Below are 72,089 nucleotides of genomic sequence, written 5' to 3' on the forward strand. Positions count from 1 at the left end.
GTGGTCGCTGACCTAAAAGATACAAACGAGTAATTTAGTACCACCTCTTTTCAAACAACATCCATCAGAAACCATTCAGGTGTGCCAAGATCTGGTTACAATCTATAAATAGAATGAAGAAAATCAAGGGTGTGCAAACCCATTAAGATTTGAGGAACATAATAAGCAGAATAACCTTCTTAATCTACTGTTGTTTTACATACAAGGCTTAATCGGATAGACAAATAAATGGAACAAAAGAACAAGGGACTGAAGCTACGGTTCTACATTATCCCACGTTTTTCTGTGCAGTTCAGACAGCAGGTACAAAGAAGAGTCACGACCCAAGGAAGGCGCACTGTTTTCTTGCGTGCTCTGGAATCAGCTTAACAAGCATTTCTGCAGGTACTCCCTTCAGTTCTAATCAATGCGAGATCATTAAAAAGAATTGCTAGTTAGGATTTAGACTGCTCAAAGACTAAAACCAAAGTGAACAGCGTACAGTGCAAAAAATAAACAGCGCTTATTACCATGAGCCTTAAAGTTGAACAAAGGGGGAAGGAAGCGTCCATTTGGCAAGCGGGTGTTAGGGTCACGCAACTCATCAAAGAAGGGATGAGCTAAGGCCTCCAACTGCATTGAAAACACATCACTTTACATTAAAACTTGAGACGGCATGACGTAACAAGCTAAAGCTCAAGTAGAAAGATTAGAATCGGATGCGGATCACAAAAAACTCTGCAAGGCATAGGTAGGATGCATGATAATTAAGGACAGACTCCAGCAACATACATTCCACATATGCAACAGAAGAAAGAAGTATCAAATGGACTCCACATGGGCTTGCCACACGCAACAAACAATGAATGAGCATCTCTTAGGATGGGGACAATAACACCCAAACAGCTTGGCATACGTACAACTATAGCAATTTTTGTTTTTTTGGGATAAACTGAGGCCTCTAGTGACTATAGATGAATGCAAAAACAGCCAGAAAGAGAACACTGATAATGGACCCCATCAGAAATACTCACAGCTGTACTTCGAAGGTTTGGAGAGTACTGAAGCAGCCTTGATACGAGATCCACAGCTTCCGGGGGCATCCGCTTGTGGAATATCTGATCATCAATGATGTACAAAAGGATATTAACATTTAATTTTCTTGGAAAGAAAATAAACCACAAATAATATCCCAAGTACCTTGTGCCACGGATGAGCTTTAATTTGGGGAAACTTAAACTCTGTGTAGTTAGGGTTCATGCACTTTATTTCCTCCCTCGTTGGGGTACCTAAAACCTGCATGAGAATTAAAAAAGTTATTATGAGAACAATTACCATTATCCGAACAGCTTAAACTTGAAAATATCAAGGCTCACAATCACCTTGATTATTTCAACAAGCTGGTCTACTCCACTTTCTCCAGGAAACAGGGGCTGCCAGAAATAGGTATTACTTAATTAGCGCATATATCAAAGCCTAAAGATGGAGGAAATTAAATCACTGAGGAATAATACTTACCTGTCCAAGCAGTAGTTCAGCTAGAACACAGCCAGCGGACCAGATGTCAATGGCTGTTGTATACTCGGTTGCACCAAATATAAGTTCAGGTGCTCGATAGTACCTAGAACAGATGTAAGATATGTTGGGTTCCCCTTTAACCTGTCATATGTACAACCCAGTCAGATTTGCAACATCACTAGCCACAGATAAAAGGAAAGTGTCTAGAAAATGTCTGGATGCAGAAAACAAACCAAGACTTTTGCACTCCCAAAGTCGCAGATTTTAAGCTGGTGCGTATGTGGATTGACCTGTGAGAATGTGGATAGACAATCAATTAATATGCATGCACAGTAAGAACCAAAGTACAGAACAGAGCAAATACCAGCATACCAACAAATTTTGAGGCTTTATGTCCCTGTGGCACACTCCAATAGTATTATGAATGTAAGCAAGAGCTCTACAAATCTGTACAAACGTATACAGTATTAGAGGAAAGAGCAAAAAATGACTGGGTCATATGTATTAATCTCTGATAAATCATAAGAATTATGAAATATTTAGAGCAACATGCAGAGTTTCCTCGAAACATGTAGTGTGTTTCATGTGAACAGTTTAGGAAAAAAGAATATGTTGTAAAGAATTAAAATGACAAAAAATACCTGGTAAAAATAAAGTTTAACGTATATATGGGGCATCCTCTGATTCATCTTACTATAGTGCTTGATCACCCTATGGGCAGTCTCGGGGACATACTCAAGTACGAGATTAAGATATAGCTCATCTTTTTCAGTTGTTGAAAAGAAACAATGTCTAAGAGACACAATGTTTGGGTGGTCTAGTAGACGCATGGTTTGCAACTCCCGGTTCTTGTACCTCTTGTCTTGAAGAACCTTTTTAATAGCAACAGTTTCACCAGTTTCTAAGCACTTGGCCTGGAGAAATAAAAAATCAAAATATCAATTCATTGACATAAAAAGAAACAAAACAATTCGAACAAAATTTGAAGTAACACAGCTGCAAACAGTTTATTGAGAATAAACACATAAGAAAAAAGTAAAATAAGAAATTACCTGGAAAACCAATCCGAAAGATCCATGGCCAACAACACGCTCAGCCATATAGCTTATTGTCTACAGTCATTGAAAGCAAAAGCATATCACCATCTATCTGAAACGCCTGAAACTACAAAATGCAGCTGCAGGAAAGAAAGAGAAGGCATTTCAAAAGCTTACCTGTTTTGGCTGGCCATTCTTTCCACCAATAGTTGTCACAATAATATGACCTGCCTCCGTTCCATTACCATTAACAACAGTTGCCTCCATTTCCTGTAAATAGGAAACGAAAATATATTCCAGATTTCAGAACCAAAAGGAGCTTGCGTAAAATGATCAAGTTTGAGTAAAAGCCATAAGAAGACGTCACATGGTTCACCTTGTCATCCCTAATTTTCATGTCATTCATCTCATTAGGCAAATTATCAACACCAACTGCATTTCCGCTGGGCTCTCTTAGACCAGAAGCAGGAACCACGCTTACGGAAGCCATGAGCTCAAACAAAAGGAACTGAGCAAACCGCCTTCTCGATTCCTCTTCTCAGCTCAATCAAACAAATCAATAACTTCCCTGCGAAAATACAACCGCGTATCATGCATTTGCCCAAAATGCAGTTTATGTTAAGTATTACGCGGAATATAACATTTTCATAGGCAAAATGAACATGTTATGAAATTTCATTATTCAATATACAGCCCGGTGTGTGGTTCTGCTCGCCTAATCCTCTATCGCACGCACTAGTGCCGTTAATTAAAGTAAATTAAAATAAAGAAGCAGGTCCTTGTATTAACTACATTTTTTAATTGGTGAATCTATCAACTGTAGTTTGAAGGATATTAAATAATTAAACAAGAGTCGGAACTCGGAAGCCAAAGAATCCAATCCGAATTTGTTTCCAAACAAATCCACACTTCAAAATAGTTAATAATTCAACATTGGATTAAGCAAGTCAATGAAATCAAATTATAATTCATACAAATTCAGCACAAGATCGAAAATTCAAAAACAAAAAAAAAATTGAAAAAAAGGAGAGATTTACCGATCGGCTGGGAAGCTGGCGGAGGTGAGGGAATCGCCGCGACGGAGACATGAGCCGGCGATTTGATGGCGATGTGAAATTCTGAAACTTTGATGTCAATCAATCACTCAATCCAATTATTGACAATTTTGTACGGGCTGAGAAAAATAATTAAGAAAAGCAAAGGTGAGATTTTGAGATTTGGAATTTGGAGAAAATACAAGATGAAGAAATGGATTTAGTCTGGTTTGGTTTGGTTCGGGGGGCACGTCAAAACTCAGAAGCACAAGAGAAGAGAATGCGTGCTTTCTTAATATTAATACTATTCAACCAATTAGTTATCAGTAATCAACTAATAATTTCTCTCTCTTTGCCTCGTTCTTCGTTCCTCAATCCTCTCTTTGTTTTCAACTTTCAACAGTCTCTTTCTCCTCCTTTTTTGACCGTTCAAACCCCTCCGGGGCCCCATTGCCCCCTTCCCTTTGAAATTTTTCTCTTTATTCACAATTATGGTGGCAGTTGGAGTTCTTCCCCCATATGACTTTCTTCATCTCTTTCTTAGGCCCAATTCTTATCCTCGCTTGCCTGCCTCAATACAACGAACTAGCCCAATTATATTGGCCCACATTAGATCAAGAAAGTTCCAGTTGAGAGTAGCAAAAGCTTTAACAACATCAAACTTAATGATGGCATTACCCCCAAACACTTGTTGTCTAACAAATTAACACTCTCAAAGGGCAACAAAATACAATCTGAAATATGGCTGCCCTTGGGAAAAGCATATTGATTCGGCAAAATAGTTCAAGCTGTCACACGAGCAAGTCTATCTGCGACAATCTTTGTAATGACTTTAAAAATAAAATTAGCCATAGCTACGGGGCAAAATTAGAAACTAGAATCTGCCTTTTGAACCTTAGGAATTAGAGCCACAAAACTTGAATTCATTTTAGAGAGAATATTACATGCCCAAAGAAACGTTGGACAACCAAAGAAACATTGGATAGAATCTTGTTTTCAGTAGTGCTTAAATGACTTTTTTATTTTATTTTTCCGAGTATAATGCATATTAACATTCTGCCTTATCGAAATACTAGGAAGTTCAACTTAATGCCTAAATATGTTTATCTATTAACTATTTTTTGTGGTCACTTAATAATACGGTATAGTAGTACTATGGTCACTTAGTACCACATTATTTCTAACACATTGTGTTTTTTTTTTTGTATCAAATTGGAGCAATGGTCCCTCAACTTTAATCAAATTGAAGCAATGATCCCTCAACTAAAAATCCATTACCATTGGTACTTCAACTCATCAAAATGTGGAGCTATGATCATTTTCGTCAACTTTATCAAAATTTTGTCAAAATGAGTTATGTTAGAAGGATCATTGCTATAATTGGGGTCTCTCAACTCATCAAAACTTGTAGCTATGATATTTTTCGTCAACTTCGTCAGAATTTTGTCAAAATGAATTATGTTGAAAGCATTATTGCTACAATTGGATTAAAGTTGTTGAACCATTTCTTTAGTTGGATTAAAATTGAGGGGTCAATGGTAATTAATTTTTAGTTAAGGGACCATAGTTGCACGTTTTGATGAGTTAAGGAACCATGGGTAATGATTTTTTAATTGAGTAACCATTACTCCAATTAAGTTAAAATTAAATAACCATTTCTACAATTTACTTTTACTTCAATTAATGGTTAAATAACAGGGTTAGTGTATCCGTAAGGGCCTAAACAAGTTGGCTTTTTTTTATCTCTCCGTACATTCTCGTTCATTTCTTCCTACACTCCTCTCTTTATCCACGATCCACCTTCATCTTTCCCATTCCTTCATATTCCTCCCTTCTCCCTACGAAGGAAAAAAAAAAAAAACTAGAACTAAAAAGTAAATTCATAGTTACCAAATGATCCCATAAATTTTCAATATTATACATAAAATATGTGGGAAAAAACGTAATGAGTTTAAGACGTTTTTCTTTAATTGCACCTTGAACTAATTAATGGTCAATAGCCGGTTTGATTTTTTTGTAATTAATTTTTGGTTTTAACTTTTTGTGCGGATGATAGAAGAGAAATACTTGGAAGTTAAGATGGATGCACATAGTGGAAAAAGAAGAAATGTTTCATTAAATAATCATTTCGTTTTCAGTTGTTTTTTTTAACTTAAATTTTATTTGGTAACTAGTTTCAATTTTCTTTGATTTTTCACTTTTTAATTTTTCAATTTTTTAAAAAGTGAAAACTAAAAATGAAATAGTTATCAAACAGCTCATAATAAGTGTTCAAAGGGTCACAAGAACATGGGAGTTTGGATTCATAATTAGAGTGTAACGCATTGTATACAAACTTCTGCTAACATGAGCGAGGGGTTGAAAACGAGATTTTTCTTCTTCGTGGCTTACCTCTTTATGTAGTAGTAACAAAAGTCAGCTAAGATGAATGTTTGAACCATCTCATAGAGGAAAACTGCCAAAATCCAAAAATACCCGCTCCCGACTAAAAATATGTATCTCCCTCTAGCCTCCACCCTCATATCAAGGTAATTTGTTCTTACATCTCTTTGGGATGTTATAAATTATGATGCATGAGTAAACTAACAACTAAAATTTGCTGCTTGGATACATTTTTAGATTTGTACATTTTATTCTTTCTTAATTCTGCCAGAAAGAATAAAATTTTACTTTGTAGTCCTTTTGATTTTGGTTTACTGTTGAATTTTGTCACTCTTATGCTCATGTTTCTGGTTTGATTTCTCTGATTTTTTTGGTTCTCCGTTTCGAAAAATTGAAGCGTCTGAGTTCGATTGAGAAACCCATTTGTTATATCATACACTTGCATTTTAAACATCTGTAAATTATTAATCTTTTCTGAGTTTTTGTGTTTTTTAAGTTTGGGTTGTTATGGAATGGATGCAAGAATATTCTGCTGTTATAATTTGTACTTGCTCTATACACATTGTGCAATGTATGGTGAATAATTGATCTTCCAATTTGTGCTGGAATTTTTGATCCGTTCAATTATATATCCCTTACTGAAATTTGGTCTAATAGACATAGACATAATGATGGCGGTAAACTAAATGATTACAACGGTTCTGTTCATCCATTCAAACACAAGTATACTTCTCTAATTATTACAGTTTGACAGCATTATCTTATTGCTTAGTTTGTGTTGTCCATTCCCTTATTTGCTTAGTTTGGATTACCTGGCACAAAAGATAGATTCATTTCTTTGGAGAACTTGCTGTTCTTTGCGAAGACATTTTCGGTAAGATTCCAACATTGATATGTAACTAGAAAGTTTGAAACAACAAGACATAGGTTTCTTTGGAGTCTTCTGCTTCGTTTTTGTCTATCTGAGAAGAGAAGGATCTAGATGTACATGTGTGGGTCATCTAGGAAAGGAAAGAGGTAGAATATACGCGTGTTGATTTAGCTGGGGTGGGAGGGAGACTAGACAAGTTGGCAAGTCTCCTTCATTCCACTCTCTCTCTCTCTCTCAAAATCTCAACACTGAAAGAGACGATTGTGGCATACAGAAGCCTCTCTTTGGCTACCTTCTTCACTATGTTAACTATGCCGTCCAACAACCACCATCAGTGGGCCAGGAGCTGGGAGGAGATGCTGCCTCTGCCGCCCCCTTCCAGCTCGGCGAGATCATCGAAGACGGATTGAACCAGCACGACAGCTCCCATTCTCCTGATTCGAATAAAATTCTTTAACTGGCTTTGATTGCAGGGTAAGTCTTCTCTCGATACTGATGCAGTCATCAAAGCAACATGTTTGGTACGTACTAAATTCGTGTACAGTAAATAAGCATCATTGTAGTGATAGATAACAAAGTAACCCAAGCTACAATTAATGGATTTCTCTCTCCCATCCCTAAACACTGCCATAGCTGGACTCCTTGCCATACTTGTATTTTCGTACCATTTCATACAAAAGTTTAGGGCCGCTACCAATGCCAGGGGTTCCAAACCACCAAAATTGGCAGGTGGGTTGCCTCTGCTAGGTCATCTCGATCTATTCGGAGGATCCCAGCCTCCCCATATAACCTTGGGAGCCTTGGTTGACAAATATGGACCAATCTTCACCATCAAAATTGGCATCCACGCAGCTCTGGTGGTAAATACTTTGGGAGGCTGCCAAGGATTGCTTCACCACCAATGACTCGATTGTTTCCTCCTGTCCTGCTACCCTAGGGGCTAAGCACTTGAGCTATAACTTTGCTATGTTCGGCTTTAGCCCCTACGGTCCATACTGGCGCGAAATACGCAAACTTACATCCCTCGAGCTACTCTCAAACCGAAGGCTCGAGTTACTCAAAAGCGTTGGAGTATGCGAAGTGGAGATGAGTTTAAAAGAGCTGTACAAGCGATGGACCGAAAGAAAAGATGGTGGATCTTCGTGTGATATTTTGGTGGAGATGAAAAAGTGGTTTGGGGATTTGACTCTAAATGTGGTTTTAAGGATGATTGCCGGAAAGAGAGGCTTAAATGTTGGCAAGAACTTGGCAAAAGGCCATGAGGGAGTTCTTTCATTTGGTGGGAATGTTTGTGATGGGAGATGCTATTCCTTGGCTTTGGTGGTTGGATATGGGCGGTCATCAGAAGGCTATGAAAAAAACTGCCAAAGCGTTGGACAGTATTGTTATGGGATGGTTGGAGGAGCACAAGCAGAGAAGAGCTAAGGGCCATGATCAGCAAGATTTCATGGGTGTGATGCTCAGAGTCCTTGATGGAGCACATGTTTCAGGCTTCGATACTGATACAGTCATCAAAGCAACATGTTTGGTACATACTAAATTTGTTTATAGTTAACTCTAAGATTGTCTCTTTTTAAAAGTTCAAACTAATTAAGTAAATTTTCTCGGTTGAACTCGGTTTAACTAACCAAGCCAATTATGATTCAATTATTTGTAGAGTTTGCTTGCTGGAGGGAGTGACTCAACCACGTTGACTCTGATATGGACACTCTCGCTACTTTTGAACAACCTTCACCCTTTGAAGAACTAGACAAGCATGTTGGTAAAGAAAGGCTAGTGAACGAATCAGATATCAGCAATCTTGTCTACCTGCAAGCAACTGTCAAAGAAGCAATGCGTTTAAGTCCTGCTGGACCACTCTCTGCCCCAAGGGAATTCACCGAGGACGGTACGGTCGGAGGCTACCATGTTCCGAAAGGCACGTGGCTGCTGGTGAACCTGTGGAAGATCCAAACCAATCCACGGGGTTGGGCCGAACCGATGGAGTTCAAGCCGGAGAGATTTCCCACCACCCATAATAGAGGTCAGCATTTTGAGCTCATGCCTTTTGGTAGTGGTAGAAGAGCATGCCCTGGTATAACTTTTGGCCTTCAAGTGACGCTTTTGACCCTGGCTGGTTTTCTACGTGCGTTTGAGAGCAACTCCACAACTAAAAACTTTGCGCCAGCATCCAGCTTATTTATCCACTTCAGTGAACAGTAATAGACCCAATAAACAGTAATAGGCCAAAGCATCCACCCCAAAAAAAAAATGTGCTAGCACCCAATCTAAAAATACGCTGGCACCCAGTCCATTTAAAATATTAAATAAATTTTTTATAAAATAATAAATAAAAAAAATAGTTTTAATTTCGGGTAAGATTTTTAACCAATCTCGTCACGTCACGTGTCATTATCCGAACGTACTATTTTTTGAATAGATTTCCGCTAAGATTTTCAACCAATCCCGACAACCCACGTGTCACTTCCTGTTTACAATAATTTAGGCAAGATTTCGATAAGATTTTTAACCAATCTTGTCACGCCACGTGTCATTATCCGAACGTACTATTTTGTAGATAGATTTCTGATAAGATTTTCAACCAATCCCGACACGCCATGTGTCACTTCCTATTTACAATAATTTAGCTAAGATTTTGATAAGATTTTCAACCAATCACGTAGTACCACGTGGCATTGTTCAGAACCTCATCTTTCTTTTTTTTTTGTCTATATAAACCCTACATCCCTACATCGGTTGATATGACCGGAAGCGTCGGACTTACGAACATGAAACTCACCCCTTTCGATGTCCTCGTCAAACCGCACTTGTCTCCCCAATCTTTATTGAATAAGTTACCCGTTTAGTACGTAAATCCTTATAGAGTTCGAGTAGTATATAGGTTCCACTTTTAGTCATTATCTTAATTATTATCTAAATGTATGTCTATCAGTCTATGTGAAAAAATTAAATTTTATATTCTAAGATCATATACAGTTTTTTGACTTTTAACATGCTGCATGTTTGCCTATTTCTGATATTCAAATTGGCCTAATGCCATCCAATTGTAGCTGCCCTTCTCTCATGCTGTTGGAGGCTAGTAAAAATGTCCACGTTTCGCTACGGGTTTTGGATTCGTAACCAAAATTTAACAGATTCATTTTTAAATAATTCATCAAGAGCGGATTTATAAGTATCAGCTATGTACATTTCATATGATGAGTTATTCATATGAATTTGAGAGTGATGGCTGTTTACTTGGTATCTAAGGTACAATAGTATTTGGTGGTGATGTGGTTAAAATGAGAGATTAAAAATTCAGTCATGATTCCTTGTTGCATAAGTAGAAAAGGAGGTGGTACAACACAATGTGTCGGTGATAAAGTAACTTGTATCAAAATCCAACTCAAAATTTACTATAGGTATCAATAATAACTTTATGCATAATTGAGACAAAGTTGAACCTGATTTAGAGAATTGACTGAAACACATGTCTCTATGTATTTTAACCTCTGCTCTTATCAACTAGCCTGATTGCTGCATTTGAACCGTTGATTCCGATCATAAAGAACTTAGGATTCTGCATTATTACCATCGCTGGTCTAAGAATATGCTCAAAAGGTTAAAAAAAAAAAAAAAAATCTTACCAAAATGAATATTAAATAAAGCTCAATGGTACAAAAAGTGGAAACTGATTTACTATATATATCTGCATTTTATTGTATTTGAATATACATTGGAGAATTTAGGAGTTAAACACGGTCATCAATCACTTTTAATTTAATGACTCCTTGTTAATATGAAGTCGTACCTAGGCATCCAATATTCATTCCACCATGTTATAAACAGGGTCACACTTACATGATGGATATGTAAAGTCTTGGCATGGTACCCTGTAAGGAATAACAAGTACATCACCCTGCGTAAATCGTCCTTCCCTAGAAAACACAACCTAGTTGAAATATTAATCTTAAACTGTAATTACAAATTTTTCAGAATTTATTAAAAACAAAACAACACTCTAAGAAGATATCACAGCAGCTCAACCAGAATATAAGTTGAAATAAAAGTGTGAGCAAAATTTAAAATAGGTGGCTGTTTTTCCACCTACTAACGTGCGTAATAGTTTTATACAATAGTACAGTAATTGAAGATTTGGAATTTGGAGAAAATACAAGATGAATGAAGTGGATTTGGTCTGATTTGGTTTGGTCAAGGACAGGAGAGGAGAGAGAGGAGATTGCCTGGTTTTTGGGGGGGGTGGGGGAAGGGGATCAAAAATCAAAGCGCAGGAGAAGAGAAGAGGAGAGCTCAAACATTTATGTGTGCTTTCTTAATATTAATACAAGCCTCCGGCAATTGGTTAGGCTATGTTTCATTTTAATTTTTTTTTATTTAATTCGCTAATTTATATTTTTATTAAAAATCATTCAAAAAAAAAAAAAAAGCAAAAACATGAAACTTAACCACCTACTAACGTGGGAGATTTTTTTTTCTTTTGTGAAGTTTTAAATTTATATTCATTGAAAATTAAAAAGCGATGAATTAATTAAACTTTTTTTGGTTCAATTGTAATTTTTGAAATTCTTAAAAGACAATATATGATATTTTGAATGTTCCATCGTGCTTACTTTATGTATATAGATTAATAATCAACCATTTAATTATCAGTAATCAACTAATAATCTCTCTCTTTGCCTCGTTCTTCGTTCCTCAATCCTCTCTTTGTTTTCGACTTTCAACAGTCTCTTTCTCCTCCTTTTTTGACCGTTCAAACCCCTCGTGGGGCCCCACTGTCCCCTGCCCCTTTGAAAATTTTCTCTTTATTCACAATTATGATGGCAGTTAGAGACTTGGCTGCTCTTCTTCCCCATATGAATTTCTTTAGGACAAGGATTTTCTGCTTTTCTGTTTTATGTGGTCACGATTAAACAATGTTAATATTTTATATTTTTTTATAAAGATAATAAGGTAAAAATGAATAATAATATAAAATATTGTCGTAACTTAACCGTGACCACACAAACAAAAAAGCACGAGAAAATATCGAAAATAAAAGGGCTGACAATCTTTGTCCCTTTCTTTATCTCTTTCTTAGGCCCAATTCTTATCCTCGCTTGCCTGCCTCGATAAAATGAACTAGCCTAGTCATTTTGGCCCACATTTGATTCCCATCCTTGACATCAAAACATATTCAATAAAAAAAATTACCCAAATAACAGAATTTCATTCCCGATTCAAACCATATTGACCCGTTTGATTGGTTTCGACTAAGAAAAAAAGTCAAACAATTTGAAAACCGAACTAAATCAAATTACTTTTGGTTCAATGTGAACAACTCTCGGATTAATGCTACTGGAAATATAGGTGCATGAGGAGTTCTTAGAGATAACATCGATGAATGGCTTGGCAGGTTCTCTGTCAACTTGAGCAAAGGGCAGGTGGTTGATGCTGAAATTTGGGACTATATTTCGGATTGAAACTTGTAGTTCACAAGCAAGATTATGTGTGGAGATGGATACTGGTCGAATGGTTAATTTAATTGATAATATGACTGATATCAGCTTGCATTCTCTTGCAACCATCATTGATTAATGTAGACTACTTATGACATGCATAGCTGAATGTGAGCTAGTACATGACTTCTGAGAGAATAATATGGTGGCAGATGGCGTTGCCAAGTGAAGTTATAATATGGATCTTGAGTACCATTATTTTAAGAATCCTTCTGATTGGATTGGATTTGAACTCAATTATTTGATGATATGATGGGACTCCCTAAACTTGAACTATCTGCGATAACTTTGAGCTGGTTTTTGGGATGATCCACCTCCTTATGTTTAAAAAAAAAAAAAGAAAAAAAAAAAAAAAAGCCTTATTTAAAGTCGAAATTTTCCAAATGCAAAGAGTCCTTCATTTAAAGGAGCAAAACAATTTTACCATGCACATTTCGTCTACATAAAATTTCAAGCCCAACTACAAACCTGGTTTAATATCGTAGGAAATAAGTTGAAAAGGTATGAGAAAGCATGCTCACAACAACAGACTTAATCAAAGTAACACAACCAACCATTGAGAAAAAATGACCTTGCCATTGAAACATTCGAGAACATATTTTATTTACAAAAGCTTGAAAATATTCCCTCTTAGGTTTGACTTTAAGTATAGGAACCCTCGAATAAATAAAAGAAAGCTCATCGGCAAATACACCAAGCCAGGATAAAATAAGAGCACGACGCATGGATGCAGATTCCCAACATAAAAACGGAACTTAGCCTTACTAATAAGTTGGCCATAATTTACACCATATTCTTCAGTATAATGCATAAGAGGTTTGCGCATGTCACCTCTGCAGAAAAACCATAACGTCATCTACATAGAGAATATGAGAAAGAGCAGTTACTCCATGAGGGGAAGAAATCAGTTTGAGCTTCCTTAAATTTACAGATCCACAAGGCCTCGACTAAGAACCTCTTCAGGAAGGCAAAAAATAAAAGGGGATAGAGGGTCCCCTTGGCGAACACCCACACTACATTAAAAAAAATAACCGGAGAACCATTGAATAAAATAGACAATAGAGCAGGAGTAAGGATTGCACGAATCCACTAAACAAACGTGACATGAAAACCAGAAGCTGTAAGCACTAGATCAAGAAATTTCTAGTTGAGAGTATCAAAAGTTTTAACAACATCAAACTTAATAATGATATTACCCCCAAACACTTATTGTCTAATAAATTAACACACTGAAGGGGCAACAAAATACAATCTGAAATATGCCTGCCATTGGGAAACGTATATTGATTCGGCAAAATAGTTCAACCTGTCACATGAGCAAGTCTATGTAACATCCCACATTATTTAGGGGAGTGGATCCTATAAGCCTTATATGTATATTTTCATATCTACCTAGCACGAAGTCTTTTGGAAGCTCATTGGCATCGGGTTCCATCAGAACTCCGAAGTTAAGTAAGAAAGGGGCCAGAGCATTCCTATGATGGGTGACCCATTAGTAAGTTTTACTCGCGTGAGTTCCTAAAAACAAAACCGTGGTAATAAATTTTTTAGTTGAGAGACCATAAATGCACGTTTTGATGAGTCAAGGGACTAATGATAATGTATTTTTAGTTGAGGAATTATTACTCCAATTGAGTTAAAGTTAAGAGATCATTGCTACAATTTACTCTTACTTCAATTATTAAATTAACAGGGTTAGTGTCGTCGTAAGGACCTAAACAAGAGGGCTTTTTTTAATCTCCCCCTACATTCTCGTTCATTTCTTCCTACCCTCCGCTCTTTATCCACGATCCACTTTCATCCTTCCCATTCCTTCATATTCCTCCCTTCTCTCTATGGAGGGAACCAAAAAAAAAAAAAAAAAAAAAAAAAAAAAAACTAGAACTAAAAAGTAAATTCATAGTTATCAAATGATCCCATAAAATTTCAATATTATACATAAAATATGTTTGGAAAAACGTAATGAGTTTAAAGACGTTTTTCTTCAATTGCACATTGAACTAATGAATGGTCAATAGCCCGTTTGATTTTTTCGGAATTAATTTTTGGTTTTTACTTATTGTGTGGTTGATAGAAGAGAAATACATGGAAGTTAAGAGGGATGAACATAGTGGATAGAGAAGAAATGTTACGCTAGATAACTATTTCGGTTTTAGTTTTTTTTTATTTTTTTTATTTTTTAAATTGAAATCTTGTTTGATAACTAGTTTCAGTTTTCTTTGATTTTTCACTTTTTAATTTTTCAGTTTTTAAAAAGAGTGAAAACTAAAAGCTAAAAATTAAAAACAAAATGGTTATCAAACAACTCATAATTTAAGTTGTTTTTCACTTTTAAGATATTATTTTCATTAATTTGTGCTTATTTATTCTCCTCTCTCCAATTCTCCTTATTCATCCCTTATTTCTCTTGTATACTTCTCTCATATCTTAAGCCAAGAAAAAATAAATTGTCAACTAAAATTGAAATAGTTATCAAACATATCTTAAATTGTGTTCAACCCAAATTAGAGAAACTAACAAACTATGAATGTGTTGCTTAATGCTTACATTAATCAAGTGATTGTTTGTAATTGAGGCAAACCAGCCATAAACCATAAAAATAAAGACATAATTGTAGTGAAAGTTTTAGGTTCTTGGTGGTCCACACACCATGAAGTTACTGGTTGTATCTAGAACCAATAACCCTAACATAGGAGGAGCATTAATTTGCGCTTGAGACATTAAAAAGTCAATCATCATCTTTCATATGTGATTAGTGTGGCTTGATCAGTCGGATTACCGAACCCACTTCCACTTTAGCATTTTAGCTAAGATTTAATAATTAATTTTATGGCATAAGTTAAGATAAATGGTGTGTCACCTAATCACACACATCTAGTACTAATAAAGGAAGATCATTGGCATTTGGGCGGAGCCACGTGTAAAACGTCAACTGATGTTCTTCTGAGAAAATTTTTAGTATGACCGTCACACAAGATGATACATCACGTATAGTTATATAAATGGTGAGATATATATGTTAAAAAGTTAATAACTTAAAAATAAAATTTTTTACTACTTACAGAAAAACACATGATGTATTACCCGTGTTTCCATCACAACTAAAAACTTCTCTGTTCTTCGCAACCCCAATAATTGGACACCTAGTGCTGGGCGTGATCCTAACCAGGATCAGAATAACGAGGTACAATAATTACAGCCACTGAATGCCAGAATCCAGAAACAATAAATTCTGGTGATTGCTATGCCACCTGGCAATCATGCATGCAAAGATCTTTAACTGCCAACGATTTTATTTGGGAAGAGTACTCGTATTTTAAAATTTTTATTTTACATTTATATTTTTTAAATATAAAAAATTAAAAATACATAATAAAATATTTAAAGTGTTAATAATAATTTATTTTTACTTTGCCGGGTCAATAATTGTGTACAAGGATCGACCGAAACAACAAGAACAGAAAACACGTTGGTGTCGGAGGTTGTATGGAAGAAGAGAATACTAAAGTGATTCTTATAAAAATAAATATCCTATAATATTAATATGAAAATTATTATTAAACAGTAAAATAATAAAAAATTTATATAAAAATCACATTTCGAAAGAATCTTTTTAGTATTTTTTATGGAAGAAAGTTTTGTTGAGACGAGACACTGGGCGTGTTTTGCATCACACCGTCCAAGTATCTCGACGCGGAACCTACCCATCGTTCGTACGCGTTTGGCGAGTTAGATGAAAACATTCGACGACAGCCTGCTAAATGTATGCCGTTTACTCTAACATTTCCGTCCCATCAAGCACCCGCAACGTCAGCACACATAGTATTGTAATGTGTGCACGCTGACATTTGCTTGTTCAAAGTTCCAACACGGCAATAGCAACTTATTTCCTAAATTACCCTCTGCTCAAGTATAAATTGCATGGAACATTATCGTCGCTCACTGTTCTAATTTAAAGATGTATTGTCTCCCCATGTAACAAGTATTAGTGGATCAAAACGTTACACTAAATAAAAAATTGGATGTAATTTATAACTGACGGGTTAATTAAATTGAGTTCAAATAATGAGATGGATATTGAAAAGATTGCAATTTTTTTTTTTGTTAGTTTGAACTGTTTTCAAAGACTGATCTAAATCTTTAGAGCTAAATTAGTTGTTTAGTATTTTTTATTTTTTTTCCTTCTTTCGTGTTAAAAAAAAAAAAAAAACTGCTTATTATCTGCATAGCATTGGGAAAACTGAAAAGTCAACTCGGCTAGCAACAGCTTATTCGTGCTGGAGTCCAGAGAGGGAATGAAGGGCATTTGAGTAATATCGAGGAAACATCCCAAAGGTCACGCGGTAACCGGTTTCGCCAAATCACCCGACCATATATATACCGGTTCAGCCACAACTCCCCCGATTTTTGCTGATTCAGCGAAAGAAAAGGAAAAACGAACCGAAAGTGCGAAAATATTTTCCAGAAACCGCGGGAAAAAAAAAAAAAAAAAGTTATCGGATTCTCTTCCTCCTCGTCTCCGTCGTCTCCGTCGTTGGTTGTCGAAGTTTTGTTCGAGTTTAACAACGTTGTGGGATCGTGATATTTTCTGGGGGTGTTTGTTTGCGTGGCATGATTTGATAGAAAATGGTGGCAGAAGCTAAGGTTGTGTGTCAGCAGAGCGTGCCGGTGCTGGATGTTCAGTACTTTACCAAAAATGTTCACGAAGTTGAAGATGTAGTTGCAGTTACCCAATCGATTTCGTCGCCCAAGAGTTTTGACCGGAATCTTTCTTCGGAACCGGTCTCCGCCGCCGCTCTCTTTAGCTCGCAAGCCGTCGTGAGTTTTCTGAACCTCAAGTTCCCTGCTTTTGGACTATTTAATCTTTTGGTTGTTAAACTCCATGTGGGTTTGTTTGTTTTTACTTTTTAGGTGATCATGCATCTGGGTTTTGAAATTTGATGATTTGGGATCTGACTTTTCGAAATTGGGTTTTTTGCTTACTGAGAAATTCTGCTATCACATATGAGAAATTAGGATTGTATTGTGTTCAACTGTTCTAAAAATCCCAACTAGAACTACCGTCCCGATTAATGCCTAGCTTTTTTAAAATTAAAGAAGAACGCTTTGACCTAGACCCCTAGATCGCCTAGGGACCCATCCAGACATGTTAGGAACCCGCTGGGCACCCATCTAGACACTCTAGGCATCCGTCTAGGTTGTGATTCATTTAGATGAAAAATAGATAACTTTTATTTTGTATTTTATTTTTCTTAATAAATTGTAAGAAACTTGTTGAATGCTTAAATGAACACACATTATAAGCTTATTTCCCATGTTTTTATTGTGTTCCAATACATCATAGTATATATGTCATTCTATTTGGTAGTTTATGATGAAATTATATATATTTTAAGTATAAATGATACTTATTTACACAAAATATAATAGATTTACTTAAATCTACCTAGCCGCCTAGGCGTTAGGCTCCAGCCCGTTGCCTGATTAGTGCCTAACGTGTTTTAGAATCTTTCATCAAAACATTGGTTGAGTTTTGATGTAGATGAAATTGTAGTCAATTTCTAGTCTAATAAGGCGGGACTTTTGGTAACCTTGATGTGATGATATTATCACTGCTTTAAGTATATTTGTGAGCATAGAACTATCAGATCGTTGTCAAACTTATCCGTTATGAATTGCCTAGTAAATTGAAAATATGACCTGTATAAAATTAAGTTTGCAAAAGCTCGGGAGGTTGTTGTGGTTTAGTACGTTCTCTTCATATATGTCGTATGCCTTGGAACTTCAGCAGGGTAAATTGTTGCTCATTAACAACTATGCTTGCAAGCAGGATTAGTAGTTTTTTTGTTTCAATTGAAATATTGGCGTTTAATTTCTCTGTCATTACTCCTTTTCAGGATGCTAAGCCTGTGGACAAAATTCCAGATTTGGTTCCTGCCTCGGCCGACCAGCAATTCTTCCCCAAGCTGCGTTCTGGTAGCTTTGCTGACATTGGACCCCGTAGATACATGGAAGATGAACATATTCTAATAGATGATCTATCTTCACACTTGGGACCACTCTTTAGTTTTGCTAAGCCAAATGCATTTTATGGGGTAATATATCGCCTTGGACTTGTAATTGCAATGGCCTTGAATTTGGTTGATTCTTTGTTTGGAGCTTACTGTGGTTGAAAATGTCATATAGGTATTTGATGGACATGGAGGACCTGAAGCAGCTGCTTATGTCCGGAAAAATGTGCTCAGACTCTTTTTTGAAGATGCCAATTTTCCCCGAACTTCTGACGTTGATGAAATTTTCTCAGAGAAGCTTGAGAACTCCCTCCGCAAGGCATTTCATGTGGTTGACCTTGCTTTGGCTGATGACTGCAGTGTAAGCAGTTCTTCGGGGACAACAGCATTAACTGCTATGATATTTGGAAGGTATACTTCTGCTTAAAATCTTTTTCCACTCTTTCCACTGAAAAAAAGGACCTGGTTTCCTTGTCGTAACTAGACTTCACTTCCAAAATTTACCATTGACTAGTATTTTCTTCTATCCACAAAATTATGTGGCAATGTTTTACCCTTTCGAAACTAGTAGGTCTTGTATGATTGGTCAACCTGTTGCGTTGATTTAAGCTATCCCGAGTGAGATTTATCTTAGTTGTTACAGACCTTGTTAGTGTTGGCATTTGTCTCTCTCTGTCTCTGTCCATGCTATATTTTTTAGTCTCTCATTGTAATTGACCTTCTCCAGGCTTTTAATGGTGGCCAATGCTGGGGACTGCCGAGCAGTACTCTGTCGGAAAGGAGAAGCCATTGATATGTCTCAAGACCACAGGCCAATATATCCCTCAGAAAGGAGGCGGATAGAAGAATTAGGTGGATATGTTGATGATGGGTATCTGAACGGTGTCTTATCAGTTACCCGAGCATTAGGCGACTGGGACATGAAGTTTCCTCGTGGATCTTCTTCACCCCTAATCGCCGAGCCCGAGTTCCGGCAGGTGGTTTTAACAGAGGATGACGAGTTTCTAATTATAGGGTGTGATGGGATTTGGGATGTGATGTCTAGTCAGCATGCTGTTAGCCTTGTTCGCCGCGGGCTGAGGCGTCATGACGACCCCGAGCAGTGTGCCAGGGACCTTGTCATGGAGGCTCTTCGCCTCAACACGTTTGATAACCTCACGGTGATCGTTGTATGCTTCTCCCCCCTTGAGCACCGGGATCTATCGCCACAGCGAGAACGGAGATTAAGGTGCTGCAGCCTCTCTGCTGAGGCCCTTTGTAGCTTGAGGGCCTTGTTGGACAGTAGTGCCAGTAGCTGATTGTACATGCAGTTTTTCAGTAAGGGTCTTCCTCGTAAGCGACCATACATTGTTTCGGCTGCTTCAGTCGCGAGATAAAAAAGCAGCTAGCAGTTTTGTAGGTGTTTGGATTACTCGTGTATACCTCGGTGAATTCAGGGTTGATGTACATACATAAGAAAGGGGGTGTGGATCGGATGGCGTAGTGTTGTAAAAAGATGCATGTTGTTGATACATTCTTTCTTTTAGTTAGTCCAGTGTGATTGTATTGTCCATCCGCTGTAGCCCTTTTCTAATCCGGTCATGTGTATTTATGTATATTAGTGGGATCTTCATTTTCATTTTTCTTTCTTTCTTTCTCGAGTGTGCTTTTTCCTTTTGGCACTTGGTTATCAACAAATAACGCACTAGTTATTCACAGCATTTGACAGACGCTTGTCTGGACCAGTCAGTAGTATTGGAAATTGACAGTCATGATTGAATTGGGAAATGCGACGAATCCCTGGTTGAATTTAGAAAATGCGAAGAATCCCTGATTGAATTGAGAAAATGCGACGAATCCCTGACGACGCTGTGTAAATTGATTGAGATCACAAAACATTCTCAATATTAGGAGTGGCGCAAGAACACTGTGTGTGTGCGTGTGCATGTGTGTGTGTGAGAGAGAGAGAGAGAGAGCAGTAGTATTTCATTGGTTACCAATTCAAGCAAAAAGTTGAGGTTATATGAATAATTTCTTCATTCTTTGCCTTTGGGAAGAAGTAACTTACAAGAGGGAAAAGCCAGCCTCAGAGAAGCTGGTCGTTGGACCCAAATGGTATAAATATCAAACAATGCTTCAGTGGGAAAATCACGCGGTAAGATGCAGTGGTTACTCGTTTAAAATATCAAACGGGTGAGTCTGTTTTGTAGGTTCTTGCAAATGTCGCAAACCTTTCCAAGCCACGTCCAAGTAAATTTTCAAGAAATGGTTGAAGCGCCTGGAGGATTCACATCAGAAATCAAAGTAATGATGGATTACTACACCCCCACCGTAAAGTAAACAACATTGCAATTGAAAAACATCTCTACATTTTTTGACTGACTTGGATCTGGATAGGGTCTCCGGACAGGAGAATGTATAATATCTTAAGCACAGAGTTAGAATACTTACTGATGCCACTGGAGACAGAATTGGCGGAACTTCATATGACACCGTTAGCTGCAATTGAAAATTGATAAGAGCAATATGAGCAATACAATGTGAAAAATGAGAAGCAAAAATGGCCGTTTCCTAGATATGGGAAGCCTGGAACAGGAAATCCTGTCAACAGGAATTATTTTGCATTTTACCAATCCAATCAAGATGCGTTTATGCTGTTCAATTGATGGCCAAGGAATGACGAAAAGTTGTAAAATAATCAAATTGACGACGACTGATCACCCCTCGCGAGGCACCAATTGGATGTCTTGATCATACCAAGTGAATAAAGATGTAGAACACTACGAAATAAGAATTGCTAAAAATTGAAGTTCAATATATGACAGAAACCTCACTTCTACGAAGCATGATGAAGGACCTTTTGGATAGAACCTAACAGCACCTCTGCAGATACAAAAAGTAAAACAGTTTATCAAGATTACAGTATCAATATAAAGCAAAGGAAAGCGTCTGCTTGATTTGCATACAACATACAATCACTAGTTAAACATTATATTTGTGCATGTTGTAGGTTTGTAACCTCAATGACATGAGCATCATTTTGTTTGTGATACACTACAGAGTGGCTTCCAGACAATTCAAAACAAGATATATTGAACATTTTTCACTGTTTTCTCAATTACTCATTTGCATCCTATGAAATGCAGCTTCCACTTAAGATGACAAAAGACTAACATCCCGTCCTTTAGTTGTGCTAGGGATTGAACCGCTAAGCTTCTAGTTTTCTATGTACCAACGCAGAAACCACATATATGACTAAAATTTTATGGGTAATTGTTTTTATTTGTTGAGTTATCATATTTTCCATGGTAAATCTTAAACAATGACTAACATATAAGCTCTAGGATGACAGTGTACAAGTACCGCTGTTAGACAAATCCCGGTAACTGTAAGTAAGTGCTTGAAATGCACTCTTGTCAAATGCTTCATTTAAAGTAAAGAGTTTGGGCAAAAACGCTACTAAAGTACACAGCTTCTGCTAAAATATCTCGTCTTCTGACCTGTTAGGAAGACCTTCTAGAGATCTCCAGTGGATTTTCTGATTTGGTGTAGGCTGCATGAATTGTAAGGACACATCATTGAACTCAGCTCTTACAGTAGATGAAGGAATTACGGAAGGAAAAACAGATTTTAAGTAAAACGTAAATCTTACCTGCATATTCCGAGCAAGCCATGAGAATTCAATATTACGACCAAAAGCTTTATACTTCAGTGACCATCGTGATAGGTCAGGCTGGTCTTCCAATATCTGTTTTTATATACCATATCAAATATCAATCTTTCAAAATGTGACGAAAACAAATCAAGTATCAATCTTTGAAAAATGAAAAAACTGAATCTTTAATCGGCCAACTTGAAATCATATCCGCTGCAACATTTTACTCTCGACTCTTGAGGAATCAGATCAGAGCAAATCAATTATTCCCTCACAATTAGCGAACTTTAACAACAAAATGTAGGCTGGGAAAGTATTGATACAAGTGATTATATCTCAATTCTCGAGTAGGCACTGACAAGAAAAATCAAATTTGCTTTGAATATCATCTAAAGAGTAGTAGGAGAGTAGTTTAGCACCTTCACGGTTGAAATAAAAGGCATCCAACGGGGAATCGCCTCACGATCAGAGTAACAATCATATGCAACGGAAATAGGCACATCAATTTCCATCTTTACTCTGCATTTGATCACATTGTCTAGTAATCAGTAGCAGTAAGTAAGGCTTTGATCACAAGCATGCTACACCTCACTCCAAGAACTAGTTCACATTCTTTATGGTTTTGCATTGTACTATAAAACTATTCCGAAAAAAAGATTAAGCATCGTAGGAATTCCCAAACATAAGAAACAGTTTCACTGTTTCATTACATATTGAATCAATAACTATTTGCTAATGGAGTAACGGGCTTGTAACTCAGTTGGTTAAGAGCACTTAACCCGAGCCCCGATCCACGATCCTAGGTTCGATTCCCCCCTCCCCACTATTGCTTGTACAAATAAAAAAACAAATAACAATTTGCTAATGTATAATCTGCCCAAGTAACCAAAACATAATTCCACATATTAATCCATGTTACCAATCGAACTACTTTCTGATAGCCATAATACTCAAATTGGGCAGCAAGAAAATAAATAAATAAATGAAAAATTTGGGAAGTTACGTGCAGTCCTGCCATTGCATAACGACGGGGGATGTACTTCTGAATCCAGTGAGGACGGAGCTCCGCCTGAAAGACCCACATGGGATCTTGGAGGAGAAGTCGCCGAGAGAAGACGGCGGCGGTGGTCTGAGAGAAGAGCTTCTCCAAATGGGTATGTGGGTGAGACTGCCGGGACAGTTGGGGCCGGAAATGTAGACTGATGCTACAGCAGTTGCAGAAGCACAAGACATGGTCAAACAAACAAAAGAATTAACGTTTTTTTGGTAGAAAAATTATAAAAGCAGAAAACACGGCGAAACCGAAAACCAACTAACGAGTTACTCGAGTCAACTCAGAAGACTGAAGACCACAAAATCATGATGACAGAGCCACCTCACCTGTCCGAGTTGTCCACCTCTCTTCTCTCAGGTGGTTGTTGCCACGGGACTCCAATTAGATGTGGGCCTGATTCAATCCAGCGAAAGGCCCGGGTCGAACACTTTGCTGCAACCCAACAGCATCTAAGGCCCCTTAGCCAGTGGTAATTTTTGCGTTGATAAGTTGATGGTACAAATTAAACAAATTATTCACTTTCGAGCAGTTCCATAACTATTTCGTTTTTAATTTTAAAATTTCTTTTCACTTTTTTTATATATATTTTTATTTTTATAACTATAAACTGAAACTTTGATGATAACTACTTTATTATTCATTAAAATTGTTATCAAACGAACCCCTAATAAGTGAATGTTTTCTTTTTTTGTATTCAAACGCTGATCTTGGTTGTTTCAAGTAAATCTACGATTAACAATATTGATTGAGCACAATTGCCTCTGATTCAACGAATTCTCGGTTTCTTTTTCTACTTTCAATATCCCTATGATTTCTTCTACAACATTTTTTTGACTAAATACTTTGTTTTTTTTTTACTTTTAGCTGTGGTGTTTTGACTTGACTCGACATCATATAATTCAATTAGAGTTGTATATGGATTCATATGGGTTGTTTATTTGCAACCCGCATATTTACATCAACCTCGCGTATTCCATGTTCATCCTTAAAAAGTAAGAAGTAGAGGAAGACACATCGCTCGAAAGAAGCCGAGGAAAGTCAAATAAAAAAAAATTCCTCCCATTTTCTATTCAATTTTCAAATCAATAGCCTACATAATTCCTCATTTTTCCATACAAAGACAACCTCTCTCACAGTCGCATATATCATTTCCCAAAGGATATGCCATTTATTTAAGACCCCCAAGGATGTATTGTGTTTGACAATAAAACTGATCAAAGGCTTCTCAACGATAAACGACAATGATAGTGTGGTCAATCATACAATTGTTAATTGTTGTCGGAATATCTACTAAACGAAAATTTGCTCCATCTTCTATTCAATCTTTATGTGGGTTTTAGAAATAAGTTTCTTTTAAAAATCTTATGGAGACTATATAGTCATTTCATATTTATGTACAGAAAATTGTTATTAGCATTAAAAAATTCTTATTTTGTACTTCAAACTATTTTTATTTAAAAAAAAAAATACTCTTATGAGGAGCGCAAAATGAAAATTTTAAAGTGAAGTTTATAAGAAGTGAATGACAATAGTGTATTCTTGTAAATCTTGTTTTGAATTATTTAATTTAAAATGAGCTTAAAAATTTGAACTTTAAGCTTAAGGTAAACTTTATGATGATAGATGAATAAATGTTTGTATCATATATGATCAACCTCAAAGTTACCGAGTATCGGCCACCTGTAAAGCACCATGAACCTGTTGAAGCATTTTCGCTGGGGCACCCTTACCAAAATCGCACAAAACTAACCCCAAACAGGTGGGAGGCCACGACATGTGGTAGTCACTTACTAGTTATCCCTTAACCAATAGGAGATTTCCCTCCAACTTGAAAATCAATCACGACACGACAAGTGACAATATAATATTAACCCTAGTCAATCCCACATTGACTAGCTCATCAAAGTTTCTCCAACTTCACCTCTAAAAAGAGGAAACTTCTATTCCTTTATAAAAGTAACCATTAATTACTAATCTTCATGATATTATCAATAAACACGCCCATGTGGCGTCCAAAAAATACATTACTAACTTAAGCATCGAGGCTCTTAGCCAGTACCACACATGTGTCCTTCGTACGTGCTCTCTTTAGCTTGCAAATCACTTAGTCATTCTACCCTTGACTGAAGCACTCATGCGAAGGTTAACTTCACTACATCGTATGCTAATTCGATTCTTGGGCACATCAACCAATAATAATTTCTTATGTATATTTAAATATGAATCATATCATTTAGTGTGATAGGTCTTAAGTTTAAATATTAGCGAATTTAATTATTTTACTCCTTTCCAGAGTCCACTAGAAGAATAAAATGTAGTTGTAAGGTTATATGCTCAACTACCTTAGCGCTTTTAAGTGATTTGAAGCATATAATCCCTTCAAGAGAATTAACTGAGATGACTATTTTTTTATCTGCACTAAGATGGAGATTACCTTGTATGTCATGGATGGTTCCACAACCGCCCCCCCCCCCCCCCCCCCCCTCTCTCTCTTCCCAAAAAAAGGGGATCAGATGGTGGCATCGCCATTGTAGTTCACCCTTTATAAGGTTAGGAAGACTTATAGAGACATTTCAACCTCCTCCTAACCACCATCGTACAATTTACCAGTGCTAGGAATCGAACTCTGGACGTGCCATGTGGAATACGGACATAAAATTTATCCCCAAACACTGGGTCACCCAGTGGTGATTATGTCATGGATGGCTTTGAGTCGTAACATTTTTATAAAATTATTATATTACCCCTTTCCACTAGAAGAATAAAATGCAGCTGTACGGTTGACTACGATGGTGCTTCAAGTGATTTGAAGCATCTAATCCCTTCAAGAGAATTATCTGAGATGACTATTTTTTTTATGCACTAAGATGGAGATTACCTTGTATGTCATGGATGGCTTTGAGTTGTAGCATTTTTTTTTCTTTAAATTATTATATTTTGGGTCATGTATCAATTACAAAGTAGGGTTGTAGCATTGTTGGAGGGAACCTTGGACGTTTATACGTGCAAATCATATTTCATGGAAACTTCCATGAACCTCTGAGAGACAGACACTGCTCTTAGTTTTGACCAAAAGTTCCAACAAAGTAACGTATCTTTTGTGGATTTACTCCACGTTCTCTTGATTCTTAATTAGATACTTGCATGCTTTTCTTTGGTAAAATTCCACTTAATCCATTACACAGTCTTTTTCTAATCAAACTTTTGACTGCGTTTTTTATTTCTGTTATTGATTTTCATTATGTAGAATAATTCCGTCATCTTTGTTTGTCTCAGCTTCTCAGGTAGTGGTTTTTGAGGTACTTAAGAATCTGTGCTGGTTCTTGTTGGCCTTTCTTCCTTCTAGTCTATATGGAGGGATCCGTTGGCAACAGAGAACAATAGTAGTCTTTTTTAAATTATATTTTCACAACCTAATAGCTAGCTCTTTTTTCCATTATAGGGAATAATAATCCTCTGTTATGCCCTCTTCTCATAAGAAGAAACATGGAAATGCACTTTTCTCACATTAAAGTGCCCGGACTGGTTAAACTGCTGGATTAAAACTAATCAGGCTATGTCACTTGTAACATATATACGAGAAGGAAGTTGTTATTGACACTCAAAATGTGTCATTATGCATTATTTTCATTAATACAAAGTTTCTATTTTAATTTATAAAGTTTAGAATGCATAATAAATTTTTTGGATCTAAGTGAAATGCCAAATAAATATATACTGTATGTACATGAAAATCGATAAATCTCACTATAGACGCGTATATAATTTAAAATGCCTGTAATGATGCTATATGAGTTGATAAAACTTGGCCTGCATTAAGAGTCAGTTTGCAAGGATTCAAAATTGTTTCTAGCATGGTTGGAAGAAATGTTTCTGGGTATGGAAGCACTTCTTATTACTTATATGTGAAAACACTTTATTTGATTCATTAATAAACACTTTCAAATGCATTTTCAAACAAAAACACTTCTCACATAATAAAAAATGCTTTCTATAAAGTGCGGTCCCCAACTAAAAAAAATTAGAGCAGTTCCATCAGAGGTGGAATTGCCCAACACCCTGTCCAAGTGCTCCAGCCCGCAAAACAGCCTGGCACCCAGCCCAAGCCAGGCAACAGAGAGTAGGAGACAAGGGTACAGGCGGTGGGGCCCACTTGTTAGCCCACTTGTGTTTACCCGGATGAGGGCTACGTGGCCCTCCTCAGAGTCGTTGGATTTCCAAAGGTAAAAAAAAAAAAAATTTAATTTGACTTTTAAAATGGACCGTCCGATCACAGATCAATGGTCCACGTTTTTTTCACCAAAAAAAAAAAAAAAAAGGCCCAACGGTTAGAATTTTGACCGTTGGCCACGTGGCAGCTTGTTGGCTGTTGGATTTGATTATTTTTCAAATCCAACGGTCCAAATTAATTACAACATTAAAATTTATTAAAAATTAATTAAAAATTGTGAATTTTTTTTAAAAAATACAGAAAAATTTAAAAAGATTAATTAATTTTTTCTATAAATACCTAACCCTCATCTTCCACCTTACACCACATTTCAATATTTTCTACACTTTCTACATTTGAATATTTTGTACACTTTGAGAGAAAAAAATGACTTTGTGGAAGCTCATTGAAGATGTTACGTTGTGTGAATGTTGGGTTCACACTACTCATGACCCAATTACAGGTAATGAGATGGATAAGCGAGAAATGTGGAGTAAAATTACGAAATCGTTTTGTGATGTACATGAAAAAGATGCCAGATCTAGTCAAGGTCTTCAAAGTCGTTGGAAAAAACTCAACGCATCCTTTACTTGTTGGAAAAATGCCATCTCTCATGCTTCCGGTAATCTGCGTAGTGGGACAAGTTTAGCGGATCAGGTAACAATATTTTTATTTATTTATATGCATTCCACCCACATCAATATTTTAATTTATTTAATTTCTTATGTAGTTTTTATGTAATTTCTTATGCAATTTTTATGTAATTTCTTGTGTAATTTTTATGTAATTTATATGCATTCCACGCCCATCAATATTTTAATTTATTTATTTGTGTTACACCCGTATTTTTTAATACTATCTTATCCCACATTTTTATAGACACTACAAGCACAAGCATTCTACAATGCAAAGAACCGTAACAAATCATTCAACAAATGGGAATGGTGGCAAATTGTCAAAGATTGCCCTAGATACAAAATTGTGGCAACTGGTCCAGAAGTTGTCATGCACGGTATGGTTCTACACAGTTCGCCAGAAGCAGACATGGCCGAACAAGAAGCCAACACATTTGAAGACACGGAAGGGACGCTTGAAGAAGTGCCGCAGACCTAATCGACTCGTCAGTCCCTCAAGCCTCAAGGTAAAAAGGCATCAAAGAAAAAAGGTAGTTCTTCCAAAAATGACTACACTAAATATATGGAGGAACTTGCTCACCAAGATGAACTGAACATGGCATGGGAAAAGGCTTGAGATGAGGAAAAAGCTACTGCTATGGTAGCAATAATAGCAGCTACTGAGGCTCGTGATGCGGCGGCTGAGAGACAAAGAGAAATAGTTAATCGAGAGAACGAGATGATTAGAAAAGCACTTCATCGAGAGAATGAGATGCTTAGAGAAAAAAGGATGGCTCAAGTAGATCGTGACACTATGAATAAGTCTCTAGTAGGACTGTCTTCGAATTCAAAATATTTTTGGACATCAGAAAAAAGAGATGTCGTGTGAAGGAGGCGTGCAAGAGATGCTGAAACAAGTCAAGGGGGTTCTAGCTACAGAAATCCTAGCAACGAAGATCCTAGCACCACATATCCTAACTCCACAGACTTTGTATAATTTCGTATTTATTTGTACTACTTTATTTAATTTGTTATGTAATTTCTTAACATTTTTAGAACTTTATTTAATTTCTTATTTATTTTTAGAACTTTATTTAATTTCTTATGTAATTTTTGTACTTTATTTAAATATTTGAATAAGATTACATAAACTCACCAAATAAATATTAAAAAAAACACCAAATAAAATTACATAACCTCACCATATAAACTTAAATAAAAAAAAAACACACTAAATAAGATTACTTAAAAAACAACACACTTTATTCTTCAACCACAAGCCTTATTTTAATTATCTTTGCCTTCGTGCAATCCCCACTGGTGGTCAATCAAGTCATACTGGCAGGTTATGTGCCAGTATGACTTTTGCAATGAAGTGTACCACTGAACGATCAATTCATTGTAACGTCTATCCCGTTCCAATGGCTCATGTTGCGCGGGATCTTCGGTCTGATCATGAGCATAGTAGATTTGTGTTCTTGAGTTGTTCATCGGATTCGGCTCGTATTCATCGACGACATCATAATCGTACTCTTCTTCAACAATCATGTTGTGGAGAATAATACACGTCATCATGATGGATCGAAGAGCCTCGACATCAAACATTCTAGCTGCAGCCCTGATAATTGCCCAACGAGCTTGCAGGATACCAAAACAACGCTCGACATTCTTCCTACACCCTTCTTGACACTTTGCGAAGTGTTTGTCTTTTTCACTCTGTGGATGTGGCACTGTTTTGATAAATGTTGATCACCTTGGGTAAATACCATCTACAAGGTAGTATGGTCGCTCGTATTTATTACCATTAACCCAATATGTGCATCTCGGCCCATTTCCTTATAGCAGTTCGTCAAACACTGAAGATTGGGCAAGGATATTTGGGTCATTCTGAGTTCCTAGAACACCAAAAAAAGCATGCCAAATCCATGTATCAAAAGAAGCCACCGCTTCCAAAATGATGCTTTTGGCTCATTTTTTGTTGCCATAAGCTCATTGCCATGCACTTGGACAGTTTTTCCAAGTCCAGTGCATGCAGTCGATGCTTCCAATCATGCTAGGGAAGCCTCGCATCTCACCTTTCCTCAGAAGCCTTCGCATGTCCCTTGGCATGGGTTTCGAAGGTACTCATTGGTGTAGAAGGCTTCAATTGCAAAGCAAAACTGCATTAGGGACTCCAGAACAGTTGTTTTTCTCATCCTTGCAATCTCATCCACTTGATCTGAAGATGCTCCATATGCAAGCATTTGTAAGGCAGCTGTAATTTTTTGCTCAGGAAGAAGACCTAAAACATGAAAAACATCATCTTTTTGCACAAAATATGGATCATGGTTGCAAACAGCACTCATGATTTTATCGAACAAACTTCGTTGCATTCTAAAACGACGTCTAAAAACATGATAAGGGAAAACACTGTTGGGAATAAAATAATCTTCCAAGAGATCTTTACCTTGTCTTTCCCTTATTCTATCGATGTTTGCCGCACGTCTGGGTTTGGCTATTTGACCCACAGCTTCCATGATACGGTGGGAATGTGATGCCCTCTGTCTTCTATGGTGATCATCCTCATCCTTCTCCATTGCGAAGGCTTCATCTCCATCTCCACCTTCGTCAAGATTGACCAATTCTTCCTGTTGTGCCAACAACCTTTTCTGCTACTCTTGCAACTGTTTATACACTCTCCTTGAAGAAGATATTGTAAGAACTCAAGATTTGAAAACGATAAAGAAGAATTCTGAGCTGAAAAAAAAGGATTGAGTTTAGTGTGAGGATGGATGTAGGGATGTAGGGTTTATATGGACAAAAAAAAAGAAGATGAGGTTCTGGACAATGCCACGTGGCACTACGTGATTGGTTGAAAATCTTATCGAAATCTTGGCTAAATTATTGTAAACAGGAAGTGACATGTGGCGTGTCGGGATTGGTTGAAAATCTTATCAGAAATCTATCTACAAAATAATACGTTTGGATAATGACACGTGGCATGACAAGATTGGTTGAAAATCTTATCAAACAGGAAGTGACATGTGGCTTGTCAGGATTGGTTGAAAATCTTAGCGGAAATCTATTCACAAAATAGTACGTTCGGATAATGACACGTGGCGTGACGAGATTGGTTAAAAATCCTATCTGAAATTAAAACTATTTTTTTTAATTTATTATTTTATAAGAAAATTATTTAATATTTTAAATGGACTGGGTGCCAACGCATTTTGTAGGGGTGGGAGATCGTTTATGCTAGCGCATTTTTAGACTGGGTGCCAGCACATTTTTTTTGGGGTGGAGATGCTTTGGCCTATTACTGTTCATTAGGGTCTATTACTGTTCACTGAAGTGGATAAATGGGCTGGGTGCTGGCGCAAAGTCTTTAGGGATGGAGTTGCTCTTAAAGAACACTAAAAAATTGTCAGATGGCTACATTGCTTGAAAATACTACTATCTTGTCGAACTTAATTCTATTGAGTTACAAGAAGTGTATTTATAAATAAATAATTCTGAAACAAACAAGAAAGTGTTGTAAAGTTTTCTAGTGTAAGTGTGATTGTGTAAATCCTAGATTAGATTGGATTCTAGTTATCCTTTCCTATTACATCTTGTATTGAAATAATCCGGAAGTATGTGGTATAACCGTTTGAGTGAGTATTTGACTAGGCAATGATATGTGAACAACGAACTATGCCCTTGTGTGTTCATTAAGAAGTCACATTCCGAATTTGCGATTGTTGCAGTATATGTCGATGACATGAACCTTATCGGAACTCCTAAAGAGCTCGCGAGAACTGTTGTGTACTTGAAGTCGGAATTTGAGATGAAAGATCTAGGTAAGACTCGATACTGTCTCGGTCTCAAGATAGAGCATTGTTCAGATGAAATTCTAGTACATCAATTGCACTACAACCAAAAGGTGTTGTGCCGCTTTAATGAGGATAAAGCGAAGCCTTCGAGTACTCCTATGGTCGTTCGATCGCTAGATGCAAAACGAGATCTCTTCCGTCCGAAGGAGGATGATGAAGAGATTTTGGAGCCTGAAGTTCCTTATCTAAGTGCGATAAACGCTTTATTGTACTTAGCTTAATGCACTAGACCCGACATCTCTTTCGTTGTTAATCTTTTGGCAAGATACAATAATGCATCAATATGCAGATACTGGACTGGTGTAAAAGACATCTTCTGTTACCTTAAGGGTATTACAGATTTAGGCTTGTTCTATCCCTATGAATCCTCGAGTGATGCCGCACCCCCTGCTTCTCGAGTTGATTCTCGCCTTATTGGTTATGCCGACGCATGATACTTATTTGATCCACACAAGGCATGTTCTCAAACAGGTTATGTCTTTACCATTGGAGGCACTGCAATCTTTTGGAGGTCAACTAGACAAACCTTAGTTGCCATTTCGTCTAACCATGTTGAAATTCTCACCTTACATGAAGCAACTAGGGAATGCTTTTGGTTGAGAGCAGTAGTGGGCCATATTCGAAGCTCTTGTGATCTCTATCTGTCGTTGATGTCCCAACGACGATCTTTGAAGACAACGCAACATGCATTGAATAGCTTAAGAAGAGTTACATCAAAAGAGACAACACCAAGCACATTGCGCCAAAGTTCTTCTTTTCACATCAATAGCAAGAGCAGTAGAACATTGAAGTCACGCAAATCCGTTCACAAGACAATCTGGCCTACCTCTTCACCAAATCACTAGTGAAGACGATGTTTCAGAAGCTTGTTCATGGAATTAGTATGCGTAAACTTTTTGAGTTGTAACATTGCTATTTCTCTTTGGAATTGTGTCAAACTTAGGGGAAGTATTCTGAAGATACTTGCTTGATCTTAATGTACTCTTTTTCCCTATGATTAGGAGCATTTTTCCTACTGGATTTTTGCTACCTAACTAGGTTTCAATGAGGCACTCACATTGGGTTGGTCATATCTCTAATGACGTCCCATAGACGTTTATTTTGACTTTGCATTTCTCACACATTGTTCCTTAGACTATGGATTTTGTCCCTCCTCGGGTTTTTGCCATAGCCTTAGGGTTTTTTAGTGAGACTCATTTACTTATGCAAGTTCCTACCTTATTGAGAATAAGCGTTGTTCCTTAGAGAATCAGTGCTGATAAGTCGACTTCCTCAACTTCTGCATGATGCTAAATCTATCTTGAGTATTTACACACTTAAGGGGGAGTGTTGTAAACTTTCCTAGTTTAAGTGTGACTGTGTAAATCCTAGATTAGATTGGATTCTAGTTATCCTTTCCTATTACATCTTGTATTCCTTGGGGATGAAGGAATATCGTCACTTCTTTTACTACTATAAATAAAGGCACTATGTAGGAGGGATAACACACACATTCCCTTACAATTCTACAAACACATCTCTCTCACTCTCTCTTCTCCTTGCCGCCAGCCCTCTTAACCCTGTTAGACAAAGTAGGCTACAACAGAAAGCAAATTTTTTTCTTTTCTTTTTGATAAAAATTTAATTAAAAGCATAGACTAGCCATGGTTAGTTTAATAGATCCGACCCAATTCTAGAAAGGGTAATGCTATACCAAGGTTACGGGTGAGTAAAAATAGACTCGAAAAACAATCTAACCCTTGTAGAAAATATAGTACAATCTAACTTGAATAGACAACATACCAACACCCCTAACATAAGAGTCAACCAAGGTTAGGGGTGAGTAAAAATAGACTTGAAAAACAATCTAACCCTAGTAGTAAATATAGTACAATCTAACCTGAATAGACAACATACCAACACCCTAACTTAAGTGTAAACCAATTGCTAACTAGTTAAGTTTTCCAACATATTTATCAATAACCCTAAGCATAAAACTTTAGTAATATCTCTAGGGCTTATGGAGTCATGATGAAGGTATATAACACAGAGTTCATAATGAATGCTAAATTAAACACCCAACGATTCTTTCAACCTTATGCATTAAGTTTGTTTAACATCTTCAATGGGCATGTCGAATTTTTTTGTCAAATTCAGTATATTCTAATCAATACGTTAGTTATTATTTTATATCATATAGGACCCACATTAAAATAAATGAACAGTAAAACCAAATTAAAAAATTTAATATTCTAGTGGATGATGAGACCTATGAGTTAAAATTAAAAAAAAAAAAAAAAAAAAATTTGCAATTGAAGGTAGAAGCAACAACTTCAAACATTACTACGAATTCAGATCACCTAAAAGACTATTTGGGTGGAGCAATATTTGCAGTCAAAAGTGACTAGTCAGCATTCCACATAAGATTTAGAGATGCTTTAAATCCACACACATATACCCTATCGTATTTTCTGGTCAACCGAAATCCATATACATTAAAAATGTTGGCCAACTATGGAGTACGGACGAATGACATGGGATTTATGGTGCATACTACAAACAGTATACATGCATGATAGTTTCTAGAGGAAGAAGTGAATTGGTAGGTCATCCCAATGCTTTCATTTTTTTTATTTAACATTTAGTTCTCCTGAAAATTTGTCCATCACGTTCTCTTCACATGTACAAATCATATATAACAAGGCCTTCAAATAGCATACATAAAATAATGTATAGAAATGCACAATAGAAAACTACCACTAGCTAGAACCATAGAGAAAAAGGAAAAAAACCCAAGCTAGTTTAAGAAATTTAAAAGTTCATACGCTTGAGAATTAGATGGGTGCAAAGGTCAAAGGGTCAACTTCAGATTAAATGTATATAAAAAAGAATGAAGGATTTGTAGGTTTGTGCCATGGAAGATGTCTCTCTCTCTCTCTCTCTCTCTCTCTCACTAGAATTAATATTACTAATTTTTTTGTAACTTTCAGTCTTGAGTCTTGAGTCTTGAGCGATGCTCACTTTTTTCTTATTTGGTAATTTATTCGGTCCAATCCTATTTTTCAGTCCTCTCTCTCATCTATATATAAACCCTTCTCATGAATTGTAATCCCCAAGGAAATCCTAACAAGGTCAACTAATTAATTTCTGTAGCCTGCAAACTAAATCCCAAACTAATCCGTATTCTTTGTCTTCCAACTCAAACCAGACAAAAGGAAATGGATATTAGTAACGTACATGATCAGATGAAATCAGCAGGTTATGGCTCATTAGAAGCAGCAGCAGCTCCTGATCAACCAATTGAAGAAGGACTGGGCTTAAGAACAGGTCCATGGACAGCTGAGGAGGACTCCATTCTCATCGATTACGTCAACCTTCACGGTGAAGGCCGCTGGAATTCCTTGGCTCGTCATGCAGGTACGTAATTCTCTTCCAGACTCTTTCAAGACTGAAGAAAAATACCAATATACCAATAACTAGTTTACTTAGTCATGTAGTTGTATGTATTATCTACCATTTCTTCCTTCTAAGCCTTTGAATAGAATTCATATTAATTATTTTGGAAAGTAAGTTACATGCGTCATAGCTTAAACTAATATATAGTTTCCAATCCTTAATTTTTGAAATTCTTGGGAAGACTTATGCCTTGGCCAATTCTGATCACTATGATTTTGGACAAAGTACTAATATGATAATACTTAGTCAGGTCTGAAACGAACTGGCAAAAGCTGCAGATTAAGGTGGTTAAACTACTTGCGACCAAGCGTTCGACGTGGAAACATAACTCTCCAGGAACAGCTTATAATTCTTCAACTTCATTCAAGCTGGGGCAACAGGTACATATACATATACATGTATGTCGTTGTTCCTAATCTTCTGTGTGTTTTGTCTTTAATGGCACACTCATATAATTAGGTGGTCCAAGATAGCCGAATACTTGCCCGGTAGAACAGACAATGAGATAAAGAACTTTTGGAGAACAAGAGTGCAAAAGCAAGCAAAACAGCTCAAGTGTGATGTTAACAGCAAACAATTTCAAGACGCCATGCGTTACGTATGGATTCCCCGTCTAATTGAACGGATCGGGGCCTTGCCTGAATCTCTAGCAGATCAACCCAGGACTTGTACCACTACGACATCCGAGTTTGAGTGTCAATACTGGGTTGACACTAATTTCGTGCCCAAAACCTCTGGCAATACTTCATCAGACTCATATGATCTGGTTCAAGCTTGTTCAATTCCCACCGACCGTACTAGCAGTGGTGATGAATTCATGACTTATCCATGCAGCGGTCAATATGGTTCAGAAAACGGGTCGGGTTATAGTCAAAATGGTATAAATTCAGATATTCATGGCTTTAAGCAAAGCGATTATTGTTCAACCGGTGGGGACACTTCAGTGGAGAATTTGTGGAATGAAGAGAATATATGGTTCTTGCAACAGCAGCTTAGTGATGACTAATATTGAATTGATGGAAGGACCGAGCAGCCACGAGGACTAGTTTGCTTACGTAACGCATGGGTGATGCCATGACATTATAAAGCAGTAAAATAGACTCTTCCAAATTGGACAAACTTTTGTTGCACGGACACAAAAAGATACGTATTCTTAAAGCATAGGAAGACCATGAGATTTTTTTTTTCCTTTTCCTTTTTGATTTGAGTTGAGGTAAATTTTATGTAGACGTGGCTGCCCAGTTTTAGTAACTATAGTCTATATATAAAGGAATTAATCTTGTGTTGTCAGATTATGGCCATGTTTATGTTCATTTTTCTCGGAATTTTTTTTTATTAATTAAATACGAATGAATACTTTAGCATCTGCTACCAAAATATTGGATGGCCACTCTGAAATCTCTTACGACCATGACCTTCCTCTAATAAGAAATGAGATCAGAGATGATGGAATATTTCTTTCTCGTGTAATATACTCCCTCACGCGCCGTCCGTCGCAACTCTCTTTCCATCACGGTTGAGATCACATTTTTGATTTTATGATAGCTTTTGCATCGACGGTCGCCTCTCTTCTTGCTCCATATCATCCAAGATCTCTCACCGTCATTGACCGAACCCAAACAGATATGAGTGATGCTATTCATACCATGTTTTTATATCATATTTCTATACCATCTTAGATGACATCTGATGTGGATAACCACATTATTTGTAAAATTTGCAAAACCCAAGGAAAGAAAGGAGAAAGACTCCTCGTATACCACAATCATCATTTAATTAACTAGTTTTTTTTAATTATTAGTTTATTAAATAATGAACTAAATTTAAAAATCTGATTAATTCAAATAATGTGGTTGTCCGCATCAAATGCCACCTCAGGTGATATAAAAATGTGGTACAAAAACATGGTATGAATAACATTATTTTGATGGACCATTTTGTCTCAGTAGCGATACTAGGTGGTTTGTGTTGGTGTTGCGATTTGGACAACTAACTCACTTGCTCGTGAATTCATTGAGCTGAGATTATACAAATCGTCCTAGTCTTTTAGTATTTTTTTAATTTTTAATTTTTTAATTTTTTGTCGAAATTCAATAATATTAAAGATGAACTGAAATGTTTATATCAGAAGCCAGAGTGTTAAACAGCCACTCTGCTTCAAAACGAACCAACATATGACAACCCTCCACACGCTTGGCATGCGAAGTCACTTGATGTGCAATCCAATTACAAGCACGAGGAGTAAATAGAAACGCTACTGAACTCAATTGTTGTCGAATATAGTTCATATCCCATGCGATACCTTCCAGAGCTGTCTCCGGGGCCAAAACCCCAATAAGCATTTCCACCAAAACCTTCGATTCCGTCTCTAGCTGAACCAACTTGAATCCCAACTCCACACAAGCCATCAATACCGTTCTCATTGCTTCTGCTTCCGCCATCAAATTGGAGCCACAAATTATATCTCCCATACCACCGCCGGCTTGAAAGTCTTTTAGTTTTCTGATTAGGAGGTTTTTCATGGCATGGTAAAAACGAGGCCACTTTGTAGCTTGTACACCTGTATGTTTGTAACCATCATTTTATATGTTAAATGGAAGCATTATTGGTCTGTTTTAAAGTTTGTAGAGGTTCACATGGCTGCACTATATGTTTTATAGCTAATTTTTTCTTATATTTTATTTTACTGATATTTTCATTGATATCGACATATCTCTTCATTTGGGCTATTGCGACATATCTACCAAAATCAAAATTTTATTCTATGTTTATTGCTTAAGATGGATACTGTGGAGTCTAAAATAATTCCAAAAATTCTTGAGGCGATATGCGGACTTTTGCTCAAGAAAAATAAGATTGCTCTCAATAAATGCACAGGATCCTCAGATACTCCCACGCATAGTTCACACCCCTGAAGGTCTCAGCAGCTGAATACAACTGCCCACAGCTCACCTGCCCTTGGCAAAGAAAAGTCAAAGCATTAAAGATAGCATTAAAGATGATGATTAATTACCCAAAATCACATCTTTAATACATTCCTAATTGAAGGTTGACTTCAATCAAGTAAGTAATCTCAATTTAAATCAATTAGAAATAATTACTCCATTATCTCAAGATATTATTTCCTATTTAATATTTTAAGAATATTTCTTCATAAACACTGGCCAATAGGATGCCGTCGTGTGTAGGGTAAAACCCTAACACTATGGCCGACCCTCTCCTCCTATATATACCTCATATTCTATCAAATTTCAGAAGATTTTGCTACCCCCTAAAAAGTCCTAAACACTTTACTCTCCTCAGAGAAATTAATTTAGGCATCAGAGATCCATTGGCCTAACCCCCAGGCTTAGGTCTTTGATCAAATGAATTGATTGTTTTGCAGGTGCATTTTTGTCAAGACTGAAGACAGCGGAAATTTGCATCGACAAATTGGTGCTTTCATTGAGAGTTGATTCAAATACTCGAAGAAGCTTCTTGCATTTGTTTCTTGAATTTTCTATTACATTGAATTTCTCACACGTTGTATCAATTAATTTTTCCTAGAAAAGTGTATTGATCAATCTCTGGAAAAAGGATACAATGGTAGGAATTTCAGAAACCACGACGAACAGAAACCTATACGTACAAGGATTTGGACTGGAGAGTGGAGACAAGGACATAGCCCCACGATGGCAATCCCCAAGGCTCAACACGACGGCAAGAGGAACTCCTCCGCTGTGGAGCTAAGCTACCGTTGCCACCGCGACCCAACAGCCTCGGCGGGGCCACCAAGCCACGGCCCAGATGCAACCATCGCTGCCCTTACAGTGCCCTAAACCTTGCCACAGCAGGCCCAGGGCAGGAGGATTAGCCCATTGCAGTAGTAAGCCTAGCTACTGCTAGCTAGGCAGGTCAACAGGCCCAAGCTCAGGCAACCCAGCTAGCATGCCATGGCGAGACAACCTAACGGTCAGGAGGGCCTAATCCCGTGCAAGCCCAACGTGAGGAGCAATCACTGGCCTATCACGCAACATAGGCCCAAGGCCACACATGCGAGCCCAATGAGCCCACCTGCACGGCCTAGCCACTCAGTGGGGTTGGCTCGCCCCACGACCGACCTGCTTCGACAACTCGGCCCACAACCTAATCCAATATGAGGCCACATTCGGCGATTCTAATTCCAACCATCGGTCCAATTATCGTCTCAAAGTTATTTTCACTCCACTTTTCTGCAGGAATGCCCGCTCTAGGCTCAAGCTTTATACCTGTAGTCCACTACATTTCCACCATATATAGAAACGCCCATTATCCTGACTCTTACAATCCAAATGACGAGCACTACCTACCTCAGTAGGTCACCAATTTGATAAGCGCCCTTGCACATTAGACCACCTTGGTGAACCAGTTCCTTGAGCGTATGGAGACATAGCAAGCCCCCAACTAGGTGTCCCGAAGCAGGACGAGGGTAAAAAAAGGTGACTTATTTTAGCGATATCCTGGCAAAGAGCCGCTCAGTCCGCCATGAATCGTGCGTTCGGGTAGTGTGCATTCTCGTTTGGGCCCTCAGGAAAACATCTTCTCCCCCTAGATATGCAGAGAAGTGTTCATTCCTGACTCGACTCACAAGTCAGTGTGCATTTGAGGTTAAGTCCACACTCCGATGAGCACTCAGGACATTCCATGCGAACCGTCTACATGATGCTAGGCCCACAAGAAGATTCTCATGCAAGGCATTGGAGTAGACAGCCACATGACGGACCGAAGAAAGTATGAGAGCAATCTAGCTCAAGTTCCATTGGCAGCCCTCGCCAAACGCGACGACGAGCAGCACAAAACAAACCACATGTACCGGAACTGCGGCACAGACGAGCAAGACATACCGAATAGCAACATGGACTAGTAGGCCAACATAGGGGGCAGCTGGAGGCTCAGTTGCCCCCACCAGGCGCAAATCCAGAAGGAAGTACAAAGGCTCGTAGTAGAGAAGCTGTGCGAATTCCAACGTATTGATACTATTAATGATGCCCTTAGTAGAAACATGGCCAACATGAGTAGGTTGTCGTTTATAGACAAGATCAAGCAGACAGAGCCACAATGGAAGTTCAGCTCGTTGCATTTCACCTTGTTCAAAGGAGATGAAGATTCAGACAAGTGCTTGATGCACTACCGAAGTGCCATAACCCTCTACTGCAGCAATGACGCTCTCATGTGCAAAATCTTTGCCACAACGCTCCAAGGTGAGGAACCAGACTAGTTCCACACCCTACTGCTCGATCAAGAAGAAGTTTGACCACTTCTTTGACATGAAGAAGGACCCGAAAGAGTCACTTTGTACATACGTCAAAAAGTTCAAGGCAGAGAAGGCAAAGATTGTCAGAGAATGCAGCGTTCCTTGAATGTTTTGCTATGCATGAACGAATCCATTGTTTGGATATGTGAACCATGTTGGTTGTAACACTTAGTTTCACTTACTTTATGTCAAATATGCATGCTGAAGCTCCGAGATAAAGGTAGGTAGCATAGACCAAGTGTTCCAATGCTAAGAATGTAAAAGACTCAAAAGAAGTTGTCTGAATTCCCTCTTCATTAAATATTTGTTGAATGACTTGTGTTACAAAGGATCTCAAACGGTTGAAGGTTAAAACATTTTTAATGAGTATGCCTTCTTGTAAAAGCATTTCCTTCGACACCTAGTCCCCCATTTTGAAAGAATGAGGCTTAACCTCTTGTTGTAACGAGTTTATTGAGAGTAAAAATCCTCTCTCTTGCCAAAAGACAAATACGTTTGGTGACTTAGCGGGTAGCTAAATGAGGCAGAAGAGGATGCAATGAGTGTCTGGATAGCCAAAACCTTCTCACTTGGTTGAACTTGACTTCCATTCCTTACTTGTTGATAGGGGTTAAATCATAGGAGGGTTCCCTTGGTGTGTCCTTCCATCGGCAAAGGCATGATTGTAAGCTTGTATCATCACCTCAGAGTAAGTCTTCCAAGTGTTAACATTTATCATGTACTTGAAGAAGCATTCATGCATGCCTACCGTGAAGGCTCTAAGTGCTATTTTACTATTTGCCTCAGCGCAACGAGAGTACTCGTGACTGAAGCGACCAACATATTCACGTAATGACTCATTCAACTTCTGATGAATGGTGTATAACTCATCAGCGGAGTGTAAACGATCAGCTTGGAAAATATGTTGAGCCATGAAGAATCTTGTTAGCTCAGCGAAGGAATCTATACAGTATTAGGTTGAAGAGGACAATACCAATTGAGAGTTCTACTAGAGAGAGTTGAGGGGAATATAAGACATCGTTCCTCATCATTATGTCTTCGGTATGCTATGGTAGATTCAAAGATGTGGATATGCTCAATTAGATCTTCTATCCCAGTATACGATTATAAGCCAAGCTTATGTTTAGTTTTTCCTTGTAGACGGGTGCAAATGATCCTCCTTGGTAGAGGGTCTGGCCTTGGCCGATTCCAGTCAAGTATTTTGGCCTGACACTAGACCTTCAGCCTGTTCACTTATTTGAGAAGTTGTAAGATAAAGGGGTCTTAAATGGAGTCAAGCACCATTAAAACATTTCTTCGTAAGTTTTCCTCATCCTTTGGAAGTAGGGAAGTTTGGTCAAAGGCATGTGGCCTTTCCCAAGATTCACCGCACTCGTTTCTGGGATGTGCCCATTTGAAATCCTTCAAATCTCTTGCACCTTCTTGTCCATCCAAGGCTTGTCGTTCCTGACCTGGGATAAGGGCTAGCCTACGTTATGGTAAGGGACTGAACCCTTCGATAACCTTTGGGTTTTTAATCCTTGAGCTTATGTAGATAGTGTTTTCTCGACACTGCCTCAAGAAGTCTCGACAGTTGCGATAAATAACCTTCGATTCTTCCACTCTTTCTGCTAGGAGGTGCCTTTCTCCACTTCTCATGCTTCAGCTCGAATCAGTTGGGTTGAGAGTGAAGGAAAAATTTTGTCCTAGCTAAGAACATGCATGAACATTTGAATACATAGGCATACTAATAACACTTTAAAGTAGGCATGCATTCAAAAACAATTCATAAAACCCATGACTTTCAAAGCCTAGTATATGGTGAACCATAAGACTCTTTAACAATATTAAAGAGAATAAGAATTTAGAGATTCTTTACCCTTGAAGCTCATCCTTGATTGCACAAGGGATTCACCCAAGTGGAGGGCCTTCAAGTCACCTCCTTGCTCCTTGGATCTTCCTTGTGATTTCCTCCCTTTTAGTGCTCCTTTTCTTCTTTGAGGATTTGAGGATTTGTTCTCCAAAACACCAAAAGTTTGGTGTCTCTAAGTCTCCACACCAAAGATGTTGTGTGAAGATGAAATGGATGACTTAGGGAAGAAAGATTGCTAGATGTTCTTCCCCTAAGGTGGCCGGCCTCTATGTAGAAAAATGAGAGAATAGGTTTCACCCAAATTCTATTAGAAAACCCCTAATGTGAAAACCAAGCTATAATGTTGATTTTACACTTCATTTCATGTGAGTGGCAAACTTGTAATTAATACAAGTTTGCTACCCCTCACCCTTATGGCCATATGTTGTTATTGGGCTTAATTGCCCATTTTGTTTTAGTTGTCATACAACTTAAACATAATGGGCCTTGTGGACCAAAACGTTTTTGTGCCCCGAAGCCCAAAACTAACTTAAACGCCCAATACGAACGTTTCGTATAATTAATTAACTATTTAATTAATCTTGACCATTCTTCAATTAAACCATTTAATTGCTTATCCATTTCATATAATTTCTTCACTTATATCCTTACTCGGTGTACGATCCATTAGGTTCCAATTAGCGAGGTAGTGGGCGATGTTACTCTTAACGATCGATTGTGAATTGAAACCACATTTCAATTCTCCCTTAAAATTAGTATTTGCTAATCTTTAGGGCTTCCACAAACCATGGGTGACGCCTAGCAGCATGTCATGGTTACCCAAGCTAAGTAGAAGTGGTTGGAGAACCTATCCAGTTACAACTACAATGCAATACGGTCCTTCTCTAATACAATACTCTTAATCACATTGTTTAAGTGATAGTTTGTTTCATGTCTACTATCCAATGTGATATTTCTCTATATGATTCAATTGAATAAGATTTGGAACAACCTTCCTTAGTCATATTCATATGCTTTGGCCAAAGACTCTCGAATCATATCTTAGAGTATTCTCCTTCCACCATGGAAGGTTAGAGATCCCTTGTTGTGCATTCATATGCCTACATGACTAGATAGCTTGACCCCAACAATGCCGTGGACACTCCAATGGAATGCCGTTGACATAATCAAAGATCAAGGACCTAACCATTAGACATCAATGATGCCTCAGGTCAAAGGACTACTTTGCATATTGCAACTATTGAGTTCTCACATGACATGTATGTTCGAACTCTCGTTTGATCGTTGTTCAGTGTACTCGATTACTCTTTCGAGCACCTATGTGTTTGCCTTAGTGTCCAACACCAAATGACTTGAGACTAGTTCATACTCACGCTTGAGTCGACATAACACATACTAACCTTAGCGGATTGTCAATGCCCAATTGACAATCCTATGGCTAGGAACGTTTTAGGAATGAACATAAGAGAAAGGTCTCGTTAATTTAACTAACTTAAATCACTTGTCTCTTAGATCAAATACATTCCTTGGATTCCCTTATTGCTTAAACACAAGATACTATAAATAGTGATTAACAATAAGCTTTTTCCCTCTATTAAACATATAAAAGTTTAACACAATAAGTATTCCAAAAAGCTATTACATCAAATGAGTGGCTTTGTGGGCATACTTCCAACAATCTCCCACTTGCACTCAAAGCCATCTTCCCATGTATCTAATACCCATCTTTTCCATATGACGGTCAAGTTGGATTTGAGACATTGGCTTCGTTAGTGGATCTGCTACGTTATCGGCTGAAGCAACTTTGAGGATGTTAACTTTCCCCTCGGCAGCATATCTTCTAATGATATTAAAGCGCCTATCAAAATGCTTGTTCTTTTGATGTGCCCTGGGTTCCTTGGCTTGAGCTATCGCCCCACTATTATCACAGTACAAAGTTACTGGTGATGTAATGGTTGGAACCACTCCAAGTTCATTGATGAACTTCTTCATCCAGAACGCTTCTTTGCCGGCTTCAGCTGCAGCGACATATTCAGCCTCTGTCGTGGAATCAGCAATTACACTTTGTTTCTTGCTTTTCCAGCTGACAGCCCCACCATTCAGAGTGAATACATATCCGGAGTTGGAACTTCTATCATCGACGTCAGATTGGAAATCTGCGTCTGTATAGCCTTCCACTCGCAACTCTGTCGCTCCTCCATAAACGAGGAACATGTCCTTAGTTCTTCTTAAGTACTTAAGGACCGTCTTGACAGCTGCCCAGTGTTCTGATCCTGGGTTAGATTGATATCGACTAGTAATGCTCACAGCATATGCGATATCAGGCCTTGTGCATATCATGGCATACATAAGACTTCCTATGGCGGAAGCATAAGGAATCATATTCATATGCCGTATCTCTTCAGGAGTCTTAGGTCCCATGGACTTAGAAAGATGAATTCCATGTCCTACAGGAAGAATACCTTTCTTAGATTGCTCCATCTGGAACCTACTTAGCACCTTATCAATGTACATAGATTGGGATAATCCAATTAATTTTCTGGATCTATCACGATAGAGCTTTATCCCAAGTACATAAGATGCATCTCCTAAATCTTTCATGTGGAAGGTTTTGGACAACCACACTTTTACAGAAGAAAGTACTGCAGTGTCATTCCCGAATAGTAATATGTCGTCTACATATAACACTAGGAATACAACTGCTTCCCCAACGACTTTTTGATAAACACAATTGTCGTCTTCATTTTGAGTAAAACCAAACGATTTGATTTCAGTATCAAAACGAATGTTCCAGCTCCTGGAGGCTTGCTTAAGTCCATAAATGGACCTTTGAAGCTTGCATACCTTAGTCTTTTCAGACTTGGACACGAAACCTTCGGGTTGAGCCATATAAAGCTCTTCCTCTAGGTAGCCGTTCAGAAAGGCTGTCTTCACATCCATTTGCCAGATTTCATAATCATGGTATGCAGCTATAGCAAGCAAAATCCGAATGGACTTAATCATGGCTACAGGAGAGAAAGTTTCTTCATAGTCAATCCCTTCTCGTTGCCTGTAACCTTTGGCTACTAGTCTAGCCTTATAAGTCTCCACGTTCCCATCAACGCCTATTTTCCTCTTGAAGATCCATTTGTTTCCAACAGGTACTATACCTTCTGGAGGGTCTACAAGAGTCCAGACTTGATTTTGATACATGGAATCCATCTCGGATTTCATGGCCTCTTGCCATCTCTTTGAGTCAATGTCGGACATTGCCTCAATGTAGTCTCTAGGGTCTTCCTTTGTGTCATTGTCACCTAGAAGGTACAATTCCCCAAAGTCTTTATCTAAGCCATACCTCCTAGGTGGCTTATTAACCCGTTCAGATCTACGTGGAGCTAGGGGTTCAGGAACAGGGTTGTCAACTTGTCGAGTGCTTGTTTGTGGTTCATCATTAATCTCATTAATTTCCTTCAATTCTATCTTGCTAGTTCCTTTAAGAACTAATTCATCCTCCATGAATATAGCAGTTCTGGCGACAAAGACTTTATGGTCGTCAGGGTGATAGAATTCCTATCCATAGGTTTGTTTAGGATACCCCACAAAATAGCATTTAACGGATCTCGCTTCAAGCTTTCCAGCATCTTGTTTCTTAACGTATGCTGGACAACCCCAAATCTTAAGATGTTTAAGACTTGGCTTCTTTCCATACCATATCTCATATGGTGTTTGTGGAACAGATTTAGAAGGCACTGCATTCAGCAAATAAGCTGCTGTGTGTAGTGCATATCCCCAGAATGATATTGGTAGATCAGCGGAACTCATCATAGAACGAACCATGTTCATCAAGGTTCGGTTTCTCCTCTCAGAAACTCCGTTATGTTGAGGAGTTCCTGGTGGAGTCCACTGTGATACAATTCCACACTCTTTGAGATAATCTAGGAACTCATTACTCAGATATTCACCCCCTCGATCCGATCTTAGGGTCTTTATCTGTTTCCCAGTTTGCTTCTCAACTTCATTCTTGAATTCTTTGAACCTTTCAAAGGATTCTGACTTGTACTTCATAAGATACAAATAGCCAAACCGAGAGTGATCGTCGGTGAATGTGATATAGTAGGAGAAGTCTCCTCTCGACGTAGTAGACATAGGTCCACATACGTCAGTGTGGATTAACCCTAGAATTTCAGTGGCACGCTCTCCTTTCCCAGTGAATGGAGATTTGGTCATCTTCCCCAGTAGACAAGGTTCACAAGTTCCCATGAGGTCATTACCTAATGGGCCAAGATATCCATCTTTCGACATCTTGCGAATCTTATCCTGGTTTACATGTCCAAGTTTAAGATGCCAAAGTCTAACTTGGTTAACTTCTTCTCTAGCCCTTTTGGGTTTTGAGGTATTCCCGCTTTCAATACAGTGCATCCCACTATTCGTCTCTAGGTGAAAAAGTCCCTCTATCATATTACCATGAGAGATAATATGACCGTTCAAGTATAAAGTGCAACTCATTTTGTCAAACAATACTGAGTGCCCATCTCGTAAAAGCTTAGAGATAGAAATCAAATTCTTTATACATGAAGGAAAATATAAACAATTTTTAAGTTCCAGGACTTCCCCAGAGGGTAGGTTAAGCATATAGGTGCCTATTGCTTTTGCAGAGATTTTAGCGCCGTTCCCAACTCGCACAACCATCTCCCCATTGCGTAGTGTCTTGCTCCCTACTAGTCCCTGCATCGTATTACAGATATGTTGACTAGCGCCTGAATCAAATATCCAGGAATTGGAGCTCACTGTAAAAGCACTTTCTATGACCGAAATAGTCTCTTCAAAAGTTCGTGTCATAAGGCTCGCAATGCGCACCCTGTATTTCTTCTTCCAACGTTCATCCTTTCCACAATGAAAGCATGTTCCTTTGGATTTCTTTGCCTTCTTCTTATGTAACCTTTTCCTTGTTTTTGCATTCTCACTCCCATTATCCTTTTTGAAACATTTTTCAAATTTACAGTACATGTCAATCATCTCGTTAAAAGTATGATCGAATCTATTCACTTTATAGTTTACAATAAACTTAGTGAAATCATCCGAGAGATATGCAAGGAAAAAGTCTTGGGCCATTTTGTCAAGTATAATGGTGGGTAGTATTTTAGGCATGTCGTTAACTACATAACATAACAGAAATCGTATTAGATTGTTGATTAACTACTTGATTGGGTCTTGAATCAAATAGTACCACCCACTATTTTTGGCAAATTTCATATCCCTCAATAGAATCCGAGAGTTATGTTGAACTCTTAGCGGGGTATGGGAGACTCACCATTACCAAGCCCACCTCATAATTATATCATGTTGGTTAGCAAAAATAATGATGAGAGAATAACACTTTAGTCATTTACAACTCTTGTAATTACCCATCTAGTTTGGCCTTTAGAGAATGAATGCCTCAGAATTATATCATGTTGGCACCATTGCACTTAGTTAAGTTATTCCCACCATGCTTAGTTTATGTAGAGGTTCAAGCACAACCTCAGAATTATATCATGTTGGTCATACTCGTTGTCTACACTCACCTCATCATATGTTTATGGACTCTTCCTGGATGTAAGCCCATACTTTGTACTTCCCCATTATAGGGTGAAGCCGGTGCATGAGTCACAAACGATTGGAGCCCACCACGGTGGAAGGCCTACGAAGAAATGTTCAAAACATCTCTCGTTTATCAACTTAATATTCGTTTGTTGAGGGAGTAGTTTTGGGCTACATCAAAAACATTTTAATCATATTAAAAGAACATGGTCCTATCATAACTATTGGTCCAAGTTAATATGATTTAGTAGCATATAATACTCCCACTGTTTCGTTGAAATAAGCGAGACTATATGGAACTACTAACGAACGCATTGCATCCTCATATGGACTATATAGTCATATTAGGTTTTAGGATGATTATGAACCGTTTGATTTGATCCAACACGAGCCTTGTGTTGGACCTTGGGTTTAAGGTAGATAGTTGTTGATTTTAGTTACGCGTTTAATCCAATTAAACCGTTATTTCCTATTGGGCGTTGGACCCAACTATTCCAATTTGCATACATATAAACAAAGAGGAATACATGAAATAATAAGAAGGGCTTATGCCCTTTTACAAAACAAATAATGGGCTTATGCCCTTTACAACAACTTGAATTAATCAAATTACATTCAAATCTACATTACTTAAAACCCAATCATTCATAATGTAAATCGGCCAATCACATAGCTCAATTATCGAGGCCTTTGGTTCATAATCACCCTTTTCTTAATTAACTAAATTAACTAAGAAAGCAACTTTAAACAATTGGTTTTTGGATCCATAGAATTGATTTAAATGGAACTAAATATAATGAAAATCCAATTCTCATTAAAGAGACAAAACAATTTTTGTTCTCATTTTATTTGGGCCATTTTGCAAAAACACAAACTTTTGGGCCAAAATACAAATACACAAAAGTATCAAAACTTTATTTAATTGCACAAAAGCACCCCACTAGAGGGGTGGCCGGCCAAGGATAGTTGTTATAGAGATTTTTGATAAAAGGAATTTTGTAAGTGGATTTTGGTGGGTGAGATTAAAGATGGTGGGGGTGGTTTGAAAAGAAAATATATCTTTGATATAATTAAAACCATTTAATCATTTCTTACCAACAATCATCATCCATCAACTAATAATCAAAACTTTATGTAAAACATAAAACTTTTGAATCAAAACTTCAAAACTTTTGTTCTTGATAAGAACTTCAAGAAATATGAAGAACATACATGAAAACTCATAATAGCTCCATGGATGTTTTCTTTCACCAAAAACTCAAATTTTCACAACTCAAAAGAGGGTTAATATCCTAGGGTACTTAGGGGTTCCAAAAAGCACTTTAAAACCATTTTAACAAGCCTAACATGAACCCAAAAAATCACCCTTTGGATTTGGCCGAAAATCCCAAAACACTTGGCACCAACTTTTAGTTCCATTATTCATGCTTTAATGAAATACATCTACAACATTTGAGATGCTAAATTTTCAAGTAAAATTTATATTCAAAGCAAGAACAAAGCTTGTAACATTTACAACACTTAAATCACAAAATATGAAAAATCACAAAACCCAAAAGGATCCACCATAAACTAGGCTTAGGCTCTGATACCACTTGAAGGAAAAATTTTGTCCTAGCTAAGAACATGCATGAACATTTGAATACATAGGCATACTAATAACACTTTAAAGTAGGCATGCATTCAAAAACAATTCATAAAACCCATGACTTTCAAAGCCTAGTATATGGTGAACCATAAGACTCTTTAACAATATTAAAGAGAATAAGAATTTAGAGATTCTTTACCCTTGAAGCTCATCCTTGATTGCACAAGGGATTCACCCAAGTGGAGGGCCTTCAAGTCACCTCCTTGCTCCTTGGATCTTCCTTGTGATTTCCTCCCTTTTAGTGCTCCTTTTCTTCTTTGAGGATTTGAGGATTTGTTCTCCAAAACACCAAAAGTTTGGTGTCTCTAAGTCTCCACACCAAAGATGTTGTGTGAAGATGAAATGGATGACTTAGGGAAGAAAGATTGCTAGATGTTCTTCCCCTAAGGTGGCCGGCCTCTATGTAGAAAAATGAGAGAATAGGTTTCACCCAAATTCTATTAGAAAACCCCTAATGTGAAAACCAAGCTATAATGTTGATTTTACACTTCATTTCATGTGAGTGGCAAACTTGTAATTAATACAAGTTTGCTACCCCTCACCCTTATGGCCATATGTTGTTATTGGGCTTAATTGCCCATTTTGTTTTAGTTGTCATACAACTTAAACATAATGGGCCTTGTGGACCAAAACGTTTTTGTGCCCCGAAGCCCAAAACTAACTTAAACGCCCAATACGAACGTTTCGTATAATTAATTAACTATTTAATTAATCTTGACCATTCTTCAATTAAACCATTTAATTGCTTATCCATTTCATATAATTTCTTCACTTATATCCTTACTCGGTGTACGATCCATTAGGTTCCAATTAGCGAGGTAGTGGGCGATGTTACTCTTAACGATCGATTGTGAATTGAAACCACATTTCAATTCTCCCTTAAAATTAGTATTTGCTAATCTTTAGGGCTTCCACAAACCATGGGTGACGCCTAGCAGCATGTCATGGTTACCCAAGCTAAGTAGAAGTGGTTGGAGAACCTATCCAGTTACAACTACAATGCAATACGGTCCTTCTCTAATACAATACTCTTAATCACATTGTTTAAGTGATAGTTTGTTTCATGTCTACTATCCAATGTGATATTTCTCTATATGATTCAATTGAATAAGATTTGGAACAACCTTCCTTAGTCATATTCATATGCTTTGGCCAAAGACTCTCGAATCATATCTTAGAGTATTCTCCTTCCACCATGGAAGGTTAGAGATCCCTTGTTGTGCATTCATATGCCTACATGACTAGATAGCTTGACCCCAACAATGCCGTGGACACTCCAATGGAATGCCGTTGACATAATCAAAGATCAAGGACCTAACCATTAGACATCAATGATGCCTCAGGTCAAAGGACTACTTTGCATATTGCAACTATTGAGTTCTCACATGACATGTATGTTCGAACTCTCGTTTGATCGTTGTTCAGTGTACTCGATTACTCTTTCGAGCACCTATGTGTTTGCCTTAGTGTCCAACACCAAATGACTTGAGACTAGTTCATACTCACGCTTGAGTCGACATAACACATACTAACCTTAGCGGATTGTCAATGCCCAATTGACAATCCTATGGCTAGGAACGTTTTAGGAATGAACATAAGAGAAAGGTCTCGTTAATTTAACTAACTTAAATCACTTGTCTCTTAGATCAAATACATTCCTTGGATTCCCTTATTGCTTAAACACAAGATACTATAAATAGTGATTAACAATAAGCTTTTTCCCTCTATTAAACATATAAAAGTTTAACACAATAAGTATTCCAAAAAGCTATTACATCAAATGAGTGGCTTTGTGGGCATACTTCCTGTAAACACGAAAAGTTCCTGAAACAAGAGACAAGAATACGTGTACAAAATATCTTTTTGTGTTTAATGATTTTGGGGTTACAATCTCTTTGTAATTTGATCCTCTGATTCTATCTTCGTAGGGTGTAGGTTTGTGGATGAGCTGTTGATCCAAAGGGCCGTCGGGGCTTGATCTAGGGATGAACAGTTGATGAACGGATCTTCAAGGGCTTTTGGGCTTGATCTTGAAGGTTGATGGATGAGCGGATCTTCAAGGGATTTTGGGCCTAATCTTGAAGACTGATTGGATATGTGGATTTGTTGAGGTTGTTGATGGATGAGCGGATCTTCAAGGGCTTTTGGGCCTAATCTTGAAGACTGGGTGTCTAGATTTCTTCAAGGGGGGCGTTGGGGCTTGATCTTGAAGGTTGATGGATGAACGGATCTTCAAGGGCTTTTGGGCCTAATCTTGAAGACTGAGTGTATGTGTGGATTTGTTGAGGTTGTTGATCCAAAGGGCCGTTGGGGCTTGATCTTAGGATGAATGGATGATGAACGATGAACACTTTCCTCAAGGGCCGTCGGGGCTTGATCTTGAGTTGGTGGAAGTTCTTCAAGGGCCGTTGGGGCTTGATCTTGAAGGAGGATTTGACGAAGAACGAAGAGAGCTTTCTTGATCCTTCGGGATTTGCTTGAGAGCTTTAGAGTTTCAAGGCTTCTTCCTTTCTTTTTTTCTTCCTTCCTTCCTTTCTTCCTCTTTCTCTTCTTCTTTTCTTTCTTTCTCTTCCTTTCCTTCCTCCCTTCTTAAATGAATGCCTTGGCCTCCTATTTATAGAATTCCAAAACTTGATTTTTGGATTTAAATAATCAGATGAAATAAATCATTTCTGCCAGATATTGACACGTGTCCTATTTGATGACCTTTCCAATTTATTTCGATTTTTCGTTGAGTCACACGCTACATGTAAAATTTATGTGACACGTAAGCGTTGAAATTTTAATTATTGGTTAACATTCATTTCACCGAAATTTCGATGTCTACAAATGCCCCCACTTCAAGGCGCGTCGTAGACATGTGCTTGTCACGTGTAGAAGATGCGTTTTGAAGTCCCTTAATGTAGATGTCAACCCAAGGGCCGTCGAGGCTTGATCTTGAGTTCGACTGGAAGATTTTCTGGTTTCCTCCAATCGTTGATTTTCCACAGGCTTAACCTTGAACTGGGCTGGAGATTTCTTCAAGGGCCATCGAGGCTTGATCTTGAGTTCGACTGGAAGATTTTCTGGTTTCCTCCAATCGTTGATTTTCCTTTGTGCTACTCTTGAACTGGGCAGCAGGATTCTTTTGGTCTCCCCCGAAGGTCTGAACTTACTCCTTTTATCTGGAGTTGAATTTGATTCAAGGGTGGTGAATCACTTGATTTTGAATCGGACTTGTGATTTCTTCAAGGGCCATTGAGGCTTGATCTTGAACTGGGCTGGAGGATTCTTCTGGTCTCCTCCGCTCGTTGATTTTCCTTTGTGCTACTCTTGAACTGGGCAGCAAGATTCTTTTGGTCTCCCCCCGAAGGTCTACGAGCGGTTTCAGGATATGGCAGGCAAGTACAAGGTGGAGGTGCTGACTTGTTTCTTTGTTCAATCTTTCCAATTCGTATTGAAGAGGGTTGGAAAGATTGAAGTTTCCTTGTCCCTTCTCTGGCAGTGTATCAACCGTTGAAGATGACTACTCGAGAGCAATACTAGGTAAGCAATCAGGAATAGATTCCAGGTAGTCGGTTCCAGATCGGAAGACTGACTCCAAGTGCCGGCCGATTGCTTCTTTCACTTTGCCATGCGAGTAAGAACAAGGACAAAGGAAAAGACAGGGAAAAAGCATGATATGAGATACCTTTGCTTTCGAAGAAGCAGCAAATGAATCAGCACATATATTTGTTATGCTTGTCTCCACATGCTTCGATGTATCATTTTCACTTGCCTTACTTGCTCCCCTTTGTAGAAGTGGTATTTCCTTATGCAGGTTTAACATCTTTTCTTGTAGTATTTGTCCTCCGATGCAGGAGTTGAATGCAACCTTTGCATTTAAATGGTGCTTCACTCCTTGGTGGCAACTGGTTTGAGTGGAGGTTCCGACATATTGCTTTCTTTGTCCTTGTCTTGGCAGGTGAGAACAAGGGCAAAGGAAAAGATAGGGAAAAAGCATGATATGAGATACCTATGCTTTCGCCCTTAATGATATGAGATACCTTTGCTTTTGAAGAAGCGGTGAATGAATCAGCACATGCTTCAATCTATCGTTTCCTCCTGGGTCATCCGTACTCCAGGCATCTGGTATCTTCAAAGGTTGAATAGGTTTTCTCAAAGGAAGAAGAAGAATTGTGTATTTCGAGAGACTTTGCTGGGAGTGCGCCCTCAGAGGTGAGGAAGAGTTGGGCATTTTCTTCAGGTCTGCCTTGCCATAAGAGACGAAGGTCGACACATATAGGGATTTCTTAATAGCAAGTGGTGGTCTTGTTCTTTTTACCCTTGTCGACAAACGTCTCTTCGATATCTGAACGACGCCTCTTCGATTTCTGAACAACGCCTCTTCGATTTCTGAACGAGCGCCACTTTTGACAAAATTGCACGCGTTTTCTGAAAAGCAGAGAAAGCGTTGCCGAACTTTGCGCTTGTCGGCTAAAGACGTGTAGTTGCGACGATGGCCTCCACGTGTTCTTGACTTTGTCAGATATCTTTTGACAAAGTTGAACGCGTTTTCTGAAAAGCCGCGAACGCGTCGCCGAACTTCACGCAGGAAAATCCGGATTTTTGAATCGGTGGTCGTGTCGCTTGGCTTTTTACAGAGGTATCGATCACTCCAACATACACACTCTGAAAATTGCCCATTCTTGAAAATCGTCTCCGGCCTTTTGAGAATTAGCTCCATCCCTTCTCTTTGAACGCCTTTGAAAAATGACTAACTCATCGAACCTTTGCTTAGATTTGAGTCTCAGCAGCGATCCGGTTGTGCCCCGTCAAGGTAATGTATGGCGCCCTTCTTTTTTATCTTCTAACGGTCCTCTTACAGGTGAAGACTCTGTGATGAAGGACGCAACAACAGCTACGATTGTAGCTAGGAACCTCCTCACTCCTGAAGATAGTCGGCTGCTTTCAGGACGGTCCGATGAGTTGGCCGTTCAAGAGTCCCTCGCTCTCAGCGTTCAGTGTGCAGGCTCTGTGTCCAACATGGGCCAACGCCTACTTGCTCGCTCCCGCCAAGTTGAATCCTTGATGGCGGAGGTGGAAAGTCTCAAACAAGAGATCAAGCAGCTGAAGCATGAGAATAGAAGCTTGCACGTGCTTGCAAACAACTATTCGACGGGCATGAAGAGGAAGCTTGATGAGCTGCAAGAGTCTGAAGGTCGGATTCAGAGTGACCGTCAAAGGTTTTCGTCTTTCCTCCAGAGGCACCTTTTTCCTGGGTCTTCCAGCGTTTGGCCAAGTATTGAGGCCTGGAATGCTCTAGCTTCAACGCCTCCCGCTCCGATGCCTTCTGCTCCGATGCCTTCCGCTTCTAGAGTTTTGCCAAGTAATGGGGCTTCACGTGAACATCCTTTGTGAAAGCTCCATCTTTTTTTTTTTTTTTTTTTTTTTTTTACACACTTGTAATTTCTTGGAGATTAATGGACATGCTTTATTTTATTCAGTGTATTATGCTAAATACAGATAAAACATATACATCACCGTCCATCATCATTCCTTTTTATTTTAATTTATTTATTTATATTATTTTCTTTGCTTTCGGTGGCACTGATCCACCATTCATTTATATATATATTTCAGATGGTGCCAGAAGCACCATCATTGTGTTTTTTTTTTTTTTTTTTTTTTCTTGCTTTTTATTATATATATATTTTTTTTCTTTTTGCACATGGTTCCAGAAGCACCATCATTGTTTTTATTATATATATATATATATATTTTTTTTTTCTTTTTTTCTTTTTTTTTTGGGATGGTGCTGTCCATCCAGATTCCATCATTTTTTTTTTCTTTATATGGTGATCTGCAAGGCTGAGTTTGTGGGTGAAAACCCAGGCCGAGTTCGAGAGAAGACGGAGGAGGTCTTTGGGTGTGAGTTGACAAACTTTGTTTTTGTCAATCACATTCAAAGGCAGCAGTAGAGGCAAGCAGACGGATGAGATCTTTGAGTGTGAGTTGACAAACTTTGATTTTGTTGATCACATTCAAAGGCCGCAGTGGAGGCAAGCAGACGGATGAGATCTTTGAGTGTGAGTTGACAAACTTTGATTTTGTTGATCACATTCAAAGGCCGCAGTGGAGGTGCAGAAGTAGCCAGATCTTGAGGCAGAGTGTAAGACGTCGAGTTTGAAGACCGGCTAGTCGTTTGACGGCGGTCAATGAAGCTCTTCGTTGATTTTGATCATGGTGGCCAGAGTGAGGAGCTTGAGGTTTGTTGGCAGCTTGAGGAGACAGAGGAAGAAGCTCCACCATCACCATTGAGCACAAGCAAGGAGTAGAGCCACTGAGCACGAGTACCGAGCACAACCACCAAGCACATCCACAGCAGTGAGTTCCCATACTTCTTTTGCTCCATAATTTCATTTTGTCGCTGAATATCTTCTTCCCGTTTTTTGGGCTCTCTTTGTCTTCTGCTCAACAAGAAAATCAACAGCACTAGATACATCTTGATTGCTCATCCGCAATGCCCTTTTAGAATCTCGTTCTTTAAATCCCATGCTCATAACAGGTGATAGAGCTTCATCTGGCACTTGTAGCTTGGTGAATTTTTCTTGTGCAGAAGTCAGCACCTTCCTTGATTTATCGTACTGGCCACTATGATACGCAACCACCCCTTCCAGTAGCTCTAGTCTCAAATATAGTGCAAGCTCTGGATAGCGACCTCCCTGAAGGAGTCTGACACGAGAAGAGTCCTTTCCATGAGCTCTCTCAATACCTTTTCTGGCTTTTTCAAGGCGAACTCCTGCCATATGGATCGGCATGGTTGTCGATAGGGAAATAGCGCAAGGCCTCGTTCCCATTGACAATCTCCTGTCCCCCAAACACAACATTATATGTGCTCACATAAACCAGCCTTTGAATCCCGAACTCGAGACACGCGTCCAAGATATGGCCGAACTGCAGCGTTTCTTTTCCTGACATGCCATACGAAGCAAGGTGGAACACACAGTCTGCTCCCCGCAGAGCTTTTTCCACATCCTTTTTTCTGGGTTAGATCCCCTTGGACGCAGTGGACGCCGTGCTGGCGGAGGCGATCGGACCAAGGACTTGTCTCTCCTCTGCAGCTTCGAAGCTTGCCTCGCTTGAGCCGACGAAGAGGACTCACCGGTGACAGCTCGGATCTCGGTCCTGGAGACTCTCGACCTCTTTCTCTGGCCCCACTGCAGCAGCACATCGCCGGCGCCGCGGATTGGACTGGGAGTCCGGCTGGGACTCTTGTCCTGCCGTTGCTGGGTCTGATGGTGGAATTTATATATATATATATATATATACACATTTTCTTTTGAAGAAACTGTTTTTTTTTTTTTTAACATAGCTTGCTGATCTTGTTCTCCGATTTGTAGCCTCTGCAATTGCCTTTGGAACTCCATCGGACTCACCACCGGATCCGATCCGATAACCCGTTCTGTGTGGCCCGATCTGACAAAGTCAGGCGGCGGCGCAACTTGTTCCGGTATCGGCGCATTGGTGGTGGACAGCCATCGTTGAGGAAGGAGAGCTGCTCTTGGAGCTGAAACTCATCCATCACATCAGTTGGAACTCCTCCATTACTACCTCCATAGAAGCTGCTAATTTCTTCTTGGGTTCTGAGCTCGGAGATAGCAGCCCAGGAAGCGGAGGAAGAAGAAGAGTTGCAGTCTTCGAACACAGTTTGGGGAGGTGATGGATTGAGATGGGATTCGGATAACTCGGTGAAGGCGGCGAGGATAGGCTCTCTCTCCGAATTCTTTAGGCCTTGAGCTGCGGTGCACTCCATTTGATTTGGTGGATATTTTGTCACGGGCCTTGAGGTCTAGAGGGTCTAAGCGGATTTTGGGCTATGGAGGAGAAGCTGTCTTTGGACTTTGATGAGGGCCTGGATTTGTATATATATTGTATATATTTCCTTCTGTTTTTTTTTTTTTTTTTTTTTTTTTTTTTTTTTTTTTTTTGAGTAGAGAATATATATATATTTTCTAATACATATGTATTTTTTTCTTTTCTTTTCTTTTGTAATAAAATTGACTTTCTTTAATGAAACATTTATTTATTTATTTTGATGTGACTGTACTTGAAGTTTTGAAGTTTCAAGTTGCCTACGTACTCTTCCAAAGAAGAGATCAAGTCATAACGTAGTTCAAATGAGTGATGATTTTGATGATGATTTTGCCGTACACAGTTTATGCTCTTGCGGGCCAGGAGCGTTTGGTGCCGTTTGCAGTTTCAGCTCATGCAGACAAGGAGCTTTTGATGTCGCCTTTTATGCTCGTGCAGACCAGGAGCGTTTGGTGTCTTTTGCAGTTTCAACTCGTGCAGACAAGGAGCTTTTGAATTTGTCAAACGATCTTAGAGAGGCATTCCTTGCAATCTTTATAGCAAGGAGTCTCGACTGAGTGATTGAAGAAGTCTTTGGGGAAGAAATCGCGCATCGTGATGGCAACGGACGATCTTTGTGTCATAACTTCATCATCCTCAACACTTTCATGTAGCTTTGAAGGTTGACGGTAGCTGCTTTGCCCCCTTTCCGATTGGTAAACTTGTGGAGGAGACCTATGTTTCTTGTGCATTTTCTTTGGAATGACATAAGTCCATCCTTCAACTTCACTTGACTTGACTGACATGGTTTTGGAGCATGCCCCCAGCGGTTGAGGTGAAGATTTTGAGTTCAAAGAGCCAGAAGTGACGGAGGTGTAGTTTGATTTCACCACATCATTAAGATCTAGCTCGATGATCCCTTTCTGAGCCAACTTCATGATGAGATCTTTTAGCACAAAGCACTTTTCCGTCGGATGACCAATGAAGCGGTGGAATTTACAATACCTTGGACTGTCAGTACGGTTCATCTCTTCCGGCCGTTTGCACTCAGGTAGGTCGATCACCTTTTTGTCAAGCAAGTCATCTAACATGGCAACCACGTCAGAGTCGGGGAATGGATAAGTCTTCTCCTCAAGCTCCTTCAAAGTGCGTCTACGTATCTCTTGATCACGAAAAGCTTCGGTTTGAATCGCCTTGCCTCGTGTATGGGTTTTGACTGGAGTTGTGTTGACCGTCATTGCTTCCTTGGTGGGTTTCCACGCAGCCTTATCCACCTTGGGCCCCAAAACTTTGTCATTCTTGTAGTCGGTGATCTGTTCTTTCTTCCCATGACGGGTGATGCTTAACTCCATATCATGGGCGCGGGTGGCTAACTCCTCAAATGTTCGTGGTTTGATGCCTTGAAGGATGTAGTGTAGTCCCCACTGCATGCCTTGAACGCACATCTCGATGGCGGAGGTTTCAGAAAGCCGATCTTTGCAATCCAGGCTTAATGAACGCCATCTATTTATGTAGTCGATGACAGGTTCATCTCTCCACTGTTTCGTACTGGTCAGCTCTAGCATGCTTACAGTACGACGAGTGCTGTAGAAACGGTTGAGGAATTCCCTTTCTAGCTGGTCCCAACTGTTGATAGACTCGGGTTCGAGGTCGGTGTACCAGTCAAAAGCGTTACTTTTCAGCGAACGCACGAACTGTTTGACAAGGTAGTCCCCCTCTGTCCCAGCATTGTTGCAAGTTTCAATGAAATGGGCGACATGTTGCTTCGGGTTGCCTTTTCCATCGAACTGCATGAATTTTGGGGGCTGATAACCCCTCGGCATCTTCAAAGCATCAATCCTCTTGGAGTAAGGCTTTGAGTACAGTACGGAGTCGTGCGAGCTTCCTTCGTACTGTGTCTTGATAGTGCTTGCAATCATCTCCTGTAGCTGCTGGATAGAGAGAGATCCCATGGATGTCATTGCTTGGTCTGGCTTCGGCTTCTCTTCAGCTTTCTCCACTGGTGGCTCCTCTTCTTCGTCACCTTCTTTCTTTAATAGGCTAATATTTGGGTCGACTTTTACGTCGGGCAGTGCATCTAGTTGGTTGACAAGTGCGGCAATCTGCAAGTTCTTCTCTTCCACAGTCTGTGTGAGCTTTGCGATTGCTTCATTCATCTGAGCTAGCTGTTCTTCAACAGAGGTGACGCCGATGGTCATGACTTGTGCAACCAATAGGCATGACTTTCCTTCAGACATCCAGGGTGCTGATGAAGAAACCCATTGGCCATTTTGGGATGTCATCTTATGCGCCTTAGCAGCATGCTTTGGTGCCCCCAGCAAGGTTAGGTTGATGATAGACTCGCGCCTTTGATGTTCCCTTTGCTCGCTTAGCGGTACCAATTTTGAAGCGGCATGTTGATGAGTGGTTGTGGTGCCAATGGATGCTCCATTCGTGGCGGAAGTGCTTATGCTTCTTCCCTTGGTGGTTGCAAGAACGGCTTGTCCCTTGCTTGATGCCATTGATTTTGGAGGTGTGCTTTGGTTGTTGTCAACTCCGTAACCATGCTCCTTCAACTTCTTTTGAGTTTTGGTGAGGTCGCGATCTTTGTCGTTGACGGTGTTTGAAACCTTCTTTCCAAGATTTGAAGAGGAAGCAAAGTCATGCCTAGCCTTTGACATGAGTTCGTAGGCATTTGGGTTGAAGCCTTCTTCGGTCCTCTTAGTTGGAAGAGAGCTTGGTTTCACCATGACACCATGTTGCGCCTCCAGACGGTTGATGAGTCCGGCGGTTTGCAAGTTTTTTTCCTCTGCAGTCTTTATCAGCCTTGCAATTGTTTCCTTCATCTGAACCAGCTGTTTTTCAATGGAGGTAGTGCCGATAGTCGTGACTTGTTCTTTGTTTGAAGCCATGGACTGTGCTTGAATATCTTTAACGGAGACAGAGATGAGAGGTAGAGATAGTCCCACTGGGCGTGCCAAATTTGTAAACACGAAAAGTTCCTGAAACAAGAGACAAGAATACGTGTACAAAATATCTTTTTGTGTTTAATGATTTTGGGGTTACAATCTCTTTGTAATTTGATCCTCTGATTCTATCTTCGTAGGGTGTAGGTTTGTGGATGAGCTGTTGATCCAAAGGGCCGTCGGGGCTTGATCTAGGGATGAACAGTTGATGAACGGATCTTCAAGGGCTTTTGGGCTTGATCTTGAAGGTTGATGGATGAGCGGATCTTCAAGGGATTTTGGGCCTAATCTTGAAGACTGATTGGATATGTGGATTTGTTGAGGTTGTTGATGGATGAGCGGATCTTCAAGGGCTTTTGGGCCTAATCTTGAAGACTGGGTGTCTAGATTTCTTCAAGGGGGGCGTTGGGGCTTGATCTTGAAGGTTGATGGATGAACGGATCTTCAAGGGCTTTTGGGCCTAATCTTGAAGACTGAGTGTATGTGTGGATTTGTTGAGGTTGTTGATCCAAAGGGCCGTTGGGGCTTGATCTTAGGATGAATGGATGATGAACGATGAACACTTTCCTCAAGGGCCGTCGGGGCTTGATCTTGAGTTGGTGGAAGTTCTTCAAGGGCCGTTGGGGCTTGATCTTGAAGGAGGATTTGACGAAGAACGAAGAGAGCTTTCTTGATCCTTCGGGATTTGCTTGAGAGCTTTAGAGTTTCAAGGCTTCTTCCTTTCTTTTTTTCTTCCTTCCTTCCTTTCTTCCTCTTTCTCTTCTTCTTTTCTTTCTTTCTCTTCCTTTCCTTCCTCCCTTCTTAAATGAATGCCTTGGCCTCCTATTTATAGAATTCCAAAACTTGATTTTTGGATTTAAATAATCAGATGAAATAAATCATTTCTGCCAGATATTGACACGTGTCCTATTTGATGACCTTTCCAATTTATTTCGATTTTTCGTTGAGTCACACGCTACATGTAAAATTTATGTGACACGTAAGCGTTGAAATTTTAATTATTGGTTAACATTCATTTCACCGAAATTTCGATGTCTACACTTCCAACAATCTCCCACTTGCACTCAAAGCCATCTTCCCATGTATCTAATACCCATCTTTTCCATATGACGGTCAAGTTGGATTTGAGACATTGGCTTCGTTAGTGGATCTGCTACGTTATCGGCTGAAGCAACTTTGAGGATGTTAACTTTCCCCTCGGCAGTATATCTTCTAATGATATTAAAGCGCCTATCAAAATGCTTGTTCTTTTGATGTGCCCTGGGTTCCTTGGCTTGAGCTATCGCCCCACTATTATCACAGTACAAAGTTACTGGTGATGTAATGGTTGGAACCACTCCAAGTTCATTGATGAACTTCTTCATCCAGAACGCTTCTTTGCCGGCTTCAGCTGCAGCGACATATTCAGCCTCTGTCGTGGAATCAGCAATTACACTTTGTTTCTTGCTTTTCCAGCTGACAGCCCCACCATTCAGAGTGAATACATATCCGGAGTTGGAACTTCTATCATCGACGTCAGATTGGAAATCTGCGTCTGTATAGCCTTCCACTCGCAACTCTGTCGCTCCTCCATAAACGAGGAACATGTCCTTAGTTCTTCTTAAGTACTTAAGGACCGTCTTGACAGCTGCCCAGTGTTCTGATCCTGGGTTAGATTGATATCGACTAGTAATGCTCACAGCATATGCGATATCAGGCCTTGTGCATATCATGGCATACATAAGACTTCCTATGGCGGAAGCATAAGGAATCATATTCATATGCCGTATCTCTTCAGGAGTCTTAGGTCCCATGGACTTAGAAAGATGAATTCCATGTCCTACAGGAAGAATACCTTTCTTAGATTGCTCCATCTGGAACCTACTTAGCACCTTATCAATGTACATAGATTGGGATAATCCAATTAATTTTCTGGATCTATCACGATAGAGCTTTATCCCAAGTACATAAGATGCATCTCCTAAATCTTTCATGTGGAAGGTTTTGGACAACCACACTTTTACAGAAGAAAGTACTGCAGTGTCATTCCCGAATAGTAATATGTCGTCTACATATAACACTAGGAATACAACTGCTTCCCCAACGACTTTTTGATAAACACAATTGTCGTCTTCATTTTGAGTAAAACCAAACGATTTGATTTCAGTATCAAAACGAATGTTCCAGCTCCTGGAGGCTTGCTTAAGTCCATAAATGGACCTTTGAAGCTTGCATACCTTAGTCTTTTCAGACTTGGACACGAAACCTTCGGGTTGAGCCATATAAAGCTCTTCCTCTAGGTAGCCGTTCAGAAAGGCTGTCTTCACATCCATTTGCCAGATTTCATAATCATGGTATGCAGCTATAGCAAGCAAAATCCGAATGGACTTAATCATGGCTACAGGAGAGAAAGTTTCTTCATAGTCAATCCCTTCTCGTTGCCTGTAACCTTTGGCTACTAGTCTAGCCTTATAAGTCTCCACGTTCCCATCAACGCCTATTTTCCTCTTGAAGATCCATTTGTTTCCAACAGGTACTATACCTTCTGGAGGGTCTACAAGAGTCCAGACTTGATTTTGATACATGGAATCCATCTCGGATTTCATGGCCTCTTGCCATCTCTTTGAGTCAATGTCGGACATTGCCTCAATGTAGTCTCTAGGGTCTTCCTTTGTGTCATTGTCACCTAGAAGGTACAATTCCCCAAAGTCTTTATCTAAGCCATACCTCCTAGGTGGCTTATTAACCCGTTCAGATCTACGTGGAGCTAGGGGTTCAGGAACAGGGTTGTCAACTTGTCGAGTGCTTGTTTGTGGTTCATCATTAATCTCATTAATTTCCTTCAATTCTATCTTGCTAGTTCCTTTAAGAACTAATTCATCCTCCATGAATATAGCAGTTCTGGCGACAAAGACTTTATGGTCGTCAGGGTGATAGAATTCCTATCCATAGGTTTGTTTAGGATACCCCACAAAATAGCATTTAACGGATCTCGCTTCAAGCTTTCCAGCATCTTGTTTCTTAACGTATGCTGGACAACCCCAAATCTTAAGATGTTTAAGACTTGGCTTCTTTCCATACCATATCTCATATGGTGTTTGTGGAACAGATTTAGAAGGCACTGCATTCAGCAAATAAGCTGCTGTGTGTAGTGCATATCCCCAGAATGATATTGGTAGATCAGCGGAACTCATCATAGAACGAACCATGTTCATCAAGGTTCGGTTTCTCCTCTCAGAAACTCCGTTATGTTGAGGAGTTCCTGGTGGAGTCCACTGTGATACAATTCCACACTCTTTGAGATAATCTAGGAACTCATTACTCAGATATTCACCCCCTCGATCCGATCTTAGGGTCTTTATCTGTTTCCCAGTTTGCTTCTCAACTTCATTCTTGAATTCTTTGAACCTTTCAAAGGATTCTGACTTGTACTTCATAAGATACAAATAGCCAAACCGAGAGTGATCGTCGGTGAATGTGATATAGTAGGAGAAGTCTCCTCTCGACGTAGTAGACATAGGTCCACATACGTCAGTGTGGATTAACCCTAGAATTTCAGTGGCACGCTCTCCTTTCCCAGTGAATGGAGATTTGGTCATCTTCCCCAGTAGACAAGGTTCACAAGTTCCCATGAGGTCATTACCTAATGGGCCAAGATATCCATCTTTCGACATCTTGCGAATCTTATCCTGGTTTACATGTCCAAGTTTAAGATGCCAAAGTCTAACTTGGTTAACTTCTTCTCTAGCCCTTTTGGGTTTTGAGGTATTCCCGCTTTCAATACAGTGCATCCCACTATTCGTCTCTAGGTGAAAAAGTCCCTCTATCATATTACCATGAGAGATAATATGACCGTTCAAGTATAAAGTGCAACTCATTTTGTCAAACAATACTGAGTGCCCATCTCGTAAAAGCTTAGAGATAGAAATCAAATTCTTTATACATGAAGGAAAATATAAACAATTTTTAAGTTCCAGGACTTCCCCAGAGGGTAGGTTAAGCATATAGGTGCCTATTGCTTTTGCAGAGATTTTAGCGCCGTTCCCAACTCGCACAACCATCTCCCCATTGCGTAGTGTCTTGCTCCCTACTAGTCCCTGCATCGTATTACAGATATGTTGACTAGCGCCTGAATCAAATATCCAGGAATTGGAGCTCACTGTAAAAGCACTTTCTATGACCGAAATAGTCTCTTCAAAAGTTCGTGTCATAAGGCTCGCAATGCGCACCCTGTATTTCTTCTTCCAACGTTCATCCTTTCCACAATGAAAGCATGTTCCTTTGGATTTCTTTGCCTTCTTCTTATGTAACCTTTTCCTTGTTTTTGCATTCTCACTCCCATTATCCTTTTTGAAACATTTTTCAAATTTACAGTACATGTCAATCATCTCGTTAAAAGTATGATCGAATCTATTCACTTTATAGTTTACAATAAACTTAGTGAAATCATCCGAGAGATATGCAAGGAAAAAGTCTTGGGCCATTTTGTCAAGTATAATGGTGGGTAGTATTTTAGGCATGTCGTTAACTACATAACATAACAGAAATCGTATTAGATTGTTGATTAACTACTTGATTGGGTCTTGAATCAAATAGTACCACCCACTATTTTTGGCAAATTTCATATCCCTCAATAGAATCCGAGAGTTATGTTGAACTCTTAGCGGGGTATGGGAGACTCACCATTACCAAGCCCACCTCATAATTATATCATGTTGGTTAGCAAAAATAATGATGAGAGAATAACACTTTAGTCATTTACAACTCTTGTAATTACCCATCTAGTTTGGCCTTTAGAGAATGAATGCCTCAGAATTATATCATGTTGGCACCATTGCACTTAGTTAAGTTATTCCCACCATGCTTAGTTTATGTAGAGGTTCAAGCACAACCTCAGAATTATATCATGTTGGTCATACTCGTTGTCTACACTCACCTCATCATATGTTTATGGACTCTTCCTGGATGTAAGCCCATACTTTGTACTTCCCCATTATAGGGTGAAGCCGGTGCATGAGTCACAAACGATTGGAGCCCACCACGGTGGAAGGCCTACGAAGAAATGTTCAAAACATCTCTCGTTTATCAACTTAATATTCGTTTGTTGAGGGAGTAGTTTTGGGCTACATCAAAAACATTTTAATCATATTAAAAGAACATGGTCCTATCATAACTATTGGTCCAAGTTAATATGATTTAGTAGCATATAATACTCCCACTGTTTCGTTGAAATAAGCGAGACTATATGGAACTACTAACGAACGCATTGCATCCTCATATGGACTATATAGTCATATTAGGTTTTAGGATGATTATGAACCGTTTGATTTGATCCAACACGAGCCTTGTGTTGGACCTTGGGTTTAAGGTAGATAGTTGTTGATTTTAGTTACGCGTTTAATCCAATTAAACCGTTATTTCCTATTGGGCGTTGGACCCAACTATTCCAATTTGCATACATATAAACAAAGAGGAATACATGAAATAATAAGAAGGGCTTATGCCCTTTTACAAAACAAATAATGGGCTTATGCCCTTTACAACAACTTGAATTAATCAAATTACATTCAAATCTACATTACTTAAAACCCAATCATTCATAATGTAAATCGGCCAATCACATAGCTCAATTATCGAGGCCTTTGGTTCATAATCACCCTTTTCTTAATTAACTAAATTAACTAAGAAAGCAACTTTAAACAATTGGTTTTTGGATCCATAGAATTGATTTAAATGGAACTAAATATAATGAAAATCCAATTCTCATTAAAGAGACAAAACAATTTTTGTTCTCATTTTATTTGGGCCATTTTGCAAAAACACAAACTTTTGGGCCAAAATACAAATACACAAAAGTATCAAAACTTTATTTAATTGCACAAAAGCACCCCACTAGAGGGGTGGCCGGCCAAGGATAGTTGTTATAGAGATTTTTGATAAAAGGAATTTTGTAAGTGGATTTTGGTGGGTGAGATTAAAGATGGTGGGGGTGGTTTGAAAAGAAAATATATCTTTGATATAATTAAAACCATTTAATCATTTCTTACCAACAATCATCATCCATCAACTAATAATCAAAACTTTATGTAAAACATAAAACTTTTGAATCAAAACTTCAAAACTTTTGTTCTTGATAAGAACTTCAAGAAATATGAAGAACATACATGAAAACTCATAATAGCTCCATGGATGTTTTCTTTCACCAAAAACTCAAATTTTCACAACTCAAAAGAGGGTTAATATCCTAGGGTACTTAGGGGTTCCAAAAAGCACTTTAAAACCATTTTAACAAGCCTAACATGAACCCAAAAAATCACCCTTTGGATTTGGCCGAAAATCCCAAAACACTTGGCACCAACTTTTAGTTCCATTATTCATGCTTTAATGAAATACATCTACAACATTTGAGATGCTAAATTTTCAAGTAAAATTTATATTCAAAGCAAGAACAAAGCTTGTAACATTTACAACACTTAAATCACAAAATATGAAAAATCACAAAACCCAAAAGGATCCACCATAAACTAGGCTTAGGCTCTGATACCACTTGAAGGAAAAATTTTGTCCTAGCTAAGAACATGCATGAACATTTGAATACATAGGCATACTAATAACACTTTAAAGTAGGCATGCATTCAAAAACAATTCATAAAACCCATGACTTTCAAAGCCTAGTATATGGTGAACCATAAGACTCTTTAACAATATTAAAGAGAATAAGAATTTAGAGATTCTTTACCCTTGAAGCTCATCCTTGATTGCACAAGGGATTCACCCAAGTGGAGGGCCTTCAAGTCACCTCCTTGCTCCTTGGATCTTCCTTGTGATTTCCTCCCTTTTAGTGCTCCTTTTCTTCTTTGAGGATTTGAGGATTTGTTCTCCAAAACACCAAAAGTTTGGTGTCTCTAAGTCTCCACACCAAAGATGTTGTGTGAAGATGAAATGGATGACTTAGGGAAGAAAGATTGCTAGATGTTCTTCCCCTAAGGTGGCCGGCCTCTATGTAGAAAAATGAGAGAATAGGTTTCACCCAAATTCTATTAGAAAACCCCTAATGTGAAAACCAAGCTATAATGTTGATTTTACACTTCATTTCATGTGAGTGGCAAACTTGTAATTAATACAAGTTTGCTACCCCTCACCCTTATGGCCATATGTTGTTATTGGGCTTAATTGCCCATTTTGTTTTAGTTGTCATACAACTTAAACATAATGGGCCTTGTGGACCAAAACGTTTTTGTGCCCCGAAGCCCAAAACTAACTTAAACGCCCAATACGAACGTTTCGTATAATTAATTAACTATTTAATTAATCTTGACCATTCTTCAATTAAACCATTTAATTGCTTATCCATTTCATATAATTTCTTCACTTATATCCTTACTCGGTGTACGATCCATTAGGTTCCAATTAGCGAGGTAGTGGGCGATGTTACTCTTAACGATCGATTGTGAATTGAAACCACATTTCAATTCTCCCTTAAAATTAGTATTTGCTAATCTTTAGGGCTTCCACAAACCATGGGTGACGCCTAGCAGCATGTCATGGTTACCCAAGCTAAGTAGAAGTGGTTGGAGAACCTATCCAGTTACAACTACAATGCAATACGGTCCTTCTCTAATACAATACTCTTAATCACATTGTTTAAGTGATAGTTTGTTTCATGTCTACTATCCAATGTGATATTTCTCTATATGATTCAATTGAATAAGATTTGGAACAACCTTCCTTAGTCATATTCATATGCTTTGGCCAAAGACTCTCGAATCATATCTTAGAGTATTCTCCTTCCACCATGGAAGGTTAGAGATCCCTTGTTGTGCATTCATATGCCTACATGACTAGATAGCTTGACCCCAACAATGCCGTGGACACTCCAATGGAATGCCGTTGACATAATCAAAGATCAAGGACCTAACCATTAGACATCAATGATGCCTCAGGTCAAAGGACTACTTTGCATATTGCAACTATTGAGTTCTCACATGACATGTATGTTCGAACTCTCGTTTGATCGTTGTTCAGTGTACTCGATTACTCTTTCGAGCACCTATGTGTTTGCCTTAGTGTCCAACACCAAATGACTTGAGACTAGTTCATACTCACGCTTGAGTCGACATAACACATACTAACCTTAGCGGATTGTCAATGCCCAATTGGCAATCCTATGGCTAGGAACGTTTTAGGAATGAACATAAGAGAAAGGTCTCGTTAATTTAACTAACTTAAATCACTTGTCTCTTAGATCAAATACATTCCTTGGATTCCCTTATTGCTTAAACACAAGATACTATAAATAGTGATTAACAATAAGCTTTTTCCCTCTATTAAACATATAAAAGTTTAACACAATAAGTATTCCAAAAAGCTATTACATCAAATGAGTGGCTTTGTGGGCATACTTCCAACAGAGAGAAATCTAGCGTTGATCAACACATTGATAGGTAGTTCACCCCTTGTTAGGAGTATTTATGTTGAAGACCGGTGACCTTCCATGTTGGGGGCACACAGGTGATAGTTACCAACCACAGGTGTGACAAGTTTATGAGATTGAGTCTGCCTAACCTCGTCGAGCATCTGGAAGAGTTTCTCATACTATTCTTATAGGAACTCATTCTTCATTGCTATCTTGTTGTTCTGAGCCTCAAGCTCTTCAACCTTAGCTTGAAGAGCAAATTTCTTTATTTCTTTCCTTTGTTGTCTCACACTTGGCATAAGGGGGTGCCGTTATGTGTGTTGTGGCTTCTTTTGTTGTCCATGTTAGAGAAGTATGCTTGATCAAAGAAGAGTGTATAAACAATGGAAACTAGCTTAACAAAGCTGGAGAGAGTAGGAATAAGTGTCGTTCCCACAAACGGCACCAAATGTTTATGCACAAAATCAGTGACGACTTTTGCTCGGTTGCTTCGATCACTAGTGAGGATAAATATGTATAGAGATAGAGATAGGGAAGCAAACACAAGATCTGCGTGGTTCACCCTAAGTTTGGCTAAGTCCACGGAGTAGAGGAGTTCTCATTAATAGCAAAGGGTTTACACTAATACATAGATTCATGCATAATCATCACTAGTGTGTTCTAATGACTAGTTTAAGTACAATAATAACATTAGGGATTCATTGTAGGAGAATAGCCTTATTTTATAGTTGAGGAGAGTTTCCAGCTTTTGTCCACGGTCGATGTGAGACTCTATGAGCTTTATTCTGAAGTTGACATGTGTTGTGTTCTGATTGGTCTCCTGGTTTGAGGAAAACTCTTATGCTTCGACATGGGTGCCTTAGCATAAACCCCTCAATGAATCCTTGAAGGTATGAAGTTGGCCGATGCTTGGTAGTTTGGGGATTGGTCAAGTATAGTACAAACATGTTTTAAAGTTTTTAGCTTTGTAATCAAGTGTGAAGTGTACAATTCATACTAGATCACTTAAAACCTCAATGCAACGCTGGGATTTAATTGGAAAATGGTTAGGTGAAGAACATATCTAGCTCAATTAGAGATAGGATTGTGAGTTTGCAATGTACCAAAATCCTAAAATCCATCTCCATTACCAGAAAATAGGGCTTGCCCTACAAATATTTGTGCGACAACACAAGTTTCACCAAGTGAATGGTCTTTACCCAACAGATATTTCAATTGGTACAATAAAGATGGTCAACATTTAGGGTTTACTCAAAACCCTTATGCGACGGAGTGGTTCATCAAGCAAACCCTTATTCATTAATTTACAAGTCAGTGCCTTCATCTTACTTGTTATTCTCTATAACTCCATTTTTCTCTTTCTAATCTATACATTCCTATTCGTTTTTATCCCTTCTCCCTTTCGTCTTTACTTTAATACTCTCTGTTCCCATTATCCAAACCCTACCATTTCACCACTTTGCACAAGGTCCCCAAGTATGTCATGAAAAACACTAGCAGCAAAGGCATGGATATTGTGGCAGGAGATCTAGGGAGTACATAGAGAGGATACCACCATAATGTGGAAGAACATGGTAAAGATACAACAGTAATGTCGAAGTAAGAGGTGAAAAAAAGTTACTTGGATGTCTTGCATGTGGAAGAACATGGAGAGGAAATCATCGTAATGGGTTCCAAAGCTCTAGATGAGCCTTTTTTTTTTAACAAAAGACTACCTTGTTTTCTAAAGCTCAAATTAGATCTAAAAGTGTGTTTTCGTGAGTTCACGGTTGAGCCTTTTTGTAAATCTCTAAATTCTATACATGAGCTTTTTTTCATTGTACTTAATAAATGGGTCTTCACCAAGATCCATGACGATGTTGTAATTCGAATGGCTAATCATTCACTGATGGGTTGGTTGACAAATTGCAACGTTGCAAGGATCTTGGTGAAAACTGATTTTTCTTAGCACATCAACCTACATTTAATCATGTACATGATTTCAGCTTAATTTTGCCATGCAATATAGCTTTATTACTAATATTCTTCAATACTTCTATTATTCTTCCGCATGCAAGACATCTGAGTAACTTTTGGCCATCACTTTCCTCAACACAAAAAAATTACTCAAGTAGTCCACATAGTGATTTTTATATCCTTTCAAGCTGGACTACACGACAATCATTATATCCTTTCAAGTTACTAGTTGTAATATTATTATTAGATATCTTATAGTTGCTGCGAACCCCCACAATTGGCTTCCATTCCTTCTCTAATTGTACTTACTATTATGATTTATACCTCTAATACTACTCCCTAAACCTACATAACTGAAGGTGCACCTTCTTCTCCTAAGTAGCTGTATGGAACTAGCTAGGCACTGTCACGTTCGGAGATTAAGTAACACTAAGTATAGAAGCTAGTTTCCCCGATCCAACAAGTAAAACACGTTCGTAATGGACGAAATCATTCAATGGTTAGAAACTACAATTCAAGATTTAACGGTCGTTTTAGCTCCAAATTTGTTCATTTTTTTTTTTTTAGCAAATACAATCCTCAACCCTACAAGAATAAGAGGAACGAACCCAATCATAAATAACAATGTTTAAAATAGCAGATACAATAAAAACTTAAATTGTACTTAATGGAAGTATAAGAGAATTACTAAGTGTTTTGGAATCAATTCTTTACAAGGGGACAAGTATTCTACGAAACTAGTATCCCCAATCCAACCGTCAAACATGTTCGCATATACTTTGAGATATACTACACAAAAAAATCACCCTAGAAAAAACGTCATGAGCTTAGGTAATGGGACAAAATCATTTGACAGTTAGAAACTAAAATTCACAATTTAACGGTTGTTTTAAGTCCAATTTTGTTCATTTTTTACAATGTCCCAAATTGAGAGTGAAAGCACACACTAAATTACTTGATCATCAAATTCGATGATTTTTTTTGAACTGTTTGAACTTAATGTTCAACAGCAGATAAATATTGGGGTAAAGTACATTTTACCCCCTCATGCTTGGATGCAATTGCAACCTCATACAACATTTTAAAAACATTTCAATCTCATACATTTACTATCATTTTATTTCAATATCATACACCCGTTACAAAAATCCGTTAATCTCAACCATTAAGTGATGATGTGGCACATATAATGTCCACATTTATGCTGATATGGGTACCAAAGCTGATCATGATCGTCGAGCAAAAACCCCCAAATTTATTCATTTGTTAATTTAAAACCAAAAAAAAAATTACAAAATTTAAGTATTGCACAGAAAACCTATCCTAAAACATCAGGAAAACACAAACGACATTTAAATTAGGGAAAATTTGAGATTTTAACGATTTGGGTATTAAGATGAAGGAAATATAAAGAGAAGGGAGGGAAACACCTGGAGCGCAGAGGGTTTGCGATTGTAGGCTTCTGGCTTTGCTTGTTTGCCACAATGCTATTTTTGGTGGGCACGAGTTAGATGGTGGTGGCGGC

At 38.5% G+C, this 72,089-nt stretch overlaps 4 protein-coding genes and 1 pseudogene across 5 annotated transcripts; 3 read left to right on the forward strand and 2 right to left on the reverse strand.

Annotated features, from left to right (window-relative positions):
- Positions 1-30: 30 nt before the first annotated feature.
- Positions 31-3,836, reverse strand: LOC103953102 (glycogen synthase kinase-3 homolog MsK-3). The gene is made up of 13 exons (XM_009364824.3): positions 3,572-3,836; positions 2,911-3,102; positions 2,712-2,804; positions 2,550-2,609; positions 2,139-2,411; positions 1,870-1,944; positions 1,731-1,787; positions 1,498-1,638; positions 1,362-1,412; positions 1,180-1,275; positions 1,014-1,097; positions 510-612; positions 31-399 (listed from the first exon to the last, which is right to left on the reverse strand). The coding sequence occupies exons 2-13, from the start codon at positions 3,022-3,024 to the stop codon at positions 317-319; spliced, it is 1,230 nt and encodes a 409-aa protein (XP_009363099.1). The 5' UTR covers positions 3,025-3,102; positions 3,572-3,836; the 3' UTR covers positions 31-316.
- Positions 3,837-7,417: 3,581 nt separating this feature from the next.
- On the forward strand, positions 7,418-9,721 carry LOC108867644 (annotated as a pseudogene).
- A 7,038-nt stretch (positions 9,722-16,759) lies between these two features.
- Positions 16,760-19,959, forward strand: LOC103953103 (probable protein phosphatase 2C 2). Its single transcript, XM_009364826.3, has 4 exons — positions 16,760-17,134; positions 18,214-18,411; positions 18,503-18,738; positions 19,055-19,959. The coding sequence occupies exons 1-4, from the start codon at positions 16,943-16,945 to the stop codon at positions 19,623-19,625; spliced, it is 1,197 nt and encodes a 398-aa protein (XP_009363101.2). The 5' UTR covers positions 16,760-16,942; the 3' UTR covers positions 19,626-19,959.
- Positions 19,960-20,269: 310 nt separating this feature from the next.
- LOC103953104 lies at positions 20,270-23,303 on the reverse strand. 2 transcript variants are annotated; one of them, XM_009364827.3, is made up of 7 exons: positions 22,965-23,299; positions 22,381-22,480; positions 21,959-22,054; positions 21,807-21,859; positions 21,141-21,189; positions 20,758-20,805; positions 20,270-20,584 (listed from the first exon to the last, which is right to left on the reverse strand). In XM_009364827.3, the coding sequence occupies exons 1-7, from the start codon at positions 23,192-23,194 to the stop codon at positions 20,492-20,494; spliced, it is 669 nt and encodes a 222-aa protein (XP_009363102.2). In that variant the 5' UTR covers positions 23,195-23,299; the 3' UTR covers positions 20,270-20,491. The 2 variants fall into 2 exon arrangements, with proteins under 2 accessions (XP_009363102.2, XP_048422398.1); XM_048566441.1 differs by having other exon boundaries at positions 20,547-20,584; positions 21,136-21,189; positions 22,965-23,303.
- An 11,464-nt stretch (positions 23,304-34,767) lies between these two features.
- LOC103953105 (transcription factor MYB108) lies at positions 34,768-36,286 on the forward strand. The gene is made up of 3 exons (XM_009364828.3): positions 34,768-35,086; positions 35,376-35,505; positions 35,585-36,286. The coding sequence occupies exons 1-3, from the start codon at positions 34,888-34,890 to the stop codon at positions 36,129-36,131; spliced, it is 876 nt and encodes a 291-aa protein (XP_009363103.2). The 5' UTR covers positions 34,768-34,887; the 3' UTR covers positions 36,132-36,286.
- The last annotated feature ends 35,803 nt before the right edge of the window (positions 36,287-72,089 follow it).

Source organism: the organism of the source record quoted next, unplaced genomic scaffold, assembly GCF_019419815.1.
Source record: "Pyrus x bretschneideri cultivar Hongxiangsu unplaced genomic scaffold, Pyrus_bretschneideri_v1 Contig41, whole genome shotgun sequence".
In the NCBI taxonomy this organism is placed as follows: Eukaryota; Viridiplantae; Streptophyta; class Magnoliopsida; order Rosales; family Rosaceae; genus Pyrus; species Pyrus x bretschneideri.

Bases quoted from the DNA above. Each gene is read 5' to 3' on its own strand.
- LOC103953102 (XM_009364824.3), bottom strand. From the start codon at position 3,024: ATGGCTTCCGTAAGCGTGGTTCCTGCTTCTGGTCTAAGAGAGCCCAGC. The intron at 1,639-1,730 runs GTTTGTTTTCTG...TACATATGACAG, and splicing joins TTGGGAGTGCAAAAGTCTTG to GTTAAAGGGGAACCCAACAT. The intron at 1,276-1,361 runs GTGATTGTGAGC...ATTCTCATGCAG, and splicing joins AGCTTGTTGAAATAATCAAG to GTTTTAGGTACCCCAACGAG.
- LOC103953103 (XM_009364826.3), top strand. From the start codon at position 16,943: ATGGTGGCAGAAGCTAAGGTTGTGTGTCAGCAGAGCGTGCCGGTGCTG. The intron at 18,412-18,502 runs GTAATATATCGC...AATGTCATATAG, and splicing joins AGCCAAATGCATTTTATGGG to GTATTTGATGGACATGGAGG. The intron at 18,739-19,054 runs GTATACTTCTGC...GACCTTCTCCAG, and splicing joins ACTGCTATGATATTTGGAAG to GCTTTTAATGGTGGCCAATG.
- LOC103953104 (XM_009364827.3), bottom strand. From the start codon at position 23,194: ATGTCTTGTGCTTCTGCAACTGCTGTAGCATCAGTCTACATTTCCGGC. The intron at 21,860-21,958 runs GTAAGATTTACG...CAATTCATGCAG, and splicing joins GGCTTGCTCGGAATATGCAG to CCTACACCAAATCAGAAAAT. The intron at 20,585-20,757 runs GTAAGTATTCTA...TGAATCCTCCAG, and splicing joins TTCTGTCTCCAGTGGCATCA to GCGCTTCAACCATTTCTTGA.
- LOC103953105 (XM_009364828.3), top strand. From the start codon at position 34,888: ATGGATATTAGTAACGTACATGATCAGATGAAATCAGCAGGTTATGGC. The intron at 35,087-35,375 runs GTACGTAATTCT...ATACTTAGTCAG, and splicing joins TTCCTTGGCTCGTCATGCAG to GTCTGAAACGAACTGGCAAA. The intron at 35,506-35,584 runs GTACATATACAT...TCATATAATTAG, and splicing joins CATTCAAGCTGGGGCAACAG to GTGGTCCAAGATAGCCGAAT.